Source organism: Dasypus novemcinctus, chromosome 15, assembly GCF_030445035.2.
Source record: "Dasypus novemcinctus isolate mDasNov1 chromosome 15, mDasNov1.1.hap2, whole genome shotgun sequence".
NCBI lineage: Eukaryota > Metazoa > Chordata > Mammalia > Cingulata > Dasypodidae > Dasypus > Dasypus novemcinctus.
In genome coordinates, this window is record NC_080687.1 from 106,918,822 (window position 1) to 106,990,910 (window position 72,089).

Here is a 72,089-nt window from a genome sequence, read left to right on the forward strand (position 1 = left end):
AATATATAATACAGTGTTAGCACTGACAGTTTACAATATAATGGAAAGTCTATATCATTTAGAATAGACATTTTCCCCAATAAAACTAAGAAACCTCCGGGATACATGTTACACAAAATACTGGAAAGCTACTTTATTAATCAACAGAAATAACAATTTATTCTTTTCCCTGAGTGATTTTTTGAATAAATCAACAAAGTTTCTGATTTTTAAAGTGAAGATAAATGGTCCTTAATTCCAGGAACAATATAGACATATTTCCTGACACCCTTGAGGTGAGTTACATGCCAACAGAGAGTGGCATCAGAAAATAGAATTAGGGAGAATGCCAAGAAAGATTTCAAGAGTATACCCAGCTTTGACTGTTGTAAAAGTTTTCATTAAAATAAAGAAAAAAAAAATAAGGGAGAAACAAAAAAAGAAAGGAAGGGGGAAAGGAAGGAAGGAAAGGAGGAAGGGAGGGAGGGGGAAAGGAAGGAAGGGAGAGGGAAAGGAAGGAAGGGAAGGAGAGAGGGAGACAGGGAAGGAAGAAGGAAGGGAATCCCTCCAAGGGACTTGCTGCCAGGCAGGAGGCAGATCACTCTACAAATCTAGGAAATGTTCACAGTTTTGGGAATTGATAAGGGAAAACAGGGTTTCATTAAAATTTATTTTGATACCAGGAAATGCAAAGTCTTTAACTTTAATTTCCACAACTTCAAAATTGGAGTTCTAATACCTGACCCATAGGATGAATTGAAGATTAAAAATAATTGATTTCAAGTGATCAGTAGAGTAAGTGGAAGAATGTAGTGATTTTGTACCAGGTATAGGTATTATAACTTTTTAAATGTGGCTCCACTCTCATCCAAAGGGCCTTGAACTCTATGTGGAGAACTGGAAAGTGAGCCTGGAATTCCAGAAGGGGAGTAATTTTTAACAAAAATAATAAACTTCCAGTGAAGTGTCAAGTCATGCTTAATCATTGTGTTATTAAACCTCCCCAATTTGAGGAGAATCTGCATATCTTCACCTGTGGCAAATGCTCCTGTTGGAGAGGCCTGAGTGCTGACATTGCACTAAGAGATGGAAAATTGCATGGTAGGGACAGGAATGTGTGCAGATCACATCAGTGTGAAGTTTTGAAATTAATAGAAATCCAGTGGGACAACATGAATGTTATGGAGATGGCTGGGGCAAGAAAAAAGTGGTTGTAATTTTACATAATACTTTTTCAGGAGGCAAGGGGAATTGTTAGATATAACTAGATGGCAGAGCATTCCAATTTCCCTAACCCCTCAGTTTGAACAAATGGCGCTATCTCTGACATTATAAGCAGGGAGAAACTGAGATGCAAAGGTTGGTAGTGTGTGTTCAATAAAAATGGCTACATAAATTCACCACTACTACTATTTCCCCTAAGATATAATAAGAATAACATTTCTTAATAATGGTATGAATTCAAAATTAACACTTTTAGAAGTCCAAAAAAAGTTAGGCTACAGGTTATATTGACTTTTGCTTGGGTGTATAGCTCAATTTATACCATTACTCCCTTCTTGGCAAATATACATAGAAAAAGTCACCAAAATGTGTAGGTTCCCAGTGCTGAGGCAGGAGAATTAGAAGAGTTGACTGCTTTTTTTTAAAAAAAAGTGTTCTTTCTGCTCTTAGGTAGTTCTTGTAAGGTTCTGATATCTCAAATGTTGGTGATTATATTCGTGAGCTCATGAGAAAAAGAAGAGAAATGTTATGTCATTCTCTTTAATGGGTTTGTTGGTCAGAGGTTCAAATCCACAATGAAGAAGACAATTGAAGGTATTTATAAACACACATGCACACTCACAGAAACTTAGCTGGCTAAATTACTGAAAAACATTTACCTGGCTAAATCACATTAAAGCACTGAAGCAAAAATTTACAGCCTTGTTTGGCTATGGAGAGAGAAAGAATTAAAAAAAAATAAGTAATATCTGGTTTGAAGAATTGAAACAAAAATTTTAAAAAAAATTTATTATCTTTTTTTAGGATACATAAATCACACAAAGTGTTACAATAAAAAATATAAGAGGTTCTCATATACCATATATTGAGTACCAAAGGGAAACAAAAGTATTTTTCATGAAAGTGGGCAAGGAATATATTATAATACTGCCAGTGATGTAAATATGAATTCAGTCTAATAGTTGGCTTGGAACAAAGATGCAGAGCAGTAGTAGAAAGGAAAAAGACTTCCTGAGCACTAGTGTGCTCAGGCTCACCATATTTAGACAGGCACACCACAAAAAAAGTCTAGAAGGGTCTCATTCCTTTAGTGCAGTTTACACACCACAAAAAGTGTCTAGAAGCGTCTCATTCCTTTAGTGCAGTGTATCAGTAGTGGTGTAGGAGGTAGTGTCAGTCTGGTCTGTCATTGAGTTAACTCAGACCTGTAAGTCCAGCAAATGGCTCAGGGTGTAAAGGATGCAATGCTTCTCTAGAGATTTCCCATTGATGTGTTCTCTGCTGTGATATAAGTAACAGAAAAAATGTAAATAAAAAATAATACTCAATAGGCTTGCAATGTGATATTGAATATGGATAAAGAGAATCATAGATTGAGTATAAAATGATTTTTTGTGTGCAGAAAATAATTTTCACAAGAAATATTAAAAAATGATAAAATTTTAAAAATTTATATTTTTGAAATTACTGAGCTTCACAATGACAAAAAGATAAATTTTCAAATGGAAAAATAAAGACCTGTAAGAAAATAATTTTATGAAAATAATAAAAAAACCATTGTTTTTAATGGACATGGGTATTAAAAATTACATATTATATAGAAAGGCACAGAAGTCTCAAAAATTTCCAATTATACAATATGTTTCCTGCAAGTTTTTACAAATCCCATTTCAATAACAATTGGATAATGGATTCTGTTAGGAGTGACAGGTTTTATGTATATTTGGAATTTAGGTAACATTTAAAGATTGTGTAATTGCAGTTATTATGAAATTTAATATTGTAACTTACAGACTTGAATGTATTCTAGAAATAAAGCTTGAAAGTAAATTCTCTTGGGTTATGATTTGAGATACTACAAAAAGAATAATTGAAACATATGCTACAAATCATGAAAGAGCATCATCAAAAATTACTATTAACTATGGTCCATTTATTTGGTGTATTTTCCCCCAATCCACCCTATTATTAACACCTTGTATTAGTATTATTTATTTGTTATAATTCATGAGAGAAAGTTCTCATATTTGTTATGTGAGATAATGTATAAGAATCCTGCATGTTTGTTTTATAAGTTCATGACTTTTATTATACACTTATTGTTTATGTATGTTCATGTATAAAAGTTATACTTTGAAATATTTATAAATGAAAAAAGAATAGTTGAGTAAACCCAATATAAAAAGGAAGAAAATATAAATAAACACAGAATTAAATGAAATAAAGCCAATAAGGAGAGAAAAATGAAAATTGAAAAATTAAATATTTGAAGAATTAGTACTCATTTATAGCTCTGTCCATTGTAAACTGATATTTCTCTCAGAAAGGAGAACAACTCAGTGACAGAGTCAGAGAATTGTTTCCAAATGTGGAAATTAGAGGAGGATGTACAGTTTTTTTGGACTTTTTATATCCAATTCTTAGAAACTCAGTTTTTTATTTAAAGGATTTATACCACTTACATATAATATAAATATTAATATTGTGCTGAAATTTTTAGTTTTTCATTTGTACTATCTACTGAGTGGTCTTTTTATTTTCTCTTTTTTCTTTATTTTTAAAGAAATTTTCTACTACAGAAAAGTTACATAAAAAATATAGGAGATTCCCATATACCTCATCCCCTATCCTTCTCACACTTTCTCCTATTGTTAACATCTTACATAAGTGTGGTACATTTGTTACAATTGATGAATAAATATTGAAGCTTTGCTACTAACCATGGTCTATAATTTACATTATTATTTATACTTTGCATGGTACAATTGTACAGGTTTTGACAAAATGTATAATCAGGCCTAGATCCATTACAGCAAAATCAATTTTTTAAAATTCCAATGTCCTATAAATACCCTAGGTTCCACCTATTCTTCCTTCCCTTCCCTTCAGTAGCTCTGGTAACCACTATCTTTGTATCAATGCTACAAGTTCTTTAATTACTACAATGATAATAAGTCTATTTCAGTTCATAGTTACATTCTCATCTCATGTTCATTTCACAGTCTTGAGGATTTGGGGATGGTGCTGCCCACTCTGCTTCATATTGAGAAGGTCTTAGATCTTATGGGGCAGATGAAGGGAACTATTTTGCTTGCAGATGCAAATACTCTTTGCTTATTGGGATGGGGATTGTCCATCATCATCTTTTAGTTAGTTGTCCTGGGTGAGTCCAATGAACTGGAGAGTAAGTGTTGGCTGCAATCCTGCTGAGATACAGGAGTCAACTGACATGAACACAGTAAAGGTTTAAGTCTCTGGGATATATATTTAATTGGCTTAGTGCTAATTATAGATTCAAATAAAAGGAGAATCAGAATGATTTGTAAGGAAATTATAAATGAGCCTACTCTATTGTTGTTGGAAAGTGGTTATCATACAGTCCATGGTAAAGGCCACCCACAGGATGGTGATTTCATTCAGTTGTGTGCCTTCCCTATAGTGCCCAGATATCCCTAGACCACTTGGGAGAACCCCTGTTTGAGGCTTTGTTTACTGTGACAGTTAGTGAGATCTGCTGAGACATGCATAAGCATAACCTCTGGGATGAGCTCCTGACTCACTTTAAAATCTCCTAGCTGTAAAAATCTTCTGCATTTACTTTTCCCCCCTTTTGATCATGGTCTTTTCCCAAATGCATCACTATTTGGTGCTTGGTAATAATCCATCAGTGCCACAAAGCCTTGTCCCTCAGAGTCATGTCCCACACTGTGGGGCTATTTTTTCTTGACTTAATTTTGATCATTGAACATTTTTAGTATTCTATTTTATCTTTATTTTTGGCTTATTAATTATACATAATGTTAGATTCTTTTCTGTTTCTGCTTTAATGTTTTCATGTTGAATTTTATCCTGTATATACAAATAACATTACCAATCCCTGTGAAATATGTGGAAGACATAACTCAGCAAAAGCTCCACAAGACCCCTATGCAGATTTCTGAAGGTTTTTTGTTGATGTGTGTATCTCCTTTCTTAATTGTAAGTTCCCACACAACTCCCAGCTGTTTCAACCTCTCTAAATGCCAATCTTTTCAATTCAGTGTTTAGTTCTGTTTCCATTCCAATTTTCCATTCCTACAATCAAGAAATTGACCACAAACCAAATCAAGAATGATCATGAGATATAACCAGAATTTTCCTTTTTTTCTTCACTCAGATACCTCATTTTTTATGTGCTGTCTTTTGCCTAATATCTGACAGTATTTCATATGTGTGTACATTTTGTGGCCATTTTTGGTGGAAAGTTAAGTCCATTTCTTATTTAACCATCATTGGCAAATTTAAGCTATTGCATTATACAGAAAGAAGTCTTAATTAAATTTGAAATGTCGTCTTTTATTTGAGGTTGATGGTGTTACCTTCACAAGAGTGGCATTAGAAATAAACTCAATGATTGGAGAGAAAGTAGACCTTGGTTAACTCACATTGTGCAAGGAAGAACACAAAGGAGTGCTGGGCCTGGCAATGGACAGAGTGCTTTACTCTTCCCAAAAGATATCTAATCATGAGGAATTTTAGGTTGCTACCTTTTAAAAATGGAAATGTATCCAGTTTTAATTTTCATCTAGAAGTATTACTTTGATCTAGCACATAATGGAGGGAATTTAGTGTATTGCTAAAGAATGATGCCTGTCCTTGTTTGTATTCTACATTTGCCACTTTTTAAGTTATAAGCCTTAGCAAATTAGTTAAATTCTCCTTGACTTTACTTATTTACATGAATATTTTTTATGGGAAATAGTCATTACACTATAGTTATTTATGAGCAAAAGATGCATTCGTCCATCCACAGTTTTTAACACTATCTCTGATTCAGATTATGCTCACTAAATGTTAACTCTTTGTTAATGCAAGTCCAAGTAGAGTTATCGGTTCTTTTGATTTCAGTTGATTTTTACTGATTGTGAAATATGGACTAGATTATTTTCTCCATTCAAAAATAACTAATTCTATTTAAAAGTATATGTAGAATACAGAAAAGAGTGGAAAGTATTTAAGTATTTCTGAAGAAAAGAACTAGGACCTGAAAATTTAACAGGATTCTTTGTACCTTATGGTATCTGAGTTAAAATTTTTTTTTTTGTTATTTCTTTCTTTGTCAATTAGATGATCTATCAGAGCACAGTGGCATAATTTATCCTACAGGGTTTCTCAGACTTCTCATTTGTAAATGCCTTCAGCACTAGTATTTTTCTGATAACTTACATCTTTGGAGTCATGGGGGATATCTCCATCATCACGGTAATTATCAAAGATCACCAAATCTACACACCCATGTATTTTTTCCTGAAGAACCTCTCCTTCCTAGACATGCGCTATACCCCAGTTACCATGCCCAAAGCCATTGTCAATGCCATCTTGGGTTCCAAGGATATTTCCTTCACAGAATGTATGGCCCAGCTCTACCTGTTCTTCACCATGGCTGCCACTGCCATGGCCTACGACAACTGTATGGCCATCTACAGACCCCTTTTCTATGGGGTCATAATGACCAGAAACCTCTACTGGGAGCCTGTTTCCACTTCCTGGATTTTTGGGGCCCTCTGTTACATTTTCCATGCTGTCAACACATTCTCCCTCCCTTTCTGTGGACTTTTTTCTGTGACATTCCACCTGTGATGAGGCTCTCTTGTGCTGACTACCAAGTAAATGAAGAATTGATCTTTATATACAGCAGTTGCATCATTCTGGGAGCCTTTGGGCTCACTGTAGTCTTTCACATCTGCATCATCTCTACCATCATCAAGACCAATCATGTTCAAGGCCACTGGAAAGCCTTCTCAACCTGTTCCTCTTACCTGGCCAATGGTCTCTTGTTTTATGGAACTGGGATTTCTATGTACCTGAGACCTATATCCAACTATTTTCCCATCCGAGGTAGGTTGGCTGCTATATTTTATTCCATTATCACACCCACTTTGAACCCTGTCATCTATGTATGAGGAATACAGAAATGAATGCAGCCCTTAAGAAAATGTGCCATCAAATACAGAGAAAAATTGAAAAGCCCTTATTATAAAGCACATTCCAGCAATGTCCTACTAAATCATTTTTTGGAGCATATATATATATATATGTACACACACTTAGATTTGGAGTACATCATATTACTCAAGAAATCTGGATTTTTTAGGTATTTCAGGATTTGCTAATAAAATAGCTAGATAAAATATACTTCAATTTTCAATGCTTCCTCTATCTAATAAAATAGAGAGATTATTGTGGTTTTAAAAATTACAATCTAATTATTTTTTAATTTGATAGATTGAGGCAATTTGATATAAGAAAAGAATCTGAATTTTAAATGTCATTGTTTTTCATAGAGCACACCAAAAACACACAACTGTTCATTCCTCTTCCCTCAAAATAGTGAAATCAATTAGCTTATGTAACCAAAATGATTATTTTATTGAATTAGCCTTGTATTTATTGTGACATTGACCTGTTATGTAGTCAAGATGTTTTGCCATTTCATATTAATTAGTTTATGCCAAATTAAGTAGCAAGTAAATCATAAGAAAAAATCAAAAGGAGAGAAACTTTTCTATCATTAAATATTTGAAACAAAAAATTCATTTTACAAGAAATGAAATGATATACATTAGTGATAGAATTGAATAATGAAAAAAATCATATTTAAATTTAATTTGACAATATATACTTAACTAAATCTATCAAAAATCCTGTCTACTTTCTGATAAGTTATCCTTAAATATCTTTGGGTTAAAAAATAAAAATAATTTTGTTTTATGAAGTTTTGTCACACATCTTTCCATTTACATATTTGCTTAATTGTTTTTATTTATCCTAAGCAATTTCTAAATAGCCTAGAATAAATAGCTAAATAAAATATTACCTGTTTTACTTAGATGTAAAAGCAAGCAACAATTTCAAAACTGTAGGGATGATATATAAAATCAAAATATAATTTTGAAAAAATGAATAATTCATAGATGGAGATACCAACAATCTAATTTGAAAGACAGTATTTCTTCTATATTATTAATACATAATTTTTATATATTCAAAATATTTTAGTGGCTTTTCTTTTAAAAATAATGCTTTATTAAGGTATATAATTCATACATGAACATACATAAAAAATAAGTGTATGGTAAACATTGTGAATTTACAAAACAACCATTCATATCACCACACAAGGCTCCCATGTGGGGGTTATATGGGACAGGGTGCACTTGGGACAGGATTCTATGGAATATATAAGTGTTTATCTCCTAACAGTGTGTTATATCAATGGGTGGAGATCCACATAATAAATAAGAAAATATCTAACTCCTATCCTGAGGAGACCTGCTATGCTCTCAATTAGAGGGACAGATTGCTTGAGAATATAGGCAGTACCTGATAAAAGAAAACAGACCAATGTCAAACCCTCAATATTATTCAAATTAACTATGAATCTTATTCTTCATAAATTAGAACTTGGTGTTTACCATAGAGGGGAAGGGGAAGGATGAATAGCATAGATGGAACATAGGACATCTTTAGGGCAATAGAATTGTTCAGCATCATCTTGCAATAATGGAAACAGGCCACTTCAAATTTTGTCAAAACCTATAAAACTGTACAACCCAAAATTTAAATAATAATGTAAACTATAGACCATGGTTACTAACAATGCTTCAATATTTGCACATCAATTGTAATAAGTATACCATCAACATGTAAAATGTTATTAAAAGAGGAGAGGGAAAAAGGGGAAAGGTGTTGGGTATATGTGAATTCCCTATATTCTCTATCTGACTTTTCTGTATCCTAATACTTCTTTGAAGATAAAGGAGCTTTTCTTATGACCTTGAACCACAAAAATTTTAGCCCATCATACATCAGAGTTCCTTTACTCATTTTGAATGGTTTTCTCTAAAAATTATTTAAGTTATTAATTCTATAAATAAACAAAACATCTCAATATTTAAAATATGGGAAGACCTCAAAGATATTGCAGGTTTGGTACCAGATCACCTGAATATGGTGAATATCACAATAAAATGATTCACACACAAAAAAATTGCTATATAACCAAAACTGCCTATAAAAATTATTTTGACACTATACTATAATCTTTGTCTTGTTTTGCTTCTGTTGTCATATTGTTTTCTGTCTAACTCTGCCTCCTCTTCCTCCCTCTTAAATGGACACTTGTTATTGCATTGGACTCATATGGTTAACCCATTGTTTATACAGCCTCTAATCCCCAAAAAGTTGATATTCACAGTTTCTGAGCATTAATTCATGGACATACTGGGGACCATTATTGAGACTTCATGCTGTTTCATAATGCAATAGGATATGTCTAAAGAAAACAATGTGCACAGATTGATAAAGATTGGAGACAGTGGCCACAGTAGGTGCTGAAGGCAGGGAGAGAGAAGAAGTGTGATATGGGGGCATTTTCAGGACTTGGAGTTGTCCTGAATAATATTGCAGGGACAGATTCAGAGTATTATATATCCTGCCATAAATCCACTGAGTGGACTGGGAGAGAGTGTAAACTACAGTGTAAACTATAATCCATTCTGTGTAGCAGTGCTCCAAAATGTATTCATCAAATGCAATGATGTGCCACACTGATGAAAGAGGTTGTTGATGTGAGAGGAGTGGGGTATATGGGAACCCCTTATATTTTTTAATGTAACATTTTGTGGGATCTATGTATTTTTTTATAAAAAGAATAAAGAGGAGTAAGAAGAACAATTAAAAAATGTGAAACAGGGACACACAGTGAACATAAGCTCCTGGAAAAATGATGCCAACCAATTTGCTCAACACAGGGTTGCCACAAATTTTCAATCTGTAAAAAAATACAAATCTGCAAACCATAATAAAGCAAAGCACTATCAAAACAGGGTATACCTGTAAACATAAATTGAATAAAAGTCTCTCTTGCAAAAGATAGGTACACTTAATTTAAAAACTCTGCTGGTATGCTATGATAGTAGATATATCTGGAATGTAAGGATTGATAAGTTTAAATGACAGAATAATGGAAATACATCTTAACTAAAATAAAGCTGATGAAATAGTAATATTTCCAGACAAAATTAACACATCACAAAATGTCACTTACATTGAGATAGATATTATTTAATTATGAGCATTTCATTTTGCAGGATGACATAAAATTTCTAAATTTGTGTCAGAGCCACAGGTATAATTTGAAGAAATAATTATATTTGGGGGCACATTTTAACATACTTCTGCATGTGATGAATGGGTGTGTTCATTTCCTATTGTTGTTATAACAGATTACCACAAACCTAGTGGCTTAAAAGAACATAAATTTATTATTTTATATTTCTGGAGGTTAGAATTCTAAATTGGGTTTCACTGGGCCAAAATCAAGGTGCCAGTAGACCTGGGATTCCTCTGGAGTCTGTGTGGCAGAATTCTATTTCCTGACCAGTTCTAGGTTTTAGAGCTATGTTCCTTGCAGTCCTTGACCCATGCACCATTTTTTTCCATCTTCAAAATCTTCAGTGTACATAGTATGCCCAAATCTTGTTTCCTTCTGTTGTCATATTGTTTTCTGTTTAACTCTGCCTCTTTTCCTCCCTCTTACATGGGCACTTGTTATTGCATTGGACTCACAAGGTTAACCCATCATTTGTATAGTCCCTATATTAATCAGGGTTCTCTAGGGCACAGAATCAACAAGAGATATATGTCAATAGTATGTGATTCTATAAGAGTCTCTCACACAGCAATGGGGATGCACAAGTCCTGGTTCTGTAGGCAGGTGCAACTAGGGGCTGAAATGAAAGTCCAATGAAGGTTCTTGATGAGTTCTGGGAGATGTTGGCCATCCAAAGACAAGCTGGGAAATTCTCTCTCAATGCTGGAATTGCTTCCCCTTTTAAGGGATTCAACTGATTGGGTTAAGCATCACTCATTGCTGATGGCAATCTCCCTGATTGATGTAATTATAGTCAGCTATCTATAATTTACCACTGCAGTAAAGTCAATAGTGACTAAAGTCCATAAATGCCCTTGTATTATACTTAGCCCAGTGCTTGCTTGACCAAACAACTGGGTACAATTACCTGGCCAAGTTGACACAATAGCTGAATCTATTCCCAAAAAAGTTGATATCCACTGTTTCTGAGCATTAACTCATGGATATACTGGGGACCATTATTGAGACTTCTGGAGAAAATTAAAAGAATATAATAACAATAGTGGGGAAACGGACTTTGGCCCAGTGGTTAGGGCATCCGTCTACCATATGGGAGGTCCGCGGTTCAAACCCCGGGCTTCCTTGACCCGTGTGGAGCTGGCCATGCACAGTGCTGATGTGCGCAAGGAGTGCCGAGCCACGCAAGGGTGTCCCCGCGTGGGGGAGCCCCACGCACAAGGAATGTGCCCATGAGGAAAGCTGCCCAGTGTGAAAAGAAAGTGCAGCCTGCCCAGGAATGGCGCCACCCACACTTCCCGTGCCACTGACGACAACAGAAGCGGACAAAGAAACAAGACGCAGCAAATAGACACCAAGAACAGACAACCAGGGGAGGGGGGGGAAATTAAATAAATAAATAAATCTTTAAAAAAAAAAAACAATAGTGAAGAGCTGAAAAAATAAACAGTGCATATAATACTCAGATGTTAAACATTTCATCCTATTTGCATAATGCAGATTATTTTACAGTGCAAATTAAACATTTATGAATAGCAATAATTTGGTAATTCAGAGTGAAAACCTCAAGAACTTTTAAAGGAAAAGATTTACAAAATCCAAATGAAAATTTTACCTATAGAATAAAAAAAAAATATTTTCAAATCACTCATGTGATTGGAAACTAGAAACACATTGGTCTATTACAAATAACTTAAAACATAGATCATGACTGAAATTATTTTTAAAAATTGTACTAATTATAAGGAAAATACTCCCTATAAAAATCTATGAAACTCCTTGTATTAGTCAGCCAAAGGGGTGCTGATGCAAAATACCAGAAATAGGTTGGTTCTTAAAAGGGTATTTATTTGGGGTAGGAGCTTACAGAAAGCAGACCATAAAGCATAGGTTACTTCTTTCACCAAAGTCTATTTAGAGCAAGATGGCTGGTGGTGTCCGTGAGGGTTCAGGCATTCTGGGTTCCTTCATTCCTGGGGCTTGTTTTACTCTGGGTTCAAGGTTCCTTTCTTCCTAAGGTTCCTTTCTTTCCTCTGTGAGATTACTTCCTGGAGCTCCAGCTTAAGTCTTCAGCATCAAACTCCAAAATCAAAACTCCAACATCAAAACCCCTCAGCTCTGCTCTTTGCCAGGCCTTTTATCTATGAGTCCCCACCCTTTAGTGCCCTAATCATAACTCAATAATGCCCAGGTACAGATCAGATTATAAACATAATCCAATATCTATTTTTGGAATTCAAAACCATATCAAACTCCTGCATTCCTCTTAAGTATAGTTTTGTGTATTTTTATAACCTTATTGTTGATTTGGACCCAAAGGGTATCAGGAATGAAAGAAAGAGAAAAGGGGGGAAGGAATGAGTGAGAGAGCTGGGATCAGGGGGTCTGCAAGTGATAACTCCACAGACAACTTTATTGTTTACAAGGGGCTCTCTATATACCCCAGTGTATGTGACAACAAGCAGGAACATCTAGTCTATGTGACATCAAGCAGCATTACCCATAGTCTAAGGAATTTAAAAAATCTTATCTCAAGGTACAAAGTCTAAGTGTTCTATTGACTACAAAAGGTATGTGCTCATCTTTTCTTTCCGCCTTTAACAGCTTCATCCTATTTGCCAGGAACTCTTAATTACCACATACCTTAGTTGCAAGCATAGCCATGGAGACAGCACTAGCATGGAGACAGCATGTCTCTCCTTGTGAGGCCACTGTGCCTCATTTTCCAACATCTCCTCCTTTTTGTTTTTGTCGAGGTGATCGTGCCTGTCTTAGGTTGCCCTCCTCTGACTACCGGCCAAGCTCTTCGACTTGGGGAAATTATTGAAGTGCTTTTGCTAGCACCAGATTATTTGCATGTCCTATGGCTGTTACACTTTGCAATTTTCTTCAAAAGCACTGTCTGGCACAGGCGAGAATCACGAGCAACAGAACAAATATGATTAACCCTATTCCTAAAGCTGACAGGAAATGCTGTGATTTCCACCAATTAACTGGGTTAAATTTTGTAATATGTGAAGTCATATCTGAGAAAATATCCTTATCATTGGCTACATGAATTTGATTTTGAGACATTTCTAATATTTTTTCTTTGTAATTCCATTATTTCCAGAGAGATATTACTTTTATGGCCTAGCAAATGATTCTTAATTTTTTCCCCATTCTGTATCATGAATTTTAGGCAAGAGGAGTAATACAAAAGTTGCTTTCATTCCAATCACATTTCAATCCCCTTAACAAATTTAAATTATACAATTGAACTCCAATATGCAAAACAGCAGATTCTAAATCATTGACCCAATTATTTAATCAATGTTAATCAATGTTGATCAATGTGCTCTTGGCTATGCTGATGTGGGCTATGGGTGGCAGGCTCTTTGTCTCTTCAGAGATAACCTAAACTATCTGTGACTTGTGGGTGTGGGATGATAAAAGGTTGCAGTCCTGCCCTTGGTGAGCAGGAAACAGTTTAGCAATGCAAGGTCTACAAACTTTAAGTATTCAGGGGAAATGCAAACCAAATATGTTAAAAGCTTATCTAGAATGTCTGGAGTCCATGCTAAAAGCTTACCTAAGATATGGAAGACAGATATGCTAATTCAAGCCTATTGAGAACTGAAACAAAGGGAACATTTGGCCTTTCCTCTCTGTATAAAAGACATTTGAAAATCTTGTTCCGGGCTCGGGATTCAAACAGAAAGCTCCCGAGTCCAGCGGGCCATAAATAAACCATTTTTCCTTCTCAAAACCATTCCTGAGTCCTGGCCTCTCTATACGCAAATAATTGAGCCTCTCTCAAATTCTGCAACAATGCCACAAATCACTAGCATTTTTATGCCAATCATGCACATATTGTTGAGTCTGAGCAGTCTCCTGCAAGGTGACAGGAGCAGTTGCAGCAGCTGAGATGATTCTGATTAGTCCCATTATACTAATTATTAGGAGTCCAATAAATCTTTTTGTCCATTTCATGATTTCTTGCACCCTGTGGAGTAATAGCTGACTTTAAGGTGATGACTGCCATATTTGGTTCATTTGGACAGGAATCCATATACCTCGTCATCTTCTGGCTATTGTGATGGTGTCTCCATCCTGCAACACACTTTCTGACAGACATGTATACAAGGCACCATTCTTATAAAACAAAGCATTATCTTTTATGGTTACTTTTCCAGTAATGAATATGAAAGGATCCCTGACACATGCTTTCAATTGATAGGTTTGATTTAATTGTAGATATTGACCCATTTGACTGTAATTACCAATCCATTCATAAGTAGGGGCAATTCCAAGAAATACTTTCCACAAGTTTTTATGTATATTAAGATTATAGGTGTCATTAATCCAAGGGGTTGGTAACCATCTTCCTTTACATTTCCAAATAGAAAAATTGCTAGTATATACCACTTGTTCACCCAAGAATAGAGGTTCTGGAAAAGGATATTGCATATTACTAAGTCGTTGACCCTTGTTGTTAAGTCCATACCATATAAATCTGCCATTATATTTTTGGGGGTCCCCATTGGAGCACTTTCCCACACTATTCCCTAGGAATCATTACAAATGACAGATCTTCTTTCTATATGGTATTCCTGCCATCCTTTTTTCTTTTCAGGTTTTTGGGGTGGACAATTATAATTTTGCTTTTTAGTTACCAAAGAATTATATAAAGGAAACAAAATTATTAATAATTTTGTTCCATTAATTTTCATGGTAACCAGAGTCCAATTTTTTGTTTGCATGCAAGGGGAACTTTTTCCAATACATAATCGTCTATGATCAAAAGGAAGGATAAGATTATATATTTCCTTCCCTTCTTCATCAGGTTTTAAGTGTAGTCTGTCATCTATAGTCCCAGGAAACACATGTGTTTTATTCAAAAATACAGGAAATGATAGGTCCCTCCATGTTAGAGCACGTACTATAGGTGGATTAGGAATATATGTCCAATAAGTGTGATTTTCACCTGCATGACCCAGAGTTACCATTAAAATGACCAGAAGAAGATAAATCATCATCAAAATTCTCTTCCTTCTTCTCTATCCATGGTTTAATCCATAGAGCTGGCAGCCAAATTTGTTCCTCATCTTCTGTAATGACAAGAGCATATCCTCACCCCCATACTTTAACCTTTCCCTTTTGCCAAGTGTTAATTACTACCTCTTTCCAATATATTGGTTGATATTTAGCTGAGTCACACAATACCTTTTCTTTATTCTTATTCAATGCATAATGCTGTTCAGCAGGTGTTATTGAATCATATATATCAAGGAAATTTAAAGTGAATAAAGCTTTTGCCAATTGGTCCTTTGGTACTATAATGCCATCATCTTCCTCTTTTTGTTTTAATAACATTTGCTTAAAGGTATGATGTGACCGTTCAACTATGGCTTGACCTGAGCATTATAAGGAATTCCTGTGACATGAGCAATGGAATATTTAGAGTAAAATGTTGCAAACTGTTTGCCAGAATAAGCTGGGCCATTATCAGTTTTGATTTCTGCAGGGCATCCCATAACTGCAAAGGCAGACCACAAATGTGAATGAACATGACAAAACCTTTCCCCACTGTGTGCTGTAGCCCAGACAAAGTGAGAATAAGTATCAATACAAACATGAACATATTGCAATTTACCAAAAGTTGGACATGTGTGACATCCATTTGCCAGATCTGATTTGGAGCCAGCCCTCAGGGATTAGGGCCTTTATCAAATGGTGCTGACATGAGAGGGCCACAGGTAGAACAATGTTTTATAATATCTTGTGCTTGTAATTTTGTTAAAGATGGAAATTTATGTCACAATCCCTTAGTATTGATATGAGTTAGAGCATGATATTTGGTGGCATCACATATAGACCCTACCAGAATATCTGCTTGCACATTGTGGGGATAAGGGGCCAGGTAAAGCAGAATGTGATCAAATATGGGCAAATGTACAGAGAATTTACTCATTGATGAATGAGTGCCTGCAATTGCAGGAACATTTTAAAGAGCTCATCAGTTATATTGAGAGGCTCTTTAAAAGTTTGTAGGACCATGAGAAGAGCTGATAATTCTGTACATTGTGCAGAAGTATGTGGTGTTTGCCAAACCTTTTCTGTAAAAGGAGTACATAGCCTCTTTACCATTGTTACTACTGTCTGTGAAAATAGTAAGTGCATTTTCAATTGGAAATGACTTAACTATTTTTGGTAAAATCCAAGCAGTTCTCTGTAAGAATGTTAACAGCTTAGAAGTGGGGTAATGGTTACCAATAATTCCCTGAAAATCACTAATAGCAACTTGCCATTATGTATTTGTAGCATAAAGATGTTTAATTTCATCATTAGACAGACTGCATATTATTCTATCAGGATCAGTTCCTTTAAGTTGCAATAATAGAAATAAGTTTTTGTAAATATGTTTGCAATCTTTTTTGTTTATTATTGGGGATAAATACCCATTCTAATATGCCATCTTGCCAGAACAGGGCCATAGGAGATTGCTGGGTAGAAAAAAATCACCAAGTCTATGGTTTTCTCAGGATCTATTTGAGTCAATTGTCCCTGTGAAATTCGTTCTTCAATGAGATTTAATTCCTTTTCTGCCTCTGAGGCTAATTTTTTCGGACTTAAGAGGGCAGGGTCTCCTTCTAAAGTTTGAAATAGGTGCTGCAACCTGTAGTTAGGAATGCCTAGAGTAGGATGAATTCAATTAATATCCCCCAGAGGTTTTTGAAAGTCATTTAAGGTTTTTAATTTATCACATCTCAGTTGTATTTTCTGTGGGCGTATGCATCCATTTGTCAATTGCATACCTAGATAACAATAGGGGGCGTTCTGCTGAACTTTTTCAGGGGCAATCTATAACCCATACTCAGGAAACACCTTTTCAGCATGCTGAAACAATTGCTGTAACTTGTCATCTGAAGAATGCGCAAATAATATATCACCCATGTAATGAATAATCTTAGCTTTTGGAAACCTTTTTCTTAGCACCTGTAGAGGCTGATGAATGAATAATTGACACATGGTAGGATTGTTCATCATGCCCTGAGGCAACACACACCACTGATATCTCTGCATAGGGGATTGATTATTTATAGCAGGAACAGAAAAGGTGAATTTCTCTTTATCAGAAGGATGCAAAGGAATAGTAAAGAAACAATCTTTCAAATCTATAATAATCAAAGACCAATTCTTAGGAATCATAGAGGGCTGTGGAATCCCTGGTCGTAGTGCCCCCATAGGGCTCATAACCTTATTAACACCTCTTAGATCAATTACCATTCACCATTTTCCAGATTTCTTTTTTATTACAAACACTGGAGAATTCCAAGGACTATTTGAGGGCTCAATATGTTTCTGTGATAATTGTTCTTTTACTAAACTATGAAGGGCATTGAGTTTTTCCACAGGCAGGGGCCATTGATCAACCCACACTGGTGCTTCTGTAAGCCAGGCTATGGGAATAGTAATGCCCTTTATTGCAATGGCCCCTGTGTTATATTTTGCATCTCTGAATCCTGTCTCAGTGTAACAGAACCAAGTCCTCTATGATCCTCTTGTTGACATATGTTAGGGTTATACTGCATATCCATAAATAAAGCTTTTGCCTGCTCAGTTAATGTAGGAATGTGAACAAAAGCTCCCCATTGACTATGTAAATCATGGCCCCATAAATTAAGTCTAACATCAGCCACATAAAGTTGTAGCATAGATTTTTGCCCATCAGGTCCTAATACATCAAAAATAGAGGTACTCTGATAAATATCTGTCATAGTGCCAATGCCAGTAAAGACTGTTGGGACTTTTTGTAACATCCATGATTGAGGCCAATATCATTCAGCAATGATGGACACATCAGCTCCTGTCTCTATTAATCCCCAAAACACTTTTCCATCAATATAATAGTAACTTCAGGCTTATCACCTACAAAAGTTTGCCAATAAATTTCATTCCCCATAGACCCAAATCCCCCATTTTTAGCAGAAGGAAGAGTGCATGGTTTGCAATAGGGCAGGAGTAATAATTGAGCTATGGGTTGCCCCAAAATAATTTGTACTTGATTAACAGCTTGCACCATAACCTTAATTTCTTCCTTATACTCACTGTCTATAATGCCAATTTGTACTAGCAGTCCTTTCATAGTTAAACTACTCCTACCTACAATTAAGCCAACAGTTTCAGGAGGTAATGGGTCTTTTACACTTGTAAATATGTTTGCATACCCATAGCAGGAGTAATAAGTTTAGTTTCTGTAGAAGCTAAATCAACAGCTGCACTCCCTCGAGTAGCAGCCCTTAATTTAGAAACTGGAATGCATGCTGCTGGCCATTGGTGACTGGGTATCTTTCCTGTAGGCTCATATTGTTTGTTTGAGGGACTTGAGCTAGGCCCTCAAAGCAGTTTCCCAACAGTGAAATGGGAGAGCAAATTTTATGAAATCTAGACATATTCATTAGTCCAATGAAAGCCCTTTTGACATATAGGGCACAGTTTAGAGGGGGGTTTTTCCTCCCCAATTATTTTGTGGCTGAGCGAAATTTGCTCTGCAATCCCTTTGAAAATGACCAGATTTCCCACATTTAAAACAACTTCCTCTTTTAGTCTGGGGTCTCTGATTGCCCCTTATTGCTGCAGCTAGTATTGCCATCTGGTGGGCGGTGGAACCTATGTCCTGGCAAGCTTTAATATAGTCTTGTATTGACCCTCTCGCTGCCTTAATGGGTCTAATAGCTTTTTTGCATTCACTATTTGCTTGATTGAATGCAAGAGTTAATAAAATCAAGTCTCTAGCATCCAGAATTTCTATAGTTTTTTGAATAATATCTGATAGTCTAGCTACAAACTCTACATATGTTATAGACCAGTGATATTGACCAGACTCAGAGTCTGAATAGAGTTTCAATTGAGAGCTTCATTAGCTGCACAGTGACTGCCTCATCCTACACAGAGGAGAGAACAGCCCCAAGTCTCAGGGAAGAGGTGTTTTTATAGTCCTTTAGGAAGGGGAGGGTTTAGCAAGCAAGCAGGCACAGAAGCAGAACACTGCAGTTAGCTGAAGATAGCATATCTATTTTTTTTCTTTTAAAAGCCCTTTTTTGTGAGCAGCCCTAAGCCCTAAGTTATTTATTGGTACTCTTCTTGAGTGCAGCCCTAAATTGTTTACACTTTTTTTTTTACAAGCAGCTCTAAGTTACTTATTTATCTGAAGGCACTTACAATTCCTACTTCCTAATATAGTTCTATTCCTATTTTCCCAATGTGGCCTTACCCTTACATTTCTCCCTTTCCTTTATGGTAATTCAAATCTTTGAATTTCTTCATGGGTAGGCACTAACTGTTAGGGGGCATTTAAAATGATAAGTTTAACAGTTTGGAATTTTTTTTGTACTAATTTTTTAAAATTACTGATTATATATGGGCTGCAGGTAAGCAGTACAAGGGGGATAAACAGGGGCCTTGCTAAACCAGTGAGGAGAGTTGTGAGCCAAGGGGACTAGTTAAAAAGGCTGTGATACTAGTTGGCAGGCATTTCCCAGCATGCTTTTAATGCCTGCAAACTAAGGTTAGGCTTTCTTTAATAACTCTCGAATGGTTAGTATAAAAACAGCAGGCTTCACCTAGGGTTACACATAGGCCTCACTGCTGGAGGAACAGTAAATCTAATCTTTGCTTATTCTGGAGAACTGCTTTAGGGAGGGAATGTAAGGCTTGTTCCAGATGGCTTGATATTTAAGGTTTTTAATGTCCTGGGTAACTAAGGAGGACAGGGTGTTTAAGTCATTGTTCCTTTTCACTAGGGCTGCTGATTTTATTGTGACGGAGCTGGCTACCCCTAGACTCACTAGCAGCAGAACAAGAAAGGGGGCCCCTTATATATTTGGTGACCTGGTTCTGGTATTTCTAATAAGTTAAAGAGCTTCTTGCCCTTAAGTAATAAACCTGGGGGATTATATTTATTAGGACACAGAAGTTGGAGTTGGGGAGAATATAAGGGGTTAGACTTGAGATGCAGGCAAACTAAGTTCCCGGAGGGGCAACCATCACCCAGAATTTGTCTGAATTTGTCTGGTTTATAGTTGCACAGTGTTTACAGGTGTTAGCAGAAGTTTAGAAGTTTTTATTCTGGACAGCAGAATCCCGGGGTGGGGGCTCTCCTGCAGTCATCCTGGGGCCACCAGCGCTCACGTGGATTTCCAGTCAGGCTCCAGATCCATCTATTAATTTTGTTTTACCTTTAAAGAGTTTACACCTTTAATTTTAAAGGGGTGCTGAAGGGAGATGATCTCTTTTCTGTAACTGCTTCCTGCTGGCCATGGACTGTAGTCATGCTTAATAAGATGTAAAACTCTTATTTCAACTGGAGGAAGACGCATCTGGCTTTCTGTATGAAGTTGGATGTTTTCACATGGTTAATAAGATGTTTATTCTGAGTGAAACAAACTTAATTAAAATTTTGGAATACTCGTTTTTAAAAGAGGACATTGGATTACAGAGGTAGACAATGTTAGGTGCTTATAAAGATGGCACCCCTTTTAAAAGCTGGTGGGAACTATATATATATATATATTCCCAAGTTATCTATTTTCAGAGAGAAATTGAAATACTTAGTTTTGTTTGAAGATACATTTTAAGCTGTTTAATGATTGGTACTCATGAGCTCTGTTAGATGCTTTTGGTGAACTGGCACCCATTGGGCAATTGGTTTTATTCAGGGTTAGTACACTAAGTTGGAAATTTTTTTTAGTTTTTAGCTGTGGGAGTGATAATTATTAGGCATATATTTAGTATAGGATAAAAGTACAGCATTTAATATTAACTAATGTATTACTTAATGCATAAGGATTCAGAGTTGCAATTAATAGGTTTAAGTTTCAGGTTTGTAATACTTTACATGTTATCTTTCCATGGGAGCAGGCCATAGTGCCAACTGTGCTTAAGTTTTACTTACAGTATTCTGGTATCATGGCTCCACTTAGCAAGATCTTTACACAGTGAGCAAGTTGCAGCATCATTGATTTTAGAGAGAGTTTCCAGTATTTTACTAGCCTGGTGCATAGTGCTCTCTGGCACTATGGAACAGTGCCAGTCTGGGGGCAATATCCATTGTACACTTGGCTATACCAAGTCATCATTTGTTGCTGCAGGAGCTTTCCATCAACTTCAGGAGCAAAACCAGAGGCTGATATAGCAAAGCTTTCTAATTGAGGGGTCAGTGACCAGCCTAGCCTATAACTCACATGAAGAGGCAACCTATAATGTATTCAAGGCCTGGATTGAATGCACAAAAGAGTTTGACAATGTTAAAGTTTATTCCTTGTTTTTATGTATTTTAAACAATTTAATGCAACACATCATATATCAAATGACTATTTACTTATACAATTTTACCATGAAGATAATAGTAGGTATTTTACTTTAGTAATAGAGGGAAAAAAAACTATTTTTCATTGTTAAAATGAAAACAGATGATTCTTAATAGAATCAAGATAATTTTTTATTCTATTTATTTAAATATGCACCTTGTGTGGCTTTGACAGGTTTTATTATCACAAAGTTATTCTTTGCAACAAATATCAATCCAAGTTTTTAGTTAACAATGACTTTTAGAATTATAATTATTTAAACATTTTCAGCTTGGAAGACACTCTACAAACTTTTTATAGTTGACAATAACCGCACTGACCAGTTACCTTATATTTCAATAAACTTATTAAATTATAATTACAAACTAAAGAAATTTACTTTATTTATTTAAGAGAGCACACCCATAATCTTTTCTTTAGCTTAATTTTATTAACATAAACTTATAATATCTCTTACTCAAAAGACTGTACATACAATGTCAATTTATTTAATGGGCACTTCATAAACCAAGGGAGATTACGCTCAAGCTAAACAAAATCAAAATTATTATAGTTTATGCAAAGAATGTTCTTTTTTTCTTTACAGGAAGTTAAAATTTTTTTGTTTGTTATGAAAATGAATACTTTTCAAAAGCATACAGATTATGAGGTTTTAAAACACATTATAATTACTTAATTTGTTTAATCATAATCCCAGAAAGATTTTTCCATAGATTTTATGGACTTTTTTACTTGTTGGAAACTGAGGCATGGTGATCTCACAAAGGAAGATGTGCTGTTTTCATGGCTACACTTTTAACATAGGAATGCAGCAATTAAGCTTTTCAAGTAAACAGGATAGAGCTGTCCCGGGCAGGGAGAAATATGAGTAAACACACGTAGTAGTTTGAAAGGAATACTGAATCTTTGTACTTTGAGATGAGTTCTTTAATTTATGAGTCTTGTTAATGTGTAGTTACACTGCTTGTTATCTCTATAGTTTGAGTATATGTAATGCCACATGTGGAAAATAAAGTTGTTTGAGAAGTCATTACTCGCAGACCCCCTGATCTTAGTTTGTTAGTTTTTTGTTTGTTTGTTTCCTCCCCCATTTTATCTTTTTTTCATTCCTGATATCCTTCGGATCCAGATCTTCAACATTTACTTACTGAAATTTGTTAAAAGAACTATTAATTACTTTTATTTTATGGCTGTTAAAAGGTTCAAACTGGGAAATTATGGGGCAAACTGATTTCTAATTCTTCAGCTTTGTAGATAGATTCAATATGCCACACTTAGCTCTGCCCTTAAAACTTTTGCAGAGAGGAGGCTCTTTTTTTTAATAGTTCTTATAATTAGACTTTTATAAGATTCTTTTCATCTTGCTCAGTTTAATTTGGGCTCCAAGAATATTTATTCACATATATAACTGCATATTTAATTTTTTAAACCTATTAATTTTATAACAATTTAAACACCTTTCATTCAGCTTATAACATATTGAATGAACTTATAACATAGTAAATGAAATTACTTTAATTTTTCCTTTAAGGTAAAGGTACAAATTTCTTGCAGTTAGTTTGAAACAAAAAGCTACTTTTCAGGATTTGATTTTTAGAACATTATGGTCTCTTAAAAAAGATAAGACCCTTTTTTCTTCAAACACTGAGGAAATGATGAGGTTAAAAGCACAAGAAGCTATTTTGATAAAACAGACTTTCTTTGTATATTGATTATTCAGGAAACTTTTACTAAAAGAGACTAGTGACTTGAGAGACTTTGAGAAAGAACAACAGTTTTAACTTTGCTTCAGTACATTATTTGATGCTAAACTTTTAAAAACTTTATAGACAGACCATCAAATCTTACTCAAGTTTAATCATAAGAATTTCTCTTCCACAAATCTTCTACACTTTCAGTATTCATTCAGGTTTTGTCCCACACTCTACTCTTTCAAATAATCACTTTATCTTAGGACAAAATCATCTCCTGTTTCCTTAAAATAAAAACACATTTCATATATCCCACATACTAAGTTACCAGGCAAACTTTCTACCACATATAATTGCCATCAACACTAAACAAGCTTGTTAAAATAATGAACTTCTCTTTACTTTAAGTACTTAGTAGCATGTAATACCAGAAACAGTCTTTTAGAAGCAAGTTGGGAAGGCAGGCTGGCCACTAACAAATTTTCCTGTTATAAAATTACCTTTTATTAGTAGTATTATCAATTCTGGTTTTGTTTAATAAAGATTTTTGGAATTAGCCATTTAAATACTTTCATTTAAACAATGCTTTGTTAAACTTTTTATAATTATTTATAATTTTAAGACAACTTTTACCTTCACAGAACATATTCCCTTACTTAAAGTTACTACAATACCTTCTACAATTTGCCACATGCATCTGAGTTCCAAGAGTTCATGAAAATCAGCCATCCTATTTTAGGACAAAACACATTCTTCCAGAAAAAACTCATTAAATTTCAGTCAGCATTCCACAAACCTTTAACCTTCTTTAATATTCTTTTAAGTTTTACATTCTTCATTTTATCCTGTGAAGAAAAATATTCATTTCAATTTAGACAAGAACTATTTTTTTAATGAAAAGACACAGTAATTTTGTTAAGACTTACAATTTTTGTTATTGTAGAAATCCCATTAACATTCAAACTTACGTATTAATATAAACACTTATTTCATATTTGGCCATTTGAATAGAACTCTTTTTTAAAAAATTTTTATTTATTAATTTATATCATCATCTGGAGGTATCAAAATATACACTGACATTGAACAAGCAAACACAAAACAATTACAACACATTAGCAGAAACATACAGTTTACAACTGACTCATAATTTTTCACAAATTACACAAAACAGAAATACAAAAAGACAACAATTAAGACAGATGAAAAGACAAACCAGACAGCCTGAACTGAAGTCAAGAGCAACGTCTCGCTCTGACCAGTGGGTGGGATCTATTTGCTGCATCCAGCAGATCCATTTCCCCACATTCCACAGACTCTGCAGAGGTGTTCCAGAAAACAGGCTCACCGAGGGACATCCCATTTGCTGATCCTGGGCCCAGGAACTCCTGATGCTCTCCAGATAGAATTTAAGTGGAGACAAGCTCCAGGGCCAAGTGGTGTCTGGGGCAGAGGAACGTCTCTCTGAGGCCTTCCCCTAGACCACCGGTCCATCCCTAGAATGTACCCATCTCCCTGAGTCTGAGGAGATCAACTCCGCTGGAGTGGGGGATCTCATTGATCAATCTCACTGGGGCCTCCCAATGTTATAGACCAGGATATTGACCAGACTCAGACTTTGAATAGAGTTTCAATTGAGAGCTCTATTAGCCACATGGCAACTGCCTCATCCTACACAGAGGAGAGAACAGCCTCGAGTCTCAGGGAAGAGGTGTTTTTGTAGTCCTTTAGGAAGGGGGGGTTAGCAAGCAAGCAGGCACAGAAGCAGAACACTGTGGTTAGCTGAAGATAGCATATCTTTTTTTTTCTTTTAAAAGCCCTTTTTTTGTGAGCAGCCTTAAGCCCTAAGTTATTTATTGGTACTCCTCTTGAGTGCAGCCCTAAATTGTTTACAGTTTTTTTTACAAGCAGCTCTAAGTTACTTATTTATCTGAAGGCACTTGCAATTCCTATTTCCTAATGTAGTTCTATTCCTATTTTCCCAATGTGGCCTTACCCTTCCACATATGGCTCATTTACTCCTTGTATAACTTTAGCAAAGGATTGTACAGATTTCTCAGGGGCTGAAATTTTTCTCCAAGCTGCTAAGCAGGACATTCTAACTTGAACTATTGCTACATGATCATACTGCATTTGTCTGCCCACTCCTGTCCAAGCTCCTAATCCTAATAGCTGTTCTGCCAATATAAGCACCGGAGGGTCTTGACTAGCATCTCGCCATGCAGTCATATTAGCCTCATCAGTCCACCAAGTTTTAAATTGCAGAAATTCAGCAGGGCTAAGAACAGTACGGGCTAACATTTCCCAGTCCCAAGGAATCAATCTATCTGCCTGAGCCATGCTCTGAACTAAGCCAAACGTATATGGAGATTTAACCCCATACTGCACGCAAGCCTGTTTTAAATCTCTCAGTAGTTTAAAAGGTATTGGTTCATGATGGAACTCAGCACCTCCCTGAGGATTATTAGCATCTGATGGAATTGGTCGTGATATAACCAGAAAAGCTGATAAAAATTGCATGGCCTCCAGATTCCCTTGTCGAGATACTTGCAATAAACAGCACATCAAGGGTGTTTGAGGAGTGGGGTTGGAAACAACTGTCTTTTTAACACAGGGTATAGTGTCTGCTGTATCTGAAAAAATTCCAGGGGCTGAGGTCGGGGCAGCCACAAGCAGCGGCTCATCAGGCACACTAGGTTGGACTGGATATAAGCTAGGATAAGCACCTGGGTGAGATATATGGAGATTGGATATTTCATTAGAGCAGACAGTTGTCTTTTTATCTATAAAAGGATTAGTACTGGGATTAGGCATAAAGCCAGGAGATTCTCCTCCATCTTTTGGTTCAGAATTTAGTTCTTTCAAATGGCCCTCCATTTCCTTTTTGTCTGTGGGTTTTGAAAATAGAATAATTTCTTCTTCCACATCTTCATCTGATTGGAAAGGATCTAAGATGGCAGCAATTTGCTGGCACAAAGCCCACGCAGATAAAGGAGTGGATTCCCCTTTCTGATATGCTCTTCATAAAGCCTTTGTTACACGTTTCCACTGTTTTGAATTTAAGACATTACGTCCCCGAGGCTGAAAACAACCACAATGCTTTTGTATTAAAGCAAACAGTTCTTTTAACTCACAACTTTTTACAGGCACCCCACTAGCTTTCAGTAAGGTTTTTAACACTTGCAAATGTTCTTCCACACACCCAGTTTGATTACCCATTACCCTGATGACTTTGTGGAAAATGTTACTTACCTAAAAGAAGACTCGAGTCACACTGCTTTGGACACCACGCGACCCTCGATGAGGTCTTTTCTGTGGTTCCTGATACTGATTTGGAAGACTCACTAACTTCTTTGGGCCCCATGTTGGGTGCCAGATATTGGAGATTTGGACCTGAAGGGTATCGGGAATGAAAGAAAGAGAAAAAGGGGAAGGAACAAGTGAGAGAGCTGGGATCAGGGGGTCTGTGAGTAATAACTTCTCAGACAACTTTACTGTTTACAAGGGGCTCTCTATATACCCCAGTGTACATGACAACAAGCAGGAACACATAACCTACATGCCAATAAGCAAGAACACATAGCCTACATGCCAATAAGCAAGAACACGTAGCCTACATGCCAATAAGCAGGAACACTTAGCCTACATGACATCAAGCAGCATTACCCACAGTCTAAGGAATTTTAAAAAATCTTATCTCAAGTTATAAAGTCTAAGTGTTCTATTCACTACAAAAGGTATGTGCTCCTCTTTTCTTTCAGCCTTTAACAGCTTCATCCCATTTGCCAGGAACTCTTAATTACCGCATTCCTTAGGTGGCAAGCATAGCCATGGAGACAGCACTAGCATGGAGACAGCATATGTTTTGTTATTAAGGCAAAGGTAAAATAATAAAGCAGTATTTGTTGAAACAAAATAAATTTTTAAAAAGAGAGGGTAAAATTAAAGAAAAAAAATGGTTAGAAATAATATAAAAGCCAAAATTTGAATTGGTGCAGATATGAAAGTGATACTTAAATTTCTGCTTCTGTGTAGGAGGTTGAACATCACAAAAGAACTAATTCCATCCTGACAATGAGAAAAATCTGAATAAACTGTATAACAGAACCTTCAATGTCCTATCAGAGAGTTCATTCCCTCCAAGGAGAGAAAAGATAGATACTATATTCACCTTTGGTAGAGCATGGGACACTGAATATTGATCAAACATTTGATGAATATTGATTCAAAGATCAGAGGTGTGGAAAGGTTTGAAGAAGGAATAAAGGTGACCAGAGTGAAGTGAAAATTGAGAGAATAGTGTGAATTATTAAATATAAAAATGTGAATAAAACTCAATTCTATTATGATCATAAAGTAAATATTGTGCATTAGATTTTTTCAGTATTTCATTTCTTTTGTTTTGAAATACTTGATTAATACAATTGCTTTGTTTTGCTTTGTTCTGCTTTATTAGAGAAGTTGCAAGTTTTACAAAACAATCATGGGTATTATACAGGATTCCCATACATCGCCCCACACCAACATCTTGCATTACTGTGGAACATTTGTTACAAATGATGAAAGAACATCATCAAAATATTATGACTAACTATATTCGATAACTTACAATTGGTTTATTTTCCCCTATTATTAACATCATGTACTTTAATTGTCTATTTTTGATGGTGTATGATAGATTGTTCTCATATTTTTTCTGTTAACCACAGACCATCATCCATTGTAGGGATCACTGTGTTATACAGACCCATGTTCATTCTGAAGGCATAGATACCCTCAATATTATAACAGCTTTAGTAGGCTGACAGCATTTCATTTTAAAATTCAGTCATGACTCTTTTCAAAATTTACACTGTACAACTGATAAATCTTAGATATAGCTAATGTTGCACCAAAAGACATCAGTGGCTTTTCTCCAATGAAATTAATAACAGGATAATTTTTCCTAGAAATCCAAATGATCAATATTTCCAAGATTCACACATTCAAAAACTTAGACTTCTGAGATAATTGAAAATGGGAGGGGTAGCTCTAGTAACATTTTAGAAAATAGATTTCAAATGTAAAACTATTGTAAGAGAGAAAGAAGGACATTATATATTAATAAAAGGGGCACTATATAAAGAAGAAAGTTCAATCAAAATATTTATGCAACTAACCAAAATACAATTAGAAATCACTGGCAAAGCTAAGGAGAAAAATAGATGCCTCTGCAATCAGAGTGGGGAAATTTAATACACCATTTTCACCATTAGACAGAACATCTAAGCAGAGGCTTAATAAAGAAACAGAGAACTTGAATATTATGTTAGAGGAATTAGAACTAATAGACATACACTACAATTCTGGAGTGCATATGGATCATTCACCAGGATAGACTACATGCTAGGTTACAGAAAAAGTATCAATGAATTTAGAAAGATCAAAATTATGCAGAGTAATTTCTCTTACCAAGAAGAAATGAAGCTGGAAATTAATAAGGGGCACAAAACCAGAGTAGGCACTCAGATATGGAAGTAAACACTCTCAGGTAATCAGTGGATCAAGGAGGAAATTGCAAAATAAATCAGTAACTACATTGAAATGAATTAAAATGAGAACACAATGTATCAAAACTTATGGGAGGCAGCAAAAGCAGTGCTGAGGGGGAAATTTATAGCCATAAATGCTTATAGTAAAAAAGAAGAGAGAGCTAAAATCAGCTGATCTACAGAACATCTGGAACAATTAGAAAAAGATTAACAAACTAATCCCAAAGCAAGCAGAAAGAAAGAAAGAACAATTAGAGTAGAACTAAATGAAATGGACAATAAAAAATAGAGGAAAATTTTAACAAAACCAAAAGCCGGTTCTTCAACAAAATTAATAAAATTGACAAAACTTAGCTAGAGTAATAAAGAAAAAAAAGTAAAGATGCAAAAAAAAAAAAAAAAAAAAACAAGAGAAGGGATATAACCACTGATCACACAGAAATAGAGTAACATAAGAGGATACTTTAAAAAATTTTATGCCAACAATATGGGTAACCTAGGTGAAATGGACAAATTTCAAGAAACACACAAGCAGCCTACACTGATGAAAGAAGAAATAGGAAAAAAAAATCAACAGTATAATCACAAGTAGCAAGAATGAATTAGTCATCACAAACATTGCAACCCCAAAAAGACCAGGACCAGATGGCTTCATTGAATTCTACCAATCATTCCAGAAAGAAGTAACACCAATCCTACATAAACTCTTCCAGGAACTAGAAGTGGAGAGAACATTATCTTATTCATTCAATGATGCCAATATTATACTAATACCAAAACCACATAGAGACCCCATAAGAAAAGAGAACTACAGACCAATCTTTCTAATTTAAATGCTAAAATAGTTGACAAAATATTTGTCAGCCATATTCAGCAACACATCAAGTGAATTATACACTAAGATCATGTGGGTTTCAACCCTGGTGTGCAAGCTTTACCTCTGCTTTGCATTACTGTGAAGTTGGCACTGCTCTGACAACTCTTGCTGTTGGTGGTTCTTTTGTTCTGAAGATTTACTTTGTTTGAACATTGTTTTATAAACCTGATGTACTTGCTGTACTGGTCCTTTGACCAATTCCATGTTTTCAAGCCTGCTAGTAGCAAGGCAGGAAACTCAAAAGTCTCTGTGCTATGTGTCCACTATAAGGGCTGAGAGGCCATCCATCTTCTGTTATCTAAGTTGATGCTGAATGTTGGGACTGAAATGACTCCTGAATCTTTTCTTAAAAGATGTGAAGTATGCTGTGTTCTTTCACAAATATCAGCTAGAGACTATTTCTGTGAATATTTGCCTGTTTGAATGCATGGAAAAGGAGGAACTTGCAAACTGAATAATTTAAGGAAACGTGCAGTACAATACTGCATGCAAAAGTGTCCATTGAAACCCCTTTTCAGAAATAACTGGCTAGTAAAAAAATTCTAATATTGGTAGTAGTACAAATGCAAAATGGTTTGGGCAGAGGAACAGATATTTTAAAACCTATAATTAAGGAAGATGCTGGAAACTCTTTCATGGTAAAATAAGGTGGCTAAAGGAAACTTTATATACAAGTGTGGTACATTTGTAACGATTGCTGAAGAACATACTGAATGTCATCCTGGGCAAAGTTCTTTTTTGGAAGGGTCAACTCTCAATCGTAAGTGTCATTTATGGCATATTTTAGAGGAAAAGAAACTGCCAAAATTAAAATATTTTCCTTTCTGTGATGGTGAAATTTTAAAGACTCTCAATGAAGCAATTGAAAAGTCATTAGGAGGAGCTCTGAATTTGGAATCCCTGTTTAGGCCAAAGCAGCAGTATCATTGTTATCACGCTTGTTTGTTTTTTCTGAAGAACGGGTATTTCCTGACTTGGTAACCCTACCAAGGGCCTTCAGGATGAGCAGGTTGTAGGACCCAATAGCCAAAGTAAGTGCCTGCTTGTGGATTTGCCAGTTCTCCATGGTATCAAAGTGCATATACCATTGGCAGTTTGATTCCTGGAATCAGCTGAACTCATGAATTTAAACTGTTCATTTCTTCCTGATGGAGACCCAGTTTACTGGAAGTTATTTTTGGACTGCCTTCTGCATTCATTATAGCAGCTTCATACAGGTGATGCTATGATTTTGCCTGTACTTTCTTGTTTCAAAAGATTTAAGGTTGGTTTAATTTTTTGTGCTTCACAGATGTTTTAAATGCATCATATTTTCTTATCCCATATCCTCTGAGCCCCTGAGGAGTTGTGCAGGCCTGCTATGTGTTTTATCAGGACATCCTGAATCCAGTTTTCCAGTATCTGCAGAATGTGAATGAATTGCTGAGCACTTTGCTCAACTCTGAAGCACCCCATCAGGTTTTAGAGTTTTACCGATGAAGGGGCTCCTTCAGGGGGCACTACTTGATTTTTTGTGGGATTTGAACATTGCCATTGCTTAAAGACATTTGCATTTGATTATTCAAGGAGAGAGAGAAGAGCTCATCAGCAGCCTTCAGTTATGGAATTGAACATGTCCCTTCTGGGATTTACTTTGACTTCGTATAGTTTCCAATGTTATTTCATCCCTTTGCTCTATTAATTTAAAACCTCAGCAGTTTCATTTTAGGAAAAGGCCAACTTTTGCACCAATCAAACCCTCTTAAATTCCAGAAAACCACAAGCTAGTTCTGACTTCTGGGATATGTGTGCCCACAGGCATAGAGTTCTTCCATGTGGTGTAATTCATGCAGGGATAATATTTAACCTCTGAACATGAGATGTATTTATGTGCTGGGGGCAGATGTACCCAAACTTACATATGTAGTTTAGTTAGTCTTATTTCTCTACTTAAGAGTTGCACCTTCGTGTCTTCAGATTTTTCCAACTAATTTCCTCTCAAGAGACTTATTTTAAAATGGCTCAATGGCTAATGCCATTAATGAACTGATTTAGGTTGAAGGGAGTATCTCCTCCATAACACTGACTTCCTTTAACATGTAACATGCCAGTTGTGGATTTCAGGGAACTCATTTTGCCAGATTTCTTTTATTTATTCTTTATTTTATTTTCTAATACTTTTTAATAAAAAAAATTTTAGATAACATAAATGTTACATAAAAAATATGGGGGATTCCCATACTTTCCACACTTTCCCACATGAACAATATCCTTCATTAGTGTGGTATATTTGTTACAGTTGATGAACACATATTGAAGCATTGCCACTAAGCATGGATTATAGTTTACATTATAGTTGACACTCTGTCCAACACAAAATTTTGTAAGTTATGACAAAATATGTAATGGCCTGTATCCATCATTACAACATCATTCAGGACAATTCCAATGTCCCCAAAATGCCCCCATATTACACTTCTTTTTCCTTCACCCTCAGAATCACCAGAGACCACTGCCTCCACATCAATGAAAAACGTTTTTTCATTGCTAGAATAACAATAAGTCTATAATAGAATAACCATAAGTCTATTCTAGTGTCCATCATTCATACTCCAATCCTGAGGATTCTGGGATGGTGAAGCCCACTCTACCTCTAATTGAGAGGGGGTTTAGATCTTATAGGGCAGATGGATGGGACTATCTTGTTTGCAGTTGTAGACTATCTCTGTTCCTTGGGATGGACATTGTACATTATCATCTCCTTCATAGTTGTCCTGGGTGAGTCCAATGAATTAGAGAAGGTGTTGCAACTCTGTTGAGATTCAGGACCCAACTGGTACATGGACAGCCCAAAGATTTAAGTCTTTTGGACATACCGCTATTGAGTCTAATAAAAACTTTAGATTCAGATAGAAGTGGCAAAATAGTCATGTGTAGAGAAACCACAAATGAGACCAACACTGTCACAATGGGGAGTGCAGATTCCAAAGTAGGGTCCACTGGCAGGATGCCAAAACTCCTGAGCTGTCTGCTCTGTTAGTATCTGGATATCTCTAGAGCCTTCCGGATCCCTGATATTTGAGACAATATTTACTGTGGCAGTCAATAAGGTCCTGCTGATATGTGCAAAAGCGTAACTTCTGGAATGACGTCCTGACATACTTCCAAATCTCTTAGATATAAAAAACTCATTTGCATTTATCCTTTCCCACTTTTGGCCTTTACTAATTCTCCTTTTCAGTATGAAAGTAGCACTTTATGAAGAAGATTAGCCATGAAATGGTTATTTTATCAGTTACATTTTTATTTCTTTTGAATTGTTTGTATTTTATAGTGTAATATGAGCTTTTCTGACAAACAGTATGGAGGAAATCTCCACTAGCTTGAAGTTCCAGAAAATGGAGAATATTTATATTTGCATGTGCATTTATGGTATTTTTGTCAGTTATATGAAAAATAGATGTATTATCTGATGTATTTGGTTGATAAATACTAATCTGAGAGTTTTTCATGTTCTTTTGCTATTTTGCATTCCGTTATAGATTCATGAATAAAGTCAATAGTACAGAAAAAACAAATAAACAGAGAACTATAAGTGTTGGAGAGGATGTGGAAGAAAGTGAATCCTCATCCACTGTTGGTGGGTGTGGGAAACTGAGGCACAGTGGCCTCTCAAGGAGAGACGTGCTGTCTCCATGGCTATGCTTGCAATCTAAGGAATGTGGTACTTAGAGTTCCCAGCAAACAGGATGAAACTGTGAAAGGCTGAAAGAAACGATGAACAGATAACATTTGTGCAGTAAAAAGAACACTTATCTTTGTACCTTGGGATAAAATTTTTTTAATTCCTTAGACATGAGTAATGTTGACGGTTAACTGCATGTTGCTGCTTCTACTCACATGGACTGGGGTATATAGAGAGATCTTTGTGAACAATAAAGTTGTCTGAAGAGTCATTACTCACAGACCCCCTGATCCCAGTGCTCTCATTCTTTCTCTTTGTTTCTTTCTCCCTTTTCTCTTTCTTTCATTCCTGATACCCTTTGGGTCCAAATCTCCAACAGGTGGGAAAGTAGTATGGAACAGCCATTGTGGATGATGATTTCATGGTTCTTCATGAAGGTAACTATAGAATTGTCATATGATCCAGCAATCCCACTGCTGGTTATATTTCAGTAGCAGTTTGATATTATTGATGAATTCCAAAAAGAAATAGTGATTATGTTTGTAACTGATCCATTCCTCTTGGTGTGATGTCCTTTGTATTAAATTCAGAGGTTTCACTTTTACTTGATTAAAGTAAGATTAGGGCTTTTGATTTGGTCATTCCAGTAGGACATTGAGTCCTTGTTCCCTTGGTGGACAGAGACTCACACAGAAAATGACACAGCAGAGGAGGCAGCTTAGTTTTTTTAAGCTGGAGCCCCAGGGAGAGAGCCAAGCCATTCACCTGATAGTTTATAGCTGGTCTTGTTGAAAAAGCAGAGCAGTTGATCCCAGAAAGAGATGAGCCCTGGGAAGAGAGACAAGCCTTTTGCAAGCCTATAGCTGAGATTGGAAGAAGCTGGGACCTTGAAGCCTTAACAGGAAGAGGAAGGCTGAACCCTCACAGAAATGGGCAGCCATCCTGCTCCTACATGTGGCAACAGACTTTGGTGAGGGAAGTAACTTACTCTTTATGGCCTTGTAACTATAAACTCTACCCCCAAAAAATACACTTTATAAAAGCTAACAGATTTCTCATACTTTGCATCAGCACCTCTTGGCTGACTAATACAATATCCAAAAGAATTTGTAATCAGGGACAAGAACAGATATATGAACACTATGTTCATGAAGCTTTATTCAATGTTGCTAAAAGTTGGAAGCAGCCTAAATTCCCACTAACAAATGAAAGGATAAGAAAAATGTGGTATATTAATACAATGGAATATTACCCAGTGGGAAGAATGAATGAAATATTGACACATAGGGCAACATGAATGAATCTTGGAGACTTTATACTGAGTGAAGTAAGCCAGTCATAAAGGACAAATATTGCATGCCTCACTAATATGACCTAATCATATTGAGCAGATTCCCAGAACTAATGTCTGGAAGATAAGTTATCAGAAGACATAAAAAGTCTCTTTAGCATCCACATTGCTATCAACAGTCTCTTCAAAGCACTATAGGTCTTTTCTCCCAAGCATCTCACAATTTCTCCAAAAAATACCCCTTACCCATTTATAAAACCATTCCAGCATTTTGGTAATTGCAAAAGCACTACCCCATTCCCAGTACCAAATTCTGTATTAGTCAGCCAAAGGGGTGCTGTTGCAAAATACCAGAAATTGGTTGAATTTTATAAAGGGTATTTATTTGGGGTAGGAGCTTACAGATACCAGGCCATAAAGCATAAGTTGCTTCCCTCACCAATGTGTATTTTCACATGGTGGTGCAAGATGGCTGCTGACATTGGCAAGGGTTCAGGCTTCCTGAGTTCCTCTGGGCTCAGCTCCTGTTTTTTCCACAAGGACAGCTGTAGACTATGAGGCTTTCTAGGCTTTGCCTCTCTCAACAAGTCAGCTGTAGACTATCAGGCATATGGCTCTGTCTCTTTCTCCAGGACTCCAGCTTAAGACTTCAGCATCAAACTCCAACATCAAAACTCCAACATTAAGAACCCCCCAATTCTGTCTTTTGCCATGCCTTTTATCTGTGAGTCCCTATCCACCAGTGGGTGAGGCCTCAACACCCTAATGATGTGACCCAATCAAAGCCCTAATCATAACTTAATCATACCCAGGTACAGACAAGACCAGGTTACAAACATAATCTGATATTTATTTTTGGAATTCATAACTATATTAAACTGCTACACTCCTCTTACCCCTTGCCAAATAACATAAGTTTTAATAACTTTATGTCAGGGTATTTATGTTGAAACACATTAAGGATAAGACTGAATATCACCCAAGAACTTGCATCTTCTTCTGATGAAATAGTGAGTATACATCTGGTTGTAACAAGACAATTGAATTAGGTTAGGCAAAAAAAACAACAACAACAACCCTATTACTGTGTTTATATAGAGGGAATGTACAGAATAAGGAGGGTGTAAGGAGGGTACCAAGAAAACATCTGATGGATTGTGATGGATAATTTCATGCATCAGCTTTTCTAGGGTCTACTGTTTTGTGAAGCAAATGCTGACTTACTTGTTAGTGCTAGTGTAATTCTTAGATTTAAATCATTTTTCAGCTTATTGTATCTATGGCTGATAATATATACAATGAACAAAGGAAATTGCCTTTACCAATGAGAGGAATCTCCTCATCCAATCTGTTGCATGACTTAAAGCAAGAACTGAAGATTTCAGAATTTTGAAAGAAGAATTTTGATCTCTACTTTTAGTAAGCCCACTTCTGGGGAGTTCAATAGGACTTTCACTGAGTTTTCAACTTGTGGTCTGCCCTACGGAATTCATACTTGCCAATTTCCAGGGTTGGGTGAGCAAATTCCTATAATAAATATCTTAATATTTACATTTATAATATATTGTTTTTATTTTTCTGGAGAACTCTAACTAACACACCAACTAAGTAAGAAGATAGTGGAATGAAATGTTAATTTTTTTTTGAAATATGCAGCCCATAATTCCATATCCAGTGATATAATATTTTAAAATTAGAAGGAGTATTTAATATATTATAAGGGGAAAAAAAAACCTGAGACAGTTCATCACTAACAGAACTCATCAATAAGTATTAAGATAAGTTTTTCATGTAACAGAAAAATGATATTGACCAGAAAAATGGATTAGCAAAAGTAAAGGAACAGTGCCATAGAAGTAATAAATGTAGGTAAAATATTTTTTATTAGTTGATATAAAGTATATTTTTTGTTTAAATTCATAAAATTAACAATGAATAATGACTACAGCCTATGGATAAATGAAATAATGACAGCAATTTCACAGGCAATGGGAAGGAGGAATTCTGTTACATGACCACATACATGGTGCTTTCTTATATTTTTTCCACTGGGTTCCATTTATTTCCAGCTTTGGCTGCTTCCCATTTCTTCTTTCTCCATCTGAATTTTAAAACAAAACATGTACAAAATATATATGGGAATAATATACTGTAAACTACAAAATACTGATGAAATAAATTAAATGTTTAAATTAATGGAGAGTCTAAGCATGTTCATGCATTGGGAGACTCACCATAGTAAATGGCCAATCTTTCCCAAATTGATACAAGAAGCAATGTGATCCCTATTAAGTATCCACTAGATTTTCTGCATGTGTAAAGAATATTATTCCAAAATTTATATGATTCATCAAGGGGCAAAGTTCCCCTACATCAGTAGGTATGTGAAATCAGAAAAAAAAAAAAGTTATCTGTTTAGAAGATATAATGGTGGAACAGACACAGTAAAACATTTCCTTTCCAAAAGGGAATAATTGGAGGGAGAAAGAGTTCACAGATACCAAGTAAATCAGAAAACCAAAAGGGCAAATTCCATTAGATTTCAAGGTCTGGGAATAATCCTCTGTAGCTCAATGCTCTGTCCTCACCTACCAGGGGTGGGTTCCCCACTCTCCAGACTGAGGTGGTCCCTTTGGTCCAGGCTCCTGAAGCCATGACTCTGTACTTGGAGTCACTGTTCCTTCATTTTGTTCTGTCTCTCTCTTAGTCCTAGTGGGTAGTGTATCTGGTGGTCTATAATTCTCAAAAACTTTTCAGTCTCTTTGTAATAATAGGACTCCAAGTTATCAGACAAGAGTGTTCCTCACAGATCTTTCCTAGATAATAGTATCTTTGTTCCTGGCTTCTCCTGAGATACTTTATTGGATCTGTGAGTCACTCAGTTAATCTTTTTATAAATTTGTTGCCCATTCACACCTTTTACCAAGCCTTTCCAAAACACATTATCTGAATTCATTAAGAATATTTCAAATCATCAAGTGTTGATTCATATTTGATTAAAAGTTCTTTCTTTAAGTTTTCTGTTTGCTCTCACGCCTTTCTACAAGCAGCATGAAGAAACCAGGGCACTCCATATTTTATTTGGAAATCTCCTCAGCTAAATATCCACATCCATGCTTTACAATTTTTGCTTTCCACTCATAAAACGTAATTGAGCATGCTCTCCTCCATTTTATATCAAGTATAATCTTTCCTCCAATGTTCAATAACATGTATCTAATTTCCATAGGAAGCTTCACCTGAAGCACATTTAACATTAATATTTTGGTGATATTTTTCTTATGATGATCTATGTATTCTCTTAGGTGATAGACATTTTCTCTAGCTCTCTCCTCACTTCCTCCTGAAACCTCAACAGGCATTGTAAGGCAACCAAGAATTTTAAGATCAAGCACCTCAAAACTTCCACTTTCCCCCAAATCTGTGTTAGTTACCTGGGGCTGTCATTAAGGTGTATCACAAAGTTGATGACTTAAAACCACAAAATATACTGTCTCTCAACAATGGAGGCTAAAAGTCCAAAATCAAGCTGTTATCAGAGTCATATAAACTGAGAAACCTTACCTCTTCCTAACTTCAAATGGTTTTCAGCCAACAACTGCTGTTCCTTGCCTTGAAGTTGCAACATTTAAACTCTATCTTCATGATCACATGGACATCTTTGATCTTCCTGTGTCTGAGAACAAATTTCCTCCTCTAAGGACAACAGTCCTAGTCAATTAGTGTCCTCCCTGTTTCAGTTTGGCATCAACTTCATCACATCTTCAAAATCACATTTCAAATATGTTTACATTCACCGAACTTGAAGAGGGTTAGCAATTGAACATATATTTTTGTGAAACAATTTAACCCATCAATTAATTGATAATAAAGGATTTTTGGTTCAAGGCAAGCAGGGAGTGAAGGCAAAGACATATTTGTAAACAGACTGGCTCAGTGTTGAAGGTGTGCCTTACTGAGTGGAAATTGACAAAGACTGTAAGAATAATTTTTTCCTTTATAATATTATGTAAAAAAATAAAGTTGGTGGACTCACTTTCTGAATGCAAAACTTATTATAAGGTACTGTAATCCAAATAGAAAGAAAGATAAACATATAAGCCAGTGGAATAGAATTGAGAGCCCAGAAATTAGCATATGCATCTATGGTCAACTTTTTACAACAAAGTTACCAACAATATTCAAAGGGGAAAAGAATGTACTTTTCAAGAAATGTTCCTGGAACACTTGGATATCCACATTCAAGAAAGGAAGTTGGATTTTTCTAGACCTGTAATCTCATTATAGACAAAATTTACCTCAAATGAATTGAAGAAATAAATAAGAGCTCTAACTAAAGATCTGTCAAAGTGAAAGCTTATGTTTTTCTTATATATTTTCTGAGCATGCATCTATTAACAGCTCTGGGCATTTGTGTTTCTTTCTATATTTCCAGTAATATAAGGAAGTTTCCAAAAGTCCTTATTACCCAAATAACTCCTCAGCTTTTCTCTCCAGCCTTTATGATTATAGGAGAGGTCAGTGTTTCCTCAACCTCACTAGGCAAGTGTAAGTGCTTTCAGCCCACATGGACTACATGGTTAGGACATGAGTGGTTCCACCCCTGCCCCCGATAAGGCAGAAGGGGCAGTGACCCTCATCCTCTCCAGGCAGCTGCAGCAGCTTTCAGCTTGCATGGACTAGGCTGTTGGATGCATCTCTGATTCTGTCCCCACCCTGATGGGGCAGGGGGGGAGATAGTGCACCCTCAGCCTCTCTGGGCAACCATAAGTGACCTTTTGTTGAATATTTCTTGGTTGATTTAAATCTTTGACTATTTTCTTGATTTTCTTAAAGTTGATTCTGACAGGTTTTGCTCAGACTTCTGTGTTTCTGTGGGGGAACAGATTTTTGGATGAACCTAATCTGCCTTTTTGTTTGTTTGTTTGTTTCTCTACCAATTTTTTAATCAGGTTTTTCACTTATGATCTAATCTCTTTTCTTGGTGTAGTCCTGTTCATATTTTCTATTTCTTTTTTTTTATTTTTATTTTTTATTTTTTATAAGAAGCTTTAGATTATGTAAAAAATGAAAGGGATTCTTTAAATTCATTGGTTTGAGTATGTATGTGTGTTTACTTTAAAGTAAATCTTGAATTCTTTTGCTGGGATATTCCTATCTACATTTTTTTATGACATATATGTTTCCCCAGTTTGTTACATAAACTTGTAAGTTTTTCTAAATCTTTGGAGGGACACACATTCTCAATTCAAATATAATCAATATTTTTCATTGCAGTTTGTGCTGTACTTCTTATATGATAGATACATTGGCTGGTATCCTGAAGATATTATCCAATGTTAGTATCTAAGCCATTACAGTTTTGACTTTTGTGTGTTATCCTTATGCTACATTGTTTGTGCAAAGTGAAGGCATGTCAATGAATATCCAGCTGCCCAATCACCATTAACTGAAAGTACATATGCTACCATTCAATACTTTTATCATATATTGTGCTCTTAAATGAGTTTTTCTGTAGTTTTGTACTTTATATTGATTTGTTTATTTCTGTACTGATTTGTTTATTTCTGCACTCATACCACCTATATGCAAATAAATGTGATGTCACTTACATTTGGAGAAACAATAATATTTGAAAATATATATATTTTTTCTTGAGTGGAAATGGTTGAATTTTTGGTGTGGATTTTTTGAAATTGAATACTAATTTTATAAAAAGAAAAAGGAATAGGCAATGCTGTAGGGAAATGATTATTGAAAGGATACTATATATTAATATTGTATAGTATACATTAATAGATAGATTTATGATTTTAGGAGGAATATATATCAAGTGATGTCTTTGCCTTAAAAGTTGGTTTTCAACTAAGGAGGTGAATATAAGTGCTAGGTGTTTATATGATTGTTTATATAATGGAAATTTGCACTTTTCAGGTAATCAATATTGATGTAATTAGAGCCAATATATTTCAGGAGTCATGCCCAATTTCAATTCAAGATTTTAAGAGTAACTTCAGGCAGTGGACTTGGCCCAGCGGTTAGGGCATCCGGCTACCACACGGGAGGTCCACGGTTCAAACTCTGGGCCTCCTTGACCCATGTGGAGCAGGCCCTTGTGCAGTGCTGATGCACAGGGAGTGCCCTGCCATGGAGGGGTGTCCCCCGTGTAGGGGAGCCCCATGTGCAAGGGGTGTGCCCCGTAAGGATAGCTGCCCAGTGTGAAAGAAAGCGCAGCCTGCCCAGGAATGGTGCCACACACATGGAGAGCTGACACAACAAGATGATGCAACAAAAAGAAACAGATTCCTGTGCTGCTGACAACAACAGAAGCAGACAAAGAAGATGCAGCAAATAGACACAGAGAACAGACAACCAGGGTGGGGGAGGGGAGGAGAGAGAAATAAATCTTTAAAAATCAAGGAAATGAATACATATTAATGAATATTAGGTCACTTTGTTGAAAAAAATCTTAACACTCTAAATTTAATCAAGTCATCAGGGTACTCTAACTATATATTGTTAATTGAATTTAGTAGAATCTAGTATATTCCAAATCACATTTAGAATTCCTTCAGTGATTATGTAAAAATAGTCAATGTAAACACTGAAGGATACCAGAGTTTACCTTGTTTCTCAGATTGTGGGTTTGAGAGCCAACATATGAGAACTTCTTCATAACATCTTATCATTCTGCCATGAGAACAAGTAATAACCCATGTGCAGGCTGCTCCAATATCCTGGGCAAAGAATGGATAATATGTGGGCAAAGAATGTGGATACTGACTATGGATCAAAATCACAGCCAACACAAAATTGACATGCATCATAAGCAGGAATCTTTGTTTCTCTCAGCAATTTTTTTCTTAATGTAATGTAAACTAGTCTTAGTTTGCTAATAAAATATCAAACGGTTTTCCAAAGAAGCTGTAGCAATTTACACACACACTCAAACAGCATTTCCACATATCATCACCAATAATTGGTGGATCCAGATAGATTTTTTCCAAACTGCTGAATATGTGGTAGTACCAGGTGGATACTCTTTTTATTTTCTTCGTATCAATGATGCAGTCTATACTGTCATGTATAAAACAAGATATCTGTACTTCCTTTTCTTAAAAATTTCTATCTAAACCTGAAAAGTTACATGTGTTTTTAAGTAGTTTATGTCTGATTCTGTGACCTTTTTTGGTTCTTAAGAAAAAATAAACTACTTCATTTATTACAATCAAATCCACAAATATGTTTCCATTATGCATATTTTTATATCTTTTCTTCCTCTATCTTCTCTCCTTCCTCATCCTCTCCTCCAGCTTCTTTTCATACTCCTCCTCCTCCTAAAACATTCCTTCAAACTTCTGAAGATACCTTCAAGATTATTTTAATAGTGACTTCCTCATTTCATTATGTAATCAACTTAGAGTTGGTTTCAAGTAGGTTGAGTAAGGAATGATCTTCCCACTGCAATTCCTTGCTGCCTCTGGCATCTGAGTTTTCATATACATACCCTCTATTCTGTTGCATCTTTACTTGTCATTTTTACTTTTTGCCACAATGTTTACTTAATATTATTTTATTATCCTAAATGAATGCAATTATTATTTTAAAATCAGTAATATAGCAAATAGCAAAGGATGAATGATAAACAGCCAACTCAAAGGCAGGGAGAAAAAGCTTACAAAGTATGTGCTCTGTAGAGACATAGGTTTAGTAGTCCACATTCCAACAAGGGAAGATACTTTAATGGGGATCTCAGTGTTGGCTCCATTTTGTGTCATTAATTCTGCAGTTGAGTCTCAATTCTATAACTTTATTACATGTTACATGCATTTGTAGGAAGGTGACTATAATAAGAACATTTTGAATTGAATTATCTAAATCAAAACAATCAATATTCTTTTCCAGGGCATCAGGATCCTGTACCTTGAAGTTCTCTAAAATGCATAGACACCTAATAAGATACTCATCCATTGTACTTTCCATATGATATCATTTTTTTATTTTAGCTAAAAATCATCCTAACATCTTTCAAAATAATTTTAAAATATGGAAAATATTTTCCTGAAAAATATGTGAATTACACAAATGTCTAGATTTTAAAAATTAGGACACAGGTGCATACCTCGCTATCATTCATGTAAAAAGCAAAAGGTTATACAGAAAATAATCTGGATTTTTAATTGGGATATATTCATATTTAAGAACATATATCAAATATGAATTAAAATTCATTCCATCATTTTCAGAAATTTTTAATCCAGATAATCTTGCTTTGTCATTCAAAATACCTGTGGAACATTCTGCATAGAGCAGTTTTAATTTCTCTGTTCCGCAGGCTGTAGATGATGGGGTTTATGAGTGGGGGCACCATGCTGTAGAGCACAGCTGTAATAAGACTACTGAAAGATGCTTTATTTTCAGCAGGACCAAAGAAAGCAATTAACCCAGAAGCTAAAAAGAAAATGAGAATTGCCGACTGTCGGGTACAAGTGGATAAGGCTTTGTTACGGGCTTCCACAGAACGCATCCTAAGCACCACTGAAAATATTTCAACATAGGACTTAAGCAAAAAAACAGAAAATGCTGCAAGGAAACAAGTACTCAGAGCTAAGGCCATAAACTCAGAAAACTGAACATCTGAAGAGGAGATCCTCAAAATTTGAGGCACATCACAGAAATATTGATGGATCACGTTGGACTCTGTGAAGGGAAGCCTGAACATGACCCCGGTGTGGAGAGCAGAATAGACCAACCCACCTGCCCATGAGCCACCAGCTGCTGTGTGCACAGACACGGGGTAATAATGAGTCCATAGTGCAGAGGGTGGCAAATGGCAACATAGCGATCATAGGACATCACCACAAGGAGACCAACTCTGTGAATACAAGGAAGATAAACAGGAAAATCTGAGCAGCACAAGCTGGGAGAGAAATCAAGTTACTGCCTGTCAGAGAATTCACAATTATTTTGGGAACATTAACTGAAATGCAGCAAAGGTCTATGAGGGATAAATTGCCTAGAAAGAAGTACATTGGAGAATACAATTTTGTGTCTGTCACAATGACAGTAACAGTTAGAAGATTCCCAGTCAAGGCTCCCAGATAAATTACTAGGAACAGCAGACCTTGCAGGATTTGGAGCTCTCAGGAGGTTGAGATATCCATGAGGAGGAATTCAGTGAATAGAGTGAGATTGTCCATTTCTCATAATATGTTCCCATTTCCCTGTATTCAAAATATAAAATAAGAATATACTGACGGAGCCGGGCGGGGCCGGTGCAGGCCGCGGTGGCGAGAGGCGGACGCCGGAGCTGGGCCGGGCCGCTGTAGCGAGCGGAGCCAGGCGGAGCCGGGTCAGGCCGCAGCGGGTACGGAGCCGGGCGGGGCCGGTCCAGGCCGCGGTGGCGGGAGGTGGACGCGGGAGCCGGCTGGGCCGCTGTAGCGAGCGGAGCCAGGCCAGGCCGAGGCAGCGTAAGGAGCCGGGCAGAGCCAGTCCAAGCCTCCGCAGCAGGCAGAGCCCGGCCTGCGGAGGGGTTTCTGTTCTTTTTTTTTTTTTTTTAATTTATTTTACTTTATTTTATTTTATTTTATTTTATTTTTTTTTGAGCATCTGCAGTACTGGGGAGTTCATGGGCCCTGGGCGGCCTATTGGGGGTTTGTGGGAAGGGAGGTGCTTGCACACCCATTTGGGCAGACAGACGGGGGGTTTTAGGGCAAAGCGGGGGGAAGTTGTTGTTTTAGATAGTGTTGCAATTGTGACACGTGTATACCTGTATCTCTCTTCTCCCTATCCGTTCCCCACCGTTTGCCCATCCTCTTTTTCTTTCTTCCTTTCTTCTTGTCTTTCTTTTTTCTTTATTATAATTAGTTTTTTTTTTTTCGGTTTTCTCTTTCCCTCTTGTCCCTCATCTTCCACTTATTTTTATTTTAATTCAAGTATACAATAGGTGCTACAGGGAACACCTCACATTTGCTGGGTTTTCCGATCCTCCACTGCCTCATTTCTGTGTGAACTGATTTAAGCTACCTACACTATCCCCCTTCCCCTGCATCTTGATATCCACTATCATCTACTGTCTCTCCTATATTCCACCCCCCACCTCCCGTTCTTTGATCCACAAAGTGTCTAACTCTTAATTTCTAATACCTTTGTTCTGTTTTCTGTCTATTATCCACTCTTGAAACTATTACCTCTCCTTTCTTTCTCCCTCTCTCGTGAAAACAATAGCTTTGTAGTTCATACCAAATTCCTCCCAAATTCAGTCATCTACTTCATAAAAGGTACTCTACCTACAGCTATAACTCTATACAATCTACATGAATCTAACCTCCATCCTTCCAGATCTCATATTCTTGCTTTGTTAACATACATCACCAATACAACTTTACACTTTTCCCTTGCTTACACAATTGCCTTTCCCCAACACTAATACTTTCCTCTAAAGTGAACTTAACCAACAACAAGTAACTAGAATAAGAAGAAAAATCTGACAAAGAGAAGATATAACACCTATGCAAAAATAACAACTAATTAATCTCCAAGAGCAGACAAAGAAGCTAAGGAACTGATTAAATTCGTCAAAATAAAGAGATGACCAGAAAGCAACAAAAATCTACAAACCAAACCAATAATCAGGAAAACATGGCTGAATCCAATCAACAAACCAATAATCACGAAGGGGAGCAAAACTTGGCACAAGCAATGAAAGATCTTAGAACATTTATCACCGACAAATTTGATGCAGTAATGAAAGAGGTTAACAACATGAAGATATCACTTGGAGGGGAAATTGCAGACATACGCAAAAACATAACAGATATGATGGGAATGAACACCACAGTTCAAGAAATCAAAAATACACTTGCAGCAAATATCAGCAGACTAGAAGAGACAGAGCAGAGAATTAGTGATGTGGAAGACAGTACATCAGAAATCAAACAGATAGTAGAAGGGGTCAATAAGAAGATAGAAAAAATCCAATTAGGATTTAGGGACCTGAATGACAATGCAAAACGCTCAAACATACGTATTATAGGCATTCCAGAAGGTGAAGAGAAGGGAAAGGGGTCAGAAAGAGTGTTGCAGGAAATAATGGCTGAAAACTTCCCAAATCTACTGAAAGAGACAGATGTACATATCCAAGAAGCACAGCGCACTCCACAAGTCATAAACCCCAACAGGCCCACCCCAAGACATATACTTGTCAAATTATCCAATGCTCAAGACAAAGAGAAAATCCTAAAAGCAGCAAGAGAAAAGAAAACCATCACATACAAGGGAAGCTCAATTAGATTAAGTGCTGATTTCTCTTCTGAAACCATGGAGGCAAGAAGACAGTGGTATGATATAGTCAAGGTACTAAAGGAAAGAAATTTCCAACCAAGAATACTTTATCCAGCTAAACTAGCATTCAAATATGATGGAGAGTTCAAAATATTCGCAGACAAACAGAAACTGAAAGAGTATACCAACAAGAAACCTCCCCTTCAAGAAATTCTAAAGGGAGTGCTGCAGGAAGAAAGGAAAAAACAGGAAAGGCAAAGTTGGAGGAGAGTATAAGACCAACAACAACAACAAAAAAGACAAAAAAAAATATACAAACAAAATATGACAAACACAAATCCAATCAAAGTATGGCTAACACAAATAATTCCTTGATAGTAATAACACTGAATGTCAATGGATTAAACTCACCTATCAAAAGATTCAGACTGGGACATTGGATAAGGAAATATGACCCATCCATATGCTGTCTACAAGAGACACATCTTAGACCCAGAGACGCATGGAGATTGAAAGTGAAAGGCTGGAAAACAATCATACAAGCTAACAATAACCAAAAAAAGGCAGGAGTAGCTATATTAATATCAGACAAAATAGACTTTAAATGTGAAACAATTGTGAGAGACAAAGAAGGATACTACATTTTAGTCCAAGGGAAAATCTGTCAAGAAGATCGAACAATCATAAATATCTATGCCCCTAACAAGGGTGCCTCTAAATACGTCAGGCAAACGCTGGAAAAACTAAGTGAAAGAATAGATACATCTACAATTATAGTGGGGGATTTTAATACACCACTATCAACTCTGGACAGAACATCTCAAAAGAGAATCACCAAAGAAACAAAACATCTGAATAGTATATTAGAGGAGCTCGATCTAATAGACATATATAGATCGCTACACCCAAACACAGCAGGATATACATTTTTCTCAAGCGCACATGGATCATTCTCCAAGATAGATCATATGCTAGGCCACAAAGAAAGGCTGAACGAATTCAGAAAGATTGAAATCATACAAAACATTATCTCTGACCACAGTGGAGTCAAGCTGGAGATTTGCAAGGGACAGAAGCCCAGATTTCACACCACGATTTGGAAATTAAACAGCACACTCTTAGAAAAACAGTGGGTCAAAGAGGAAATCTCAAAAGAAATCAATGACTACCTTGAAACAAATGATAATGATAACACAACATACCAAAATTTAGGGGATGCAGCAAAAGCAGTACTGAGAGGGAAGTTTATAGCCATAAATTCATATATCAAAAAAGAAGAGCAAAAATTGAAGAACTAACTGCACATTTGAAGGAATTAGAAAAACAACAACAAAGCGACCCAACAGGAAGAAGAAGGAAGGAAATAACAAAGATAAGAGCAGAACTAAATGAAATAGAAAATAAGAAAGCACTTGAACAGATAAACAAGACCAAGAGCTGGTTTTTTGAGAAGATTAACAAAATTGACAAACCTTTAGCAACACTAACAAAGAAAAAAAGAGAGAAGATGCAAATACACAAAATAAGAAATGAGAAAGGCGATATCACCACTGACCCCACAGAAATAAAGACTATCATAAGAGGATATTTTGAAAAACTATATTCCAACAAAAATGACAATCTAGAGGAAATGGACAAATTCCTAGAAACACATAAATAGCCCATATTGACAAAAGAAGAAATTGATGATCTTAACAAACCAATCACAAGCAGAGAGATAGAATCAGTTATTAAAAATCTCCCAACTAAGAAGAGCCCAGGGCCAGATGGCTTCACAGGTGAATTCTACAAAACATTCCGGAAAGAACTGACACCAATCCTGCTGAAACTATTCCAAAACATCGAAACAGAAAGAACGTTACCCAACTCCTTCTATGATGCCAACATTACCCTAGTACCAAAGCCAAACAAAGACATCACAAGAAAGGAAAATTACAGACCAATTTCTCTAATGAACCTAGACGCAAAAATACTTAACAAAATACTTGCTAATCGTATTCAACAACACATTAAACGTATTATACACCACGACCAAGTGGGATTCATCCCAGGTATGCAAGGATGGTTCAACATAAGAAAATCAATCAACGTAATACACCATATAAACAGATTGAAGGAAAAAAATCACATGATTATATCTATTGATGCAGAAAAAGCATTTGACAAAATACAGCACCCTTTCTTGATAAAAACACTCCAAAAGGTTGGAATACAAGGGAATTTTTTGAACATGATAAAGAGTATATATGAAAAACCTAAAGCCAATATTGTTTACAATGGAGAAATCCTAGACTCCTTCCCTCTAAACTCAGGAACAAGACAAAGATGCCCACTGTCTCCGCTCCTATTTAACATTGTCTTAGAAGTACTTGCTCGAGCACTGAGGCAAGAACCAGAAATAAAAGGCATTCAAATTGGAAAGGAAGAAGTCAAAATTTCATTATTTGCAGATGATATGATCCTATACATAGAAAACCCTGAGAGATCTACAACGAAGATTCTAGAACTCATAAATGAGTTTAGTAAAGTCGCAGGTTATAAGATCAATGCGCAAAAATCAGTAGCATTTCTGTACACCAATAATGAGCAAGATCAGGAGGAAATCAAGAAACAAATACCATTCACAATAGTAAATAAAAAAATCAAATACTTAGGAATAAATTTAACTAAAGAGGTAAAGAACTTATACACCGAAAACTATACAAGATTGTTCAAGGAAATCAAAGACCTAAATAAATGGAAGACTATTCCTTGTTCATGGATAGGAAGACTGAACATTATTAAGATGTCTATCCTACCAAAACTGATCTACACATTCAATGCAATCCCAATAAAAATCAATGCAGCCTTCTTTAAGGAACTAGAAAAACTATGAAATTTATTTGGAAAGGAAAGAGACCCGGAATAGCCAAAGACATACTGAAAAAGAAAAACGAAATTGGAGGAATCACACTACCTGACTTCAAAACATACTATAAAGCCACGGTGGTGAAAACAGCATGGTATTGGCATAAGGAGAGACACATAGACCAATGGAATCGAATTGAAAGCTCTGATATAGAACCTCACATATACAACCACATAATATTCGATAAAGCCACCAAACCCTCTCAACTGGGAGAGAGTGGCCTATTCAACAAATGGTGTCTGGAGAACTGGATAGCCATATGTAGAAGAATGAAAGAGGATTACCATCTCACACCTTATACAAAGATCAACTCAAGATGGATCAAAGACCTAAATATAAGAGCCAAGACCATAAAAACCTTAGAAAGCAGTGTAGGGAAACATCTACAGGACCTTGTAATAGGAAATGGATTTATGAATATCTCACCAAAAGCACGAGCAGCAAAAGAACTAATAGATAAATGGGACTTCCTCAAAATTAAAGCCTTCTGCACCTCAAAGGAGTTTGTCAAGAAAGTAAAAAGGGAGCCCACACAGTGGGAGAAAATATTTGGCAACCATATATCTGATAAGAAACTTATAACTTGCATATATAAAGAACTCCTATATCTTGAAAATAAAAAGATAAACAACCCATTTAAAAAATGGGAAAAAGACTTAAACAGACACTTCTCCGAAGAAGAAATACAAATGGCAAGAAAGCACATGAAAAAATGTTCCAAATCTCTAGCTATCAGGGAAATGCAAATCAAAACTACAATGAGATACCATCTTACACCCATAAGATTGGCAGCTATGAAAAAAACAGAAGAATACAAGTGCTGGAGAGGATGTGAAGGAAGGGGAACACTCATCCACTGCTGGTGGGAATGCAGAAGGATCCAACCATTCTGGAGGACAGTATGGCGGTTTCTCAAAAAACTAGCCATAGATTTGCCATATGACCCAGCAATACCACTGCTGGGTATATACCCAGCAGAACTGAAAACAAGAACACAAACCGATATATGTACACCAATGTTCATAGCAGCATTGTTCACTATTGCCAAAAGTTGGAATCAACCCAAATGCCCATCCACAGATGAGTGGATCAATAAAATGTGGTATATACACACAATGGAATACTACTCGGCTGTAAGAACAAACACACTACAAACACATGTGATAACATGGATGAATCTTGAGAACCTTATGTTGAGTGAAGCAACCCAGACATTGAAGGACAAATACTACATGACCTCAATGATATGAAATAAACAAGCTGCCCTAGATAGCAAGAGACTGAACGATAGGCTTACAGGAAATCGGAGGGTGGAGGAAGGATATGAGCCGATGTCTGCAGGGGTGGAATTTAAGACGAGATGGTGGTAAGTATGAACACAAAGAAGAGATAAAAGGGGGGCAAGGGGTTGCTTTTGGTTGGGGCTTTGTGGGTTTGAGGGTGGCTGGGGAGGGACGGATGGGTAACGTTGCCCAAAAGTGGGGGGAGGGAGGGGTAGCATACGAACCAGGAGAGGGTCAGGTGTTGGTGGAGAGTAAAATGCCGAGAAAATCATATCAAAATATAATAAAGAGGGTTACCTGTTTAGAATGCTCGGAGGGGAGGGTCTGATGCAGGACGTACTCCTGGGGAATGTCTAAATGCTCATTCTGCCAGAGTGGGTGACACCATGGGGTAGAAACCCAAGTAGTGAGAGTGGGGGTGGACCCACATCCTGGGGAGGACTAATGCCATCAAATAGAGGGAACTGTATCCCTCGAGAGAAAGGGTGGCTCCCAGGGCATTGGGGCAGTTGAGTAAGTTAGGACCTGAACACTATTCCATCTATCTCTGGAAGTGGCTCCTCAGGAAACGGAGGTTGGCTATCACTGAGGACACCAAGGTGGAAGGGAAAATGGACGTTAAATGTGTGGAACCAAAGTAAATGGGGGGTAAGAGAGGAGTTTCTTGAGAGTACACAAGGATGGATATAAAACATGTAATATTACACTATAACATATAGGAGATGACAGACTGATAATGTAAACCATAATGTAAAACATAGGATAACTAAAAATGTAAAGAACTGTGTATCCTAAAGTATGCACCACAATGTAAGCACAGATGTCACCTTGTTAGAAAGCTAATGTCTCAGACTCTGTACATCACTTTAAGTAAATATGATATGAATAGGGCGTAAGAGTATCACTGTGGAAGGGAAAAGGTTTTCTGGTGGATGTGTGGGAGTGCTGTATATTATATATATACATTGCTGTGGTCTAGGACTCCTGTGAAGAAAAGCTGAATAATTGGGGGGGGGGGGGGGGAAAAAAAGAAAAAGATAGGATGTGGAATTTTTTCAAGTCAACATTCTTTATCTAAGTTCTTTATCTAACTTTATCCACGTTCTTTATCTATCCTTTAAGCTCATCGCTATATGCCATTCCCTAGTAAGGGACCATGAAATTATATTGGGCTTCAAATTTCGGGGAGTTCTGGATCACAGAGTGTTTCAACAATGGCAATGGAGGGATACTGGTATGGGGTACCAATGACAGGTGATATATGGCTGACAGGGAGCTGTACAGAACATATGTCCAGGGTGCATGGTAATGTTTGGATATACTCATAGTGGCAACAATTAAAAACCACAGTAGGGGGGGTACTGGGTTCCTGGCCAGTGGTGCTCTGTCGTGGTCCCTAGGGGAGCAGCGACAGTCTCCCAGGTACAGTGGCGGGGACCGGGAGGGAGTGAGGGTTCAACAGTGAGCCCCGGATGCTAATGACTATGCTTGTGAGCTGATAAACCCAAAATAAGAACAAGGCCTAGAACAACTTTGTGCCTGGGAATTTCCTCCTGTCAGCCTTCATGTTACTCAAATGTGGCCAGTCTCGAAGCCAAACTCAGCATGTAAATGCAATGCCTTCCCCCCAGCGTGGGACATGACACCCGGGGATGAGCCTCCCTGGCAACGAGGGACCACTATCAACTACCAACTGATGATGCAACTGGAAAATGACCTTATATGGAAGGTTCAATGCGGATCAGCAGAATATCCATGTCTACATAAAATACCATGACTTTAAAATGCTGTTTGACCTAAAGTAAGGGGGAAATGGAAAGGAGAAATGAGTTTATATGGCTACGAGTTTCTAAAAAAGAGTCTGGAGGCTGGCAGAAGGTTTGCCCTCATGCACAACTGAGCTGAGTCAGAGAGACAGATAAAGCAGATACAACCCCCAGATATTGGTTCCTTTGAGGGCTAAAGAGACCCACGGGAGTTATGGTCATGGCCTATGGGGTTAACTACCAGGGCAGATGGCCCCTCTTTGGAAATGGTGTTTATGTGTGATGAATCTGGACTCAGATGGGATCTCCCTTCATAAGACTTTCATGCCAATGTGCTGGAGGTGCAGTTAATGTTGGGGTTTAAGATATATTTAGGGGATTTGAATCTCTGGACTGACAATGTGATAGCCAGATCCTGAGCCTCAACAGACTCCAGCACCTACAATCTGATTTATTGGACTTACCACACTCAGCTAAGATGGAGTTGAAGAAGGACAACCACCACACCATGGAGCCTAGAGTGATTACAACTGAAAATGGGAGGATTGCATCCAGCATCCAGGTGGAATCTGACCCTCCTCTTGACATAGAGGTGCAATGGACACAACCAATCCAATGTCCACATAGAAGAGGTGGCATTGGAATGGGAAAAGTGGACATAGTGGACAAAGGGTATGGGGAAAGGCAGGAAGAGATGAGAGGTGGAGGCGTCTTTGGGACATGGAGCTGCCCTGGATGGTACTTCAGAGGCAATCACCGGACATTGTAAATCCTCACAGGGCCCACTGGATGGAATGGAGGAGAGTATGGGCTATGATGTGAACCAATGTATATGAGGTGCAGAGGTGCCCAAAGATGTACTTACAAAATCCAATGGATGTGTCATGATGATGGGAACGAGTGTTGTTGGGGGGGGGAGAGGGGGGGTGGGGGGATGGGGTTGAATGGGACCTCACATATATATTTTTAATGTAATATTATTACAAAGTCAATAAAAAAAAAGAATATACTAAAATCAAATGGAGATAATCTACACCATTAACAATAAAATCCTACCATTGTTATCCATATATGTCTTCTCCTGAGAAATTGAGCTTTGAGGAAATGTTCAAAAGTCAATATTTTAAAATCAATGAATTCACATATTCCCCTTTTCACTTTCTTTTCTAACTCTCCTTTTATATGTTAGTTTCAACATTTATAGGAACAGGTAATCTAAGATATCAAGCTACTTAAAATGAAATCAAGACCTTTAAGTTATGAGTCCTATTTACAGTATTTCAGTAAACTCTTTTCAAAATCTGCCAGGACACATCCAGTAATTATTTTCCCATTTTATTCATTAACACATTTTAATTCCAGGTACACTCTGTCAAACAGACTCTGCAGCAGCCCTTTTGTTTGAGCACTGAACGACTGTTCTTACCGTGTGCCAGGTGACGAGGATATTTGCTAATATCTCCCAGGTTTGGCCAACTAAGGAACAACTGGTTTCCGTAACACAGTTAATGAATTGTTCTGATGTTCTTCTCAGAATGGATTTCATCCAAAAGACACCGGATGGATGATGCCTCATCACTCTTTCTTGCTTCCTTTGAGCCTTTTCATCCTTTGAGTATTTTCTGTCATCCTTTGCAGCAATGCACCTCAAAAATAGAATCTCTTAAGATCCAATTTATTCCAAATTTCTGTTGCATTTGTACCAGTGTTTCCTGCCTCTCTCTAGTTTACCCTCTAAATGGAACCCAATACCTCAAAAAAACACTCCATTTGATATTGCTTTTCCTCAGTGCATCCTTCCTTCAATCAGGCATAAATTCTGATATTTGATGAAGGAGTAATTTTCTTTCCAGATAGATTACCTCATGCTTTTCTAGATTTTACAGAAATCTGCTTTTTCTAAATAACTATGGTAATTATAACTATTTTACTTTTGTTTGTCTTGAAGCAGAACAAATAAAAAATCCTATTCCAGTCTTAATCATACTTTGAATTCTAATACTAATTATCTTGGGGGATGTCAATTGAGAATTATTTAATTTTATATTGGGAAACACTAAATGGAGGTCAATAACTACAAAATGTTATAAATACAAATTAATGTATAATATACAATTTTTATGTATTTATATTTTGTAGTCACATATTTTATTTTTATTTTTATCCATGTGTAATTACTAAGTAGCATACAATTATTATATGAGTAATAATTTTAATGGCATTGATTTACTCTCATTGATAATATTCATATAAATTTATAGGATTTTTACAAAATGTTTATGTGAATTATTTTACTATAGTAATCATTTCCATTATGCATATATCTTCTTTCTTCAATTTAATGAGGAAGATAAATTTCTTTAGCAAAGATTTTATTAAATAGCAAAAATGATACTCAGTAATTAATTTGATATTATTTTCCTAAGGGAGAGTTATTGAACATAACCCAAATTCTGCATGATCTTTTAAATTTCTTTATCACACCACACATGCTTATTGATCCTTAGGAGTCTCATTCATATCCTCCATGTCTTCAGATTGCTTCTTTTCCCTTGGTCTATAAAATTCTCAAATTTCCCTAGGCTAAATTTACCAAACATCTTCTATTTCAGAGTGATCATGATAGCCGTGGGCATAAGAGGGAGAGAAAGACTCCATGCTTCATGCCTGCTTCTTACTGCCTCAGGGATATTTATAAAATATTTACTTCACAATATTTAAATGTGGAAAAAATGTGAGATACCTATTCCTCATCAGTTGTTAAACACATGAAATATCAGAACATAATAAAAAACTATGTGGAGCATATCTAGTGCTTAATATTCTCTAAATAAATATAACAAATTGTTCATAGTAAAAATTTCACTGTCTATCTCTGTAAATTCATTCACGTTTGAAGGGCTATTTTGCTTATGAGGATTGATTTCTATGAAATGCTATAACACATTGTTGCCTCTGAATTTCTTAGCTATTCTTTACAACCTAGTTCAAGTAATATTTAATAAGTAGAGTTTATACTTTAATAATGCAATTTCTTGATAATTTCTGTATCATTATATTTTGGTATTTGTAATATAGTCTATGTATCACATATATATTTTCAGGTACTATTTTTAAAATTAATAAACTATAATAAAACCATAAGTAGAAACGTTCAGATCCTCTGAGTATCAATTTATAATTTAGGGCAGAAATATTTAAGTATGCTAATGATACTGAACATATCACAGTTATGGTAAGTGCATTTTTCATTAGTCATTTAAAGAAACTCATGAATTAAAGCATACAGATAGGTGGCAGACTTGGCCCAGTGGATAGGGTGTCCATCTGCCACATGGAAGGTCCATGGTTCAAACCCCGGGCCTCCTTGACCTGTGTGGAGCTGGCCCATGCACAGTGCTGATGCGCGCAAGGAGTGCCCTGCCACACAGGGGTGTCCCCTGCATAGGGGAGCCCCATCCCACGTGCAAGGAGTGCGCCCTGTAGGGAGAGCCACCCAGCACAAAAGAAAGTGCAGCCTGCCCAGGAATGGTGGGACACACATGGAGAGCTGACACAACAAGAAGATGCAACAAAAAGAAACACAGATTCCCAGCCGCTGACAACAACAGAAGCAGACAAAGAAGATGCAGCAAATAGACACAGATAACAGACAACTGAGGTGGAGGGTGGGGGAAGAGAAATAAATAAATAAATCTTTAAAAAAAATAAAATAAAGCATACAGGTATACCTGAGAAATGAGGAAATATTTTTATCTTCTGTAATATAAATATTTCTGTTGCACAATCGTAGGGACTTTATAAAATCTGTGATCTTGCTTGATTCTTTCTGAATAAATTTCACAGAGTCCCTTCTTTGGGAAATTCAAATTTACTCACAATCACTGGAAAAATTGTTCTTCTAGGTTCTTTATAAATATGGTTATTATTTAGGATGAACACGTATGTGTCATATCTCTCAGGGGCCCTGGGGAACTGGTGATTTCACCATCTAGAGAAGCCAGTTTTATTTCAACTCCTGATTTGTGAGGAATTTTTTCCTCTACAATTGAGATTAATTAAATGTATAATAGTGCTTATTAGCAAAGTTCTTTGTTGTTAAACAACAGCAAAGTATTCCAAACATTTCAGTTACTGGTGATCAATATTTTCAATTTTATGTCATGTCATAATATAATTTATTAATATTACAATATATCCATAAAGTCATGCAGCTCCAATAAAACTATATTTTAAGGACTTAGAATAGCAATGTGGCAGCAACAAGTAAAACAAATAAAATCGACCATTAGTTACTAAATTAAGAAAACTAGGATTCATTTTAGAATGAATTATTAAAAGACAGCAAAGAAAAAGGTTTGTGGTCTATAGTGAGAGTCTTACCAAAAGTGCTTGGAAGAGATTGTCATGGATGGTATATGACAATAATGTTAGGTACCCCTCAGTGTGTGAGTTACCACTCTCACAAGCAAAGTAGCACATTTGGGATTATTCTAAAAATGCTTATTTATTGCTGTCAATCTGGAGAGTATCAGAGTATGACAGAGACTAGAAGCACTAAGGAAAGTCATAGCAATGAAGGCTCAAAAATAAAAGTCTCCACATACCTTGCAGCTTATCCCCACAGATATGAAGGTCATGGTGAGTAGAGAAAAGAAGTCAAATCTGTGAAAGCAAAAATCACCCCTGATGTATTATCAAAGAGTTTTGGCTTAACCAAGAGCCAGGATGCCTCAGCAATGGTTTCACAAAGCCCAAGCAGATCTTTACTAACTTTCATAAGCAAGCATGTTCTTAATCTTTATGTGTGTATTTTGGGCAAAAATGCAAATATCTGAAGGTTTGCTCAGTTGCTTAGAGGTTGCAAAAATCCCCCAATATGGCAAGGATCTTCAGAGTGAAACAAAATACATGGAAGAACTTGGCAGGTTTGCAGTCTGGAGATGACTATGAGGGAAAATGATGGCCAGGTATTTCATATAGTCAAACTAATATTTTCATGAAATACAGCACTCAGAAGAGGCTGATAGTAGGAAAAATACACACAAAATATAGTACCTGAGGTTCCTTGAAATATGGCAGAACATAATTTAATAAAATTTACATAAATCATCTGTTCTCATGTTTTTGGGTTCAGGAACTATTTGCACTCTAGAAATGATTGAAATTCCTAAATAATTTATAATTCTGTGCTTGTATCTGTGGAAAATTATCATATTATATTAGACATTAAAACTGATATGTGTATAAAGTTAAATTATTCAAAAAATATGTCATCATATGTTTTAATATATTTTAAAAGTATTTTGTTTTCCAAAATAAAAATAAATTTTGGGGAAAAAGAAATGGTTTTATCCTTTTGAATTTCTGTATATTTCTGGCTTACTGGGAAATATCTGAATTGTCATATGTTTCTTTATTGATTCTGTAGCAATATATTGGTTTGGTTGAAGAGTCTGAAGAAAATATTGTGTTACAGAGATACATAATTAGAAAAATTAATAAATATTTGTTTAGAGACTTAAGATGCTTCTTAATATTCATCTATAATAATAACATTCTAAACTGTAAATCAACAAGTGGCAATTTATTAAAGAATAGTTCCATTTGTAATAAAGTTTTTTATTACATCAGATTTAAATCTATGCTCTAAAATAATTTAGCTGGTGTTTATGTGTGATGAATCTGGACTCAGATGGGATCTCCCTTCATAAGACTTTCATGCTAAAGTGCTGGAGGTGCAGTTAATGTTGGGGTTTAAGATATATTTAGGGGATTTGAATCTCTGGACTGACAATGTGATAGCCAGATCCTGAGCCTCAACAGACTCCAGCACCTACAATCTGATTTATTGGACTTACCACACTCAGCTAAGATGGAGTTGAAGAAGGACAACCACCACACCATGGAGCCTAGAGTGATTACAACTGAAAATGGGAGGATTGCATCCAGCATCCAGGTGGAATCTGACCCTCCTCTTGACATAGAGGTGCAATGGACACAACCAATCCAATGTCCACATAGAAGAGGTGGCATTGGATTGGGAAAAGTGGACATAATGGACAAAGGGTATGGGGAAAGGCAGGAAGAGATGAGAGGTGGAGGCATCTTCGGGACATGGAGCTGCCCTGGATGGTGCTTCAGAGGTAATCACCGGACATTGTAAATCCTCACAGGGCCCACTTGATGGAATAGAGGAGAGTATGGGCCATGATGTGAACCAATGTATATGAGGTGCAGAGGTGCCCAAAGATGTACTTACCAAATCCAATGGATGTGTCATGATGATGGGAACGAGTGTTGTTGGGGGGGGGGGGGTAGAGGGGGGGTGGGGGGGGTTGAATGGGACCTCACATATATATTTTTAATGTAATATTATTACAAAGTCAATAAAAAATAAAAAAATTAAAAAAAATATTTTTCAATAACTTGGTACCATATGAAAAAAAAAATAATTTAGCAACTTTAATTGGTTTTTCCTATGCATAATTTTGTAGCATTAAGTCATGTTTATCTGGAAAATATTTGTTCACAGAATGGTTCAGATATTAAACCCATGACATTTCATTTTACAATTCCAAAATAAACCACATTTATTAATACCACTAACAGTTGTCTCAGATCTTTTAATATTGGGAAGTTTCCAAGCTCATGTGTAGGACACAAGTTTTTCTAAATTTAGCACTTGAAATTCAAATTTTATCATTAGCAACTAATTTTAGTATTTGATTTCATTATAATCATATTCTTAGTAAAGCAGTTGTAGGTTTAAAGAAAAATGCTGAAAAGAGAAATCTTATATATCCCCACCTGCAGTTTTTCCTATTATTAACACCATATATTTCTCCATTTTCTTACTGATCTTCTGTCTAGATGGTCAATCCATTATTGAATGTGGTATATTGAATTCTTCTTCTATATTGTACAAATATCTACTTCTTTCAAAAATGTAAATACTTGTTTCATATATTTGGTGGCTTTACTGTTAGATGCATGGATGTTTATAACGGTTAATTCTTTTTTCTTTGATTGACCCATTTATAGTTACATGGTGTTGTTCTGTGTCTCTGGAAGTTTTTTTAAATTTTATTTTAAATTTTCTTAAAGATTTTATTATTGTATTTATTTCTCCCATCCCCCCACTCCCCCCGTTGTCTGCTCTCTGTGTCAATTCACTGTGTGCGCTTCTGTGTCTGCTTGTATTCTCATTAGGCGGCTCCAGGAACCGATCCTGGGACCTTCCAGAGTGGGAGAGAGGCGATTACTCTCTTGTGCCACCTCAGCTCCCCTGTTCTGCTCTGTCTTCTTATTTTCTCTCCTCTGTGTCTCTTGTTGCATCATCTTGCTGTGCCAGCTCCCCACGTTGGCTGGCACTTCTGCATGGGGTGGCTTTCCTGCATGAGGTGGCAATGCCATGCAGGGCAGCATTCCTGTGCAGGGTGGCACTCCTGGTGGGGTTGCATTTCGATATGGGCTTGCACTCTGCGTGGGCCAGCTTGCCCTCATCAGGAGGCCCTGGGCACCGAACCCTGGACTGCCCATATAGTAGACAGGAGCTCGACTGGTTGAGCCACATCCTTTTCCCCAGTTTTATTTTAAATTAGAGTAATTATGGCTCACAGAAAATCATGGAGAAAGAACAGAGTTCTCATATGACATCCCCTCCCACAAAAACTCATGCAGTTTTCCTTATCATTATTATTTTACTTCAGTGTGGTACTTTGTTACAAATTCTAAACCAATGTTATCATCACTATATGCTAACCATACTCCCTCTACACAAGTACTGTCCCTATACTTTCTATTGTTACCCCTCTTTCTGTTGTAATTGTTACATATACCTTCATACGTTGTATATATAAAAGCATAAATTAATCATTACCTTTATGTGCTTGAATTTTAGAATTTGTACAAAGTAAAAAGTGGGGGTACATACCAAAAATACAAAACATTATTACTGGTGTTTATAATTCCAAACAAGGCTACCTTTACCAGAGATCCTAGTTTTTTCGTGAGTTTTGACTCACTATCGAATGAATACCCATTCATTTCTGTCTGAAAGACTTGCTTAATATTGTTTGTAGGGCAGCATGTAATGGTGACAAATGCCCTCAGTTTTTTAAAATTTTGAGTTTGTTTGATTTAATATGGGAATGCCATATTAATCTCTCCCTCATTTTTGGAAGACTGTCTCATCAGATACATTATTAGAAGCCAAACATTTTCTTGGCTTACTTTTTTTTCTTCTACTGTGGTATTCAACTTCAGTATTTCTGTTTGGTTCTTTCTGCTTTTATTAATCCATCATTTCCTGATATCCTATGGCTTTTTCCTTCTTGCTTTTGAGCATTTGAAGACCATTTTTTAAGTGTTTGGTATGTCCAAATTCTTGTCTTCTTTCTTAATTGTATCTGATATTTTATCTTCTTTTAGATGGACCATCATTTCATATTTTTGTCTTTTTCTCTCTTGTTGCACACTGGACATTTTCATATTTTATCTTGTTATCTCTGGCATGTTTTCTTTCAGTGTCTAGCCCTCCTACAAGGACCGTCAGCCTTAGACAAAATCATGGGTTCCTCATTGTCTTTTCTGAGCCTGTGTCTTGTACTTGGCATATGCTAATGACTGTAAGAATTTCCCTGTTTACAGGAATCTGAATGCCTCCTGTACACCTGATGGAATAGACACCCCCTCTCCTGGGTGTTTCATTTTATGTCTTGAAGTGGGTAACACTTTGCCTCAAGCCATTTCTTCCCTGCTCTAACTGTGTGCAAGCTGCATTTGTCTACAGGCTGCCACCTATAGATTGACACCATCATACAAGCAAATCAGTGTTTGTAAGGGTGTCTTTGTTCTCTCCAGACTAGTACCAGTGATCCAGAGTGAGAGTAAAGGCTGACTTTAAAACACAGTGAGCACAACAAAAAGAAACACAGATTCCCGTGCCGCTGACAACAACAGAAGCGGACAAAAGAAGAAGACACAGCAAATACACACAGAGAACAGACAACCGGGGTTGGGGGGGAAGGGGAGAGAAATAAATAAATAAATAAGTAAATCTTTATTTAAAAAAAAACACATAGTGAGTAGTGGTGTGGGAGGGGAGTAAGGACTGGCTCCAGGAGCTTCTAACATTTTCTAAAGATTATTTATTTTATCCCCCCACTTGCAATTTGCACTTGCTTTCTGCTCTCTGTTTCTGCTTGCTGTGTATTTGCTGTGTCTCCTCACTGTGTCCACTAGTATTCTTTTTAGGAGGCTGGTAACCAAACATGAGACCTCTCATGTGACAGATGGGCACCCAATCACTTGAGTCACATCGTCTCTCTGCTCACTGTGTCCCCTCATTGCATCTCCTTGCTGCACCAGCTCACTGCATCAGCTCATTGTTTGCTCCTCTTCTTTATGAGGCACTGAGAGTAGAACCTGGGATGTTCCAGGTAGGAGGCAGGTACCCAACTGCTTGAGCCACATCTGATCCCCTCCTACTAATTTTTGAACAATATTTCCTTTATTTTTAAAGAAGCTTTAGATTCATAAATGTTAAATCGAAAATATATGGAATTCCCATGTACTCTACCACCTCCCCCTCCCACATTTTCTCACATTTACAATGTATTTCTTTAGGGTGGTACTTTTGTTGAAATTGATGAACACATATTGAATCATTGCTACAAACCATGGTCTAGACTTTACATCGTGGTTTACACACTGCACTATACAATTTTATAGGCTTTGAGAAAATGTAAAATTGCTTGCATCCATCATTGCAGTATCATGCAGAACAATTCCAATATCCCCAAATACCTCGTGGTGAAGCTATTTTTCCTCTCCTTCCCTTCAGAACTTCTGGTGGCCACAGTTTTCATATCAATGTTACAAGTTCTTCCATTAGTAGAGTAATAAAAAGTCTACATTATTCCATAGCTGCATTCCCCCCTTCTGTTTGTTCATTCTTCAGTCTTGAGGATTTGGGGATGGTGATGTCCATTCTGATGTCAATTGAGAGGGGGCTTAGATCTAATGGGCAGATGGCTGCAACTGTATTTATTGCAGAAGTTGATACTCTCTGTTTTTTAGAATGGGCTTTTGTCTATCATCATCCTTTTGTTTGTTGTCCTGAGTGAGTCCAATGAATTTAAGAGTTGGCTGCAGCTATGCTGAGATTCAGGGCTCAAATGGCATATGAACAGTCAGAAGATTTAAGTCTCTGGGACATATATTTAATGGGAACAGTGTTATTTATAGGTTCAAATAAAAGGGGACAAAAAATAATGTGTAGGAAAATTATGAATGAGTCTAACTCTGATACACTGAGGAGATAGGTTTTCATATATTCTAAGATGTGGTGCCAATTTCCTGGGGTTGTCTGCCCTGCCTATAGTGTCTAGATGTCTCTAGAACCCTCAGGAGCACAATAACTAATGGAATATTGAATCCCCATCCTGGTGAGTCCCACTACATTCTCTAACAGAGTGACAAGCATCTCTAGGGTTCATAGGCAGTACCTAGTTAAGGAGGCTAGACCAATGCAATAAGTCCTTGATATAGATGCTTGTTCTCATGAACCTTGTTCTTGTGAAATTGAAACTTAGCCTAGTAGTATATATTGCCTAAGAGTTACTTCCTGAATGCCTCCTTTTTGTTCAGATGTGACTTCTCTCTCTAAGCTAACTTCAGCATAAAAACTCACTGCCTCCCCCTCAGTGGAGGACATGACTCCAGGGGATTTATATGCTGGGTGTGGCTTGGAGAAAGGCCACACAAATGAATTTTTAAAGCTTTGGCATTTCCAAGTGACTCAGGAGGTCATTCCAGAAGTCATGCTTATGCACATCACACGAAGATCTCACTGACATTCCACACTAAACAGTTATTTTACAATGTTTAGGTGTGTTTTCTTGATTCTGTATACTTCCAATCGTTTCCTTTAAATGTTTTCTAGGGCTCTGAAGAAGATGTTTCTGCCAGATTTGTTAGCTGTTCAAGATTCTATTGTGTAACAAAAGCCAAGATAAACCCTCAATATATTAATATTTGACAGATGGACATATGTTTGACAAGTGCCAAATTCTGAGTACCTGTATTCTGTCAGTTATAAACCTTATATAATTCATTATATTTGTAATTTTTATTCCCTTTTATTTTTGATAAAATTAGGTAGGAATTAATTTTCTATTCTCTAAAAATACCTTTTGCTTCTGTAACATTTTATATTTTTCTATTTTCTTTATCACTAATACTCTACTCTTCTTTATTATTATCTTCTCTTATTAGCCAAGACTTATTTTGCTTTTATTTTCTTGGTTTCTTAGGTTGAAAAAGTCATCTTTAACCTTTTCCCTTTTCTAATGTGGGCACTTAAAATTTTAAGCTTCTCTCAATGCACTGATTTATTTCTATTCTACCACTACCATTCACTATCATTCAATTAAAAAACACAGTTTTAATTACCTCATGATATGTTTATTTATAAATGAATTATTTAATTACATGTTACTTAATTTCCAAAGTTTTGGTTGCTTCTAATATCTAATTCAATTGTGAGAAGAGAATATAAAAGGTTAAACTAAATACTTTTTAATTTATCAAGATGTAATTATTGTGTTAGTATATAATCCATCTTGGTATATGGCAATTAAAAACATAATATTAGTATGAAACACCTCCATAATTTTTAAATTATCAATCTGGCAACAACTAAGGGTTGTGAGGCTTTTGCTCAATCTAAACTCTGATGCATTTTGTTAGGAATGGTGAGACATTTTAAACCTTTTGCAGATGATGAATATTTTCTTATACAACTAATTATCATCTTTCTCATGAATCAGTAATTTCAGTCTCCATTTTTTACACATTGGAACTGAAAATGATGTACAAAGAACTTGTGCAAGAGTGCCCCCAGCACTCTTTTTTGGTGGTTTGAAATATTCTTTATTTTGAAAACATCTGTGTTTAAAGTAGGTGAATCCTGCTCTTGAGTCAAGGACACAAGATTTACCAATCACAGGGAGATTGTGGGGGCTCAGGAGCAGGTGGTATGCCTTGGGTTGGTTGAACTTCAGGAAAGCAGGTGTAGGGGTGGTGATGGGTTTACAGGCCAGGGGAGCTTGCTCCATAGTCTGGTCCTAGTGTTAGATCCTGGGCCACCTTGTGGCCTGAAGAAGTTTCGGGGCTAGAGGGGAGCTCTAGTACTTATTTAGTGTACCTGTACACTAAAATCCCTACTCTAATTCTGCTCCCATCCCTTCTCCAGCTACAGCTCTTGTGAATAGGGCTAATCAGTCCAGAGAATCCTGATGTCATGTTTTCCTTTCCAGAACCCCTAGACTACCCCAAAAATATCACCCTTCTTTCCTGAGGGGGCTAGGAGAGAAAGTCAGTGGTACTCTGATCCTTAGGAAAAGTGGCAATACCGATCCTTAGGTGAAGTAAGTGCTCTATGTATCATACCCTTTCTGAAGGCTAAAATGTGGATATGCCACAGGTATTCATCAAAGGAAAATTGAAAAGCAGACCATGAGATGTTTATAAAATATAATATTACACACAATTTAAAATGAAGAAACTACCAGTATACACAAAAATATGCATGAATCTCTGAAACATTCCCAATTTGGGGGGAAAAAAAAGAACCTTTCACAAAAATTGACCATTGCATGATATAATTTATATAAAGTTTTAGAGTAGGGACATTGACCTTATGGAAAAGTAAATGAATAAATGAATATAGTAGTAGTTGTTACATAGTGAGGAAGTGTCATGATTTCAATAGATTGAAAAAAAAATCTGGAAGTCCTAACTAGTAGTGATGATTTGGAGCAAAAGAAATCCTTATATGTCATTGGTATATGTGCATAATTTGGTATAGCTACTTTGTAAACCCTTTGATATTGTATCAGGCAACAAAAACCAAGTTATGTTACAATACTAATAAATCTTTTTAAAAAAGATTTATTTTATTTATTTATTTATTTCTGCTCCCTTATTGTTTGTGTTCACTGTCTGCTCTCTGTGTCTGTTCCTTGTGTGCTGTGTCTGTTCATTTTTTTAGGAGGCACTCAGAACAGAACCCAGGACTTCCTATGTGGGAGGGAGGTGCCCAATCACTTGAGCCATATCCACTCTCTGCTATTGTGCCTCATTGTGTCTCCTCACTGTCTCATCTCATTATATCAGTTCACCATTCCAGCCTTTCACATCAACTTGCTATTTTACTCATCTTCTTTAGGAGGAACCGGGGACCAAACCCAAGACTTCCCAACTGCTTGAGCCACATCCACTCCCAATAACCAATAAATCTTAAGTGTTGGTGCTGAGAACAGCAAAGATTATTTTCAAATGATGACACAGGTCTCTTTTGTGTTGGCTGTGGCTTTGCTACACAACATCCATATTCTTTGCCCAGGCTAATGGAGCAGGCTCAACTTGGTTTTCTAAGTTTCCTATGGAGAAAAGAAATAGATTTAAACATGCATCAATTTGCTGGTTCTTAAAGCCACATTCTTACTACTGTTCAGAATTCTTTGCTAAAGAAGTCAAGTGGCCAAGTCTTGTCCAACTATAATTGGGACATTATAATCCTCTCTTAAGAAGGGCAACACAGAGAGCCATCTCAGAGGCTGCATCAGATATTTCGAATATTAGATCAGCTAACTTTATTTATTAAATTAGAACACACATGTTATGACTTGCACCTCCAGTCAGGAGTGTGGTTATCTGCAAGATGGAAAGAAAGGTCATGAAAGCAAGAGAAAAACATGGTAAATCCCTGGGATTCTGGAGTGTTTACATTAGTACAATTTTTATAATCTCGGGTTTACTTCTAAATGTTCTATGAAATATAATTATAATCTTCCTTTCAAATTAATAATGTATACCAAGTTTCTTTGTTAATATAGATTAAATTTAGTGTTAAACTTTTTCAACAGAGATCACATGTCCATTATACCTTAGATGTTACTATCAAGTGCGTGTATTATATTTGACACTGATTTCTGAAATATTTTGATTCTAAGCCATCAATAGTCTCTCCTTCTGAGGAGATCAGCACCTGACTAAAGACCTGCATGTGTTTGTTGAGACCTGATTATAGGAAAATAAAAAACACTTTCATGAGAGAGACCATATTGGCAAAAGCTACCTTTCCCATGCCAGAAATTGTGTCCAACCAGTGCATTGCCATCTCTGAATGGACTTGTAGTCAAGGACTCATGCGCCCACTGGTTATCATGACCATCTGCATTCCTAGTTCAGGCTGCTCCATTAGGATGCTTCCCTATCAGGAACACAGAAATGAGGTTTCCTAATGGACCTCCACTAAGAAGTCCTTCTGGAAGGGAGGAGAATAGATCTTACATAGTATTTCTCCATTAAGCCTCAGTCCTTACTTTTTCCACTCCTAGCCCCTGGGACCAAAACACTACAGGAGCCTTATGTTTGAGGCTTCCTCAAAATGAGATGATCCCTTGTCTATGTTGATTCATCTGAATCTCCATCACTGGCACTGTTCCAGTGAGAAATAAGATAGGAGCAAAGAAGAAGATCTACTCAGTTCTCACCCTTGCTTATATTATCTTTGTAAGTGATTAAAGAATATTTTTACTTCCATTCTGGCTTTGACATTTTAATTGGTTACCATTGACACCTAGTAGTTCAGCCCATACTTGACCAAATTGGCACACAGATCAGGGGAGTCAATTAAGCACAGTGATACTTTAAAAAAAAGCAGAGAGTCTAGAGACCACTTTTGGGAGATACTAACAGAGGCTGCAAGGCTTTTTTCCTGTAGAGATGTCAGCTGATCATTTGCAAGAGTATGGAGGTCCCATGGGGTCACTTCAATAAGGAGGTGTTAGCAGAATCCATGGAGCCTTCTTGAGGGGAGTTAGTGGAATCTGTGGGGATATTTCTCTAGCCATAAAATTGGGTCTGGGGAAATTCTAATGAAAAGTTATGGGTCATTCTTGGTGAATGCTAGTGGATTGTGTATATAAGCTTTGTCTTTCCATTTAGCCCCAGTTTCCTGGCAGAGCTTGACTGCTGTGTCAGAGTAGAGACACAATACAGAGGTAAGAAAGAGGTTGGTGAAGTGATTTTCTTGTTGCTGTTTATGACCCTCCAACAGTGGGATGACTGAATTACATGTGGAACCCATGAGCTGAGCAATTCTAAGCAGAAAATTTCTGCTGATTCCCCCCCTTCCCCATGGCAATGCAAGCAGTTGAAACTTCATTCAAAAAGAATGTAGAGCCCTTCAGGATCAATTAGGCTAGCACCCTAAAGAGAACTTAGGCACCTTGTTTTCCTATACAAAAATAAGGATAATAATGTAAAAGTTATTAAGGGATGGTGTAGTCTAAGGAGAGCAAGTTTCATCCTTTAATGTCTTCAGAGTTCCCTCACAGCAGTCACCATGAAGAGAGAAAAGACATCCAGTGCAGGGGTGGAGGGAATGTTCACCCTGACATTGTTCACAGGGAAGAAGCATCTATTGGATGCACTTGAGCATCTGCTGCAGGAGATACAGCTCCTTCTGGGTTATGTCACAGGATGCAGTTTCAAACTGGTCCATACCAAGAGCACCAGGTTACTGAAGCACCTGGGTAACTGGCACATCCTGCCTCCAAGATTGAAGAACAGGGTAAGATGCGCTGCCTATGAAAAAGCCAACTCCCCTAACTATGAAACTACCCATTCATGAGGGTTATCCATGCCACCTGGACACTGTTTCCAGAGAAGTTTGAAAGTTGTGCAAACACAGCAGAATCACCCTGTTCCACATTCGGAGTCTCAGCCTAAAAACAGCTGATCTTCTGGCCTCCCAGCTCCCTCTGCCCTCCTGAATCAAAAACTGCTATGGTCCTCACCATGTTGGTCCTTGAGGCTGGCACAGGGCTGTTCCTTCTCCCCTGTCCTATGAGCCTTGGGATGGATTAGAGGATCCAACAGGATTTTTATCTGCACCACTATACTGAGGTCCCTCTCCTTCCAGGGATACAAAGGCTCTGTGGTAAGGCTACAGGTCAATGGGAATGAAGGAGAAATAAATGTCATTCTTAGGCCTTTCAGATACCTGTGTACTGTTATCTCTGTAACTCCTGACACCAAGAGAAGAATAAAACAGATAATTCTTTATGATTTTGTTCTGAGGACACTACCACTGTTACAATTGCCAAGTCCATTTATGGTGAGTCTCTTATGGCCCCTACAAACTTCCATTGTATGGCCCTAATTAATGAATGCATTATTGGTATTGATATATATTTGCACCCTTGCTAGCCTACACCCCTAAACTCTGATGGAAATTTCAGGAGTTAAGTTCAGTCAAGTAGGGGCATGTGAGTGATTGTGAAGCTCACTGACTCATAGGCTTGGCCATATTGTCTGGTCACTGGCAAGTCTTGGGCAGGTATGTAAAATAAGCTCCTCTATGGGGCTGAGACTTGGATAAAAATCATCTCTTCTCCTGAGATGTCTTTTCTTAACCATGTGAATGTTCCCCAGGAAGACCCCTTCCTCAACAGGGATAACATAACATCAAACAGACCTTGATCCTCTGGATCCACAAGATCATGCATGGAAATCAGACACCATTCTAAACCAGGTCTGCATTCATGGACCACCACTGTCATCAGAAGAACGTGGAGCAGAATTTAAAACCTGCCCCACCTGCTGGATCCTTGTTGAGGATAAAAATACTGCCCAACATCATCCCAAAACAATGAGCCAATAAGTTCTGAGCAGGCAAATCTTTGTGACTCTCATCCTATCTAGAGGGTCTTGCTGGATCCTGGCCACAGATGCTATTTTCTCCAGGTTTGGTATAGCTATGTTCATTTGTTCCACTGAATTGTTCACACTCTCCATGCCCTACAAGAACACATTTCTTTCTGTTTGGCTTTCCTGAATATTTTACATCTTATAATAGCCCCAGATTTTTTACCTAAGCTACACATGAGTGACCCAGGCATGGGATATCCAACGGACTCTCCATGCTCCATATTACCCTCCAGCCACAGGATGATTTAATGTTTTAATAAACAGTAAAGAATGGTATTAATTGGCTTATGGATGGGTACAAAGTAACCCTAGCCTGGATTACATTGGAAGACACTCCTAAGCCATGAAATTTAATAAATGATTGGGAATGTACTATGAAACCTAGAGCAGAAGACACCACAGTGGAGGTCATATTAGGAACCTTGTTTAATTATTGTACATCCTGATTCTGGTGCCCTATCACTACAGATCACAGGAGACCATGTGTGCCTTTAAGACTGTGCTTCTATGTTTACTCTATCCCATTACTGTCTCAGCTCCGGAAGGCATTCAAGTCGGCTTTAACATAATGGTTAGATTTGTGCTGTACATCAATTAAACCTTGGTCCAGGTAAAAAGAAACATAAAAACTCAAGGACGAAGTCTCCAGTCTCCCTAAAACAGACTTATGTTACAATACACCTTTACAGGTTTGGCAGTGGTTGTAGTTCATAGATATGTTCAATCCTTCAGACAATCTTGATCAACCTGCTTGGAGTTAGTTTGGTCATAGATTTCATCCACTGTCTCACACCAATTACGTGATTTTTTAAGACACCACTCAAATTATGGCCCAGTCAGGGGTTTTATCAGTTAGCCTGTATTTCTAACTTGGGTCCAAAAAATTAAGGTGAGTAGAGAAGAGTCTGGCACCTCATTAACAACTTATGTGTGATTTTCAGTCCTGACCATAGGCAATTATGAGAACTATTGGCAGGCCACATACAATGACTTCCACAAACAGTCTTGTTGCACAATCAGTGAACTACATTATCTGAAGGGATATAAAATAGAAAAAATCAGAACACTTGATTAAGATTCCTGAATTAGTCATGCAATACATGGGAAGAATAAGAAAACAGAGAAGTGAAGAAAATATTATAAATAAATATTAATTTGATATCAATAAGAATGACATGGTCTTCCATTTGAAATGGCATACCTAAAATTTAAATAAAAAGATTCTATGTAATAGATCATGATAATTCAGGCATGAAGATAAAGAAATATTAAGAAGAACATAAAATGTGAAACAGATATGAGGAACAAAAATTTCAGAAATGGCACATATTATATTCTCTAATGCCCACTTACATTTTCTTAGGATACAACAAAAATGAAATGCCCATGAGAGATCCACATCAAAATAAAAAGAGTTGGGAGATCATCAGAGAGGTTGCCCTTTCACATGCCTCAGCAGGGTCCCAGAGAAAGCTCAAAGAAGATACAACCCAGGTATCGATTCTTCTGAGGGCTACAGAGACCCACAGGTTCTATGGTCATGGCAGATGGCTCTGGATTTCAGTGCCATGTCAGTTGTACTCTTTGGAGTTTGTGTTCGAGTGTGTTGGAGTTGGACTCAGATGTGACCTTTCTACACTTGCCTCTTCTGTCACTTTTACTGGACCTGTGGTTGGTGCTGGGATTGGTGTATACTCAGGAGACCTGACTCTCTGGTCTGTCCATGTGACAGCCAGGCCCTGAGCCTCAGCAACTCCTACCCTTTGGTTTATTAGACTTAACCTGGCCAGTGAACAGGGAGGTGAAGAAGGTCAACCACCACACCAGGGAGCCAAGAGTGCCTACAACTGCAAGCAGGAGAATTGCATCCATCACCCATGAGGAATCTAAGCCCCCTCTCAATATAGAGGTGGAGTGGACATAACCATCCCAGGGTCCACAGGATGGAGGAATAGAGTATGGATTAGAGTGGGTTTACTGATATTCTACTATGGAATTATTGTGATTAGTAAGTGAAGAAATTGTAACATCGATGTGAAGAAAGTGGCCACAGTAGCTGCTGAGGGTAGGGAGAGGGAAGAAGAGATATGATGTGGGAGCATTTTCAGGACTTGCAGTTGTCCTGGGTGGTACTGCAGGGATAGTTGCTGGATATTGTATGTCCTGCTATGGCCCATTGGTTGGACTAGGGGGGGAGTATAAACTACAATGTAAACCATTATCCATGTGGTGGAGCAGTGCTCCAAAATGTATTCACCAAATGTAATGAATGTCCCATGATGATAAAAGAGGTGGTTGATGTGGGAGGAGTGGGGTGAGGGGGATGAGGGGTATATGGGGACCTCATATTTTTTGAATGTAAAATTTAAAAAAATAGAGAAAAAAAATCATTGAAGGAAGAATTAGCCTAGCAGACATACATAAAGCATAGACTGTAATATTCCAAATTAGAAAAAGATGACAGGATGCTCTGGGAGGAAATTTGGTGGGGAAAAAATGGTACTTAGAAGAAAATATGTTAAAAAATAGATATTTCCAAAAAAAATGAGCAACTTTGTAAAATTCTATAAAAATAATGGGGTATTAAACATATATAATGATCAAATTGTATTTATCTCAGAATATAAGTAGTTTACCATTAGAAAATTAATTATATTAATTCATTTGAAATCCTAATTTGAAAGATTATATGATAATGTCTAGTTTGTAGAAGAGATATATTTTCAAATTCCTTATTTATTCATTATGAAAACTGTTAAAAAACTCAGAAGGAATATTCTTATGCTTAAAAAAACCATTAAAAGAGAAATATCATAGTTCAACTTCATAGAATTTAAACTGTGGAGGGTGGAAACATACTGTGTTACAGAACTAAACAAAGAAAACCACTTACCAACTTTATTAAGCAACCAATTGAGACAAGACAATGAAAATAAAATACATAAGAATCTTAAAAAAACAAAAAAAAATCAAGACTTACATATGCAGTAGATCAAATCAGAAATTCAATGAGAAAGTCCATGCAAATTTTACAAAAATAAAGTTATTTGAGAAATAAAATTTCATTCATATTCTGATCCTGTACAAACTAGCCCTAAACAGGTTAAACAATAAAATGTATAAAAAATATCAAAATATTTGGGAAGATATATTCATAAACATATAAATGAAAAGAAACTTTTAAGTAGAGGATAAATCTGGATGCAGCAATTCTTGGTGAAGTTGTAGAACAAAGGAAATGTTCATATATTGATTGTGTATGGATATAAGTTGGTATGGATACTTTCAAAATGGTTTGATATTGC

The 72,089-nt window shown here is 36.7% G+C and overlaps 1 pseudogene; it reads left to right on the top strand.

The window, feature by feature from the left end:
* Positions 1-26,805: 26,805 nt before the first annotated feature.
* Positions 26,806-31,414, top strand: LOC131273516 (cap-specific mRNA (nucleoside-2'-O-)-methyltransferase 2-like; annotated as a pseudogene).
* Positions 31,415-72,089: the final 40,675 nt, after the last annotated feature.